The 71,366-nt window shown below is 33.6% G+C and overlaps 7 protein-coding genes across 11 annotated transcripts in view; 3 read left to right on the forward strand and 4 right to left on the reverse strand.

The window, feature by feature from the left end:
• Positions 1–22,984: 22,984 nt before the first annotated feature.
• LOC105162741 (calmodulin-7) lies at positions 22,985–25,101 on the reverse strand. Of its 2 annotated transcripts, XM_088880626.1 has the most exons (3): positions 25,084–25,101; positions 24,759–24,965; positions 22,985–23,690 (listed from the first exon to the last, which is right to left on the reverse strand). In XM_088880626.1, exons 2-3 carry the CDS (start codon positions 24,832–24,834, stop codon positions 23,317–23,319), a joined length of 450 nt encoding a protein of 149 aa, XP_088736752.1. In that variant the 5' UTR covers positions 24,835–24,965; positions 25,084–25,101; the 3' UTR covers positions 22,985–23,316. The 2 variants fall into 2 exon arrangements, with proteins under 2 accessions (XP_088736752.1, XP_011079163.1); XM_011080861.3 differs by lacking the exon at positions 25,084–25,101 and having other exon boundaries at positions 24,759–25,077.
• A 2,510-nt stretch (positions 25,102–27,611) lies between these two features.
• LOC105162740 (leucine-rich repeat protein 1) lies at positions 27,612–30,534 on the forward strand. Its single transcript, XM_011080860.3, has 6 exons — positions 27,612–28,022; positions 28,844–28,915; positions 29,148–29,291; positions 29,641–29,712; positions 29,804–29,875; positions 30,239–30,534. Exons 1-6 carry the CDS (start codon positions 27,811–27,813, stop codon positions 30,309–30,311), a joined length of 645 nt encoding a protein of 214 aa, XP_011079162.1. The 5' UTR covers positions 27,612–27,810; the 3' UTR covers positions 30,312–30,534.
• Positions 30,535–30,997: 463 nt separating this feature from the next.
• LOC105162739 (uncharacterized) lies at positions 30,998–37,192 on the reverse strand. Its single transcript, XM_020693908.2, has 4 exons — positions 36,510–37,192; positions 36,357–36,411; positions 33,411–36,236; positions 30,998–32,935 (listed from the first exon to the last, which is right to left on the reverse strand). Exons 3-4 carry the CDS (start codon positions 36,192–36,194, stop codon positions 31,268–31,270), a joined length of 4,452 nt encoding a protein of 1,483 aa, XP_020549567.2. The 5' UTR covers positions 36,195–36,236; positions 36,357–36,411; positions 36,510–37,192; the 3' UTR covers positions 30,998–31,267.
• A 243-nt stretch (positions 37,193–37,435) lies between these two features.
• LOC105162738 (chaperone protein dnaJ 72) lies at positions 37,436–40,390 on the forward strand. Its single transcript, XM_011080857.3, has 3 exons — positions 37,436–38,047; positions 39,473–39,542; positions 39,975–40,390. Exons 1-3 carry the CDS (start codon positions 37,617–37,619, stop codon positions 40,038–40,040), a joined length of 567 nt encoding a protein of 188 aa, XP_011079159.1. The 5' UTR covers positions 37,436–37,616; the 3' UTR covers positions 40,041–40,390.
• A 3,412-nt stretch (positions 40,391–43,802) lies between these two features.
• On the reverse strand, positions 43,803–52,327 carry LOC105162736 (putative ADP-ribosylation factor GTPase-activating protein AGD14). Of its 3 annotated transcripts, none has more exons than XM_088880770.1 (13): positions 51,840–52,327; positions 51,368–51,429; positions 50,654–50,741; positions 50,522–50,583; positions 50,352–50,448; positions 49,791–50,222; positions 46,641–47,294; positions 46,357–46,482; positions 46,177–46,281; positions 45,988–46,074; positions 45,098–45,245; positions 44,981–45,026; positions 43,803–44,226 (listed from the first exon to the last, which is right to left on the reverse strand). In XM_088880770.1, exons 1-13 carry the CDS (start codon positions 51,933–51,935, stop codon positions 44,172–44,174), a joined length of 2,058 nt encoding a protein of 685 aa, XP_088736896.1. In that variant the 5' UTR covers positions 51,936–52,327; the 3' UTR covers positions 43,803–44,171. The 3 variants fall into 3 exon arrangements, with proteins under 3 accessions (XP_088736896.1, XP_088736898.1, XP_088736897.1); XM_088880772.1 differs by having other exon boundaries at positions 50,654–50,781; positions 51,840–51,892; XM_088880771.1 differs by lacking the exon at positions 51,840–52,327 and having other exon boundaries at positions 50,654–50,823; positions 51,368–51,415.
• Positions 52,328–60,586: 8,259 nt separating this feature from the next.
• LOC105162735 (protein DETOXIFICATION 24) lies at positions 60,587–65,319 on the forward strand. 2 transcript variants are annotated; one of them, XM_011080852.3, is made up of 8 exons: positions 60,587–60,832; positions 62,572–62,821; positions 63,121–63,662; positions 63,868–63,954; positions 64,038–64,094; positions 64,183–64,421; positions 64,707–64,825; positions 64,947–65,319. In XM_011080852.3, exons 2-8 carry the CDS (start codon positions 62,576–62,578, stop codon positions 65,109–65,111), a joined length of 1,455 nt encoding a protein of 484 aa, XP_011079154.1. In that variant the 5' UTR covers positions 60,587–60,832; positions 62,572–62,575; the 3' UTR covers positions 65,112–65,319. The 2 variants fall into 2 exon arrangements, with proteins under 2 accessions (XP_011079154.1, XP_011079153.1); XM_011080851.3 differs by lacking the exon at positions 60,587–60,832 and adding an exon at positions 61,835–62,432.
• Positions 65,320–69,525: 4,206 nt separating this feature from the next.
• Positions 69,526–71,366, reverse strand: part of LOC105162734 (ELMO/CED-12 family protein) — a 5,301-nt gene continuing 3,460 nt past the window's right edge. Inside the window, exons 8-10 of the mRNA XM_088880820.1 lie at positions 70,678–70,798; positions 69,944–70,086; positions 69,526–69,849 (exon numbers count right to left, since the gene is read on the reverse strand). Coding sequence (XP_088736946.1) covers positions 69,748–69,849; positions 69,944–70,086; positions 70,678–70,798 — 366 coding nt within the window. The 3' untranslated portion in view covers positions 69,526–69,747. The remainder of the gene's footprint in view (positions 69,850–69,943; positions 70,087–70,677; positions 70,799–71,366) is intronic.

Here is a 71,366-nt window from a genome sequence, read left to right on the forward strand (position 1 = left end):
ATTGTGTCTCAAATTTGTTTTCTAAAAAATCTAAAAAATAATAAATATAGAAAAAAATGTCCCGAACATGTTAATGATAAAAAAAAAGCAGATCATAAATTAATTAAGGCCATTGGTAACATGTAATTCTTTGAATTAAATTGAAACATGTTTAGAAGATCATGTATATTTGTATATATAAGTTTGTTAGTTTTACATAGATGTAAGTAGCATCTTATACATTTGTATTTGAAAGCTTAATCAGATCGTTAGAATTTTAATCAGATTGTTGAATATTATTAAATTGACAAAATACTATATTTTATGAAGTTTCGATATTTTTGTTATACGTATACTGAGATATCGTATTTGATAAACAATCAACGAGGTTAAAAACGATGCAACTGTCCATCAGACCATGTGATTTTAGATAAGACGACTAGATATGTTCACATACAGAAAGAATTGTTACGTGTTTAAGTTTGGAATTAATCAGGATCCCAAATGTTGAGACATCGTAACCAGGAAGTGAACGGGAATCTGTGGACATATTTAAAAATGATTTTGGAACTCATTTAGGAACAATTTTTGTTAATCATTTTGGGAACCGATGTATTATACATTTAGGAACAATTTTAGTTAAATTCATCTTAGGAATGGTCAAATATTTAAAACCATTCCTACGTTTGGTTTTCCCTCCATTTATAGTTTGGCGCGAAATTAAAATTTTTGGAACGGTCAAAATAAATTGACCGTTCCTAAATTTTGATGTTTTTCTTGTTTTTTATTTACAATATTGTAATATATTTAGGAACGATATTTTTTTTAAAGTCCTTTCAAAGTTAAAACGGTGTTTGGAAAGAAAATTTTTATACCATTCCTAAATAGGAAAATATGTTCTTTATTTTAAAAAATAATTTTATTTGTGTTGGAACATTATTTGGCAAATTGTCCATAAAATCTGCTGCAAAAACCGTTCCAATTTGTAGCGGATTTTGGAACGATTTTTGAAACTCATTACTTCTTAAGCAAAACTCATAATTTGGAATGGTTTTTGGCATAATTGATTAAGTGTGTACTAAAATCGTTTCAAATTGTACCTAATTTTAGAATATGTTTTCTAATTGTTATCTTTTGGACATTCATTGTCACACATATAGGAACAGTCATTGCAAAACTGTCCCTAATTCTAAATTTGTGTTCCAAATATAAACTATTACTATTTTGGAGCGGTCTTTGGAACGGCTTTTATAATTGTTAGTTTGGAAACCGTTCCAAAATTATAACCCAATAAAAATATGAATCATGACGTCATCTATCAATATTCGTTCCTCATGTAATTCAAAGCCCGTTCCAATATGGAATGGGTTTTGGAACGGTTGCCTTGCACGTGCCAAATTCCGCCTTTTTTTGTAGTGATATATAGAAATGAGTACGGTACCATAAAAGATAAAAAAAAATCGGGAAAGACCATCAGTACTGAAGGAAAAATCTATATGTTTTCATTCAAAGGGAAAAATGATCAATAATTAGGCCTAAGGATCGAAACTGTTAATATTTTAAAAAGTTTAAGGACTAAAATAAAATTTCAATATGTCTAGGGACTGAAAATGAATTAGCAACAATATATGAGGACCGAAACTGTAATTCTCCCAAAAGAATAAGTAGCAATGTTTGGGGAGCAAAAGTGTAATTCTCTTGACTTTTTTATAACTGTAATACTGATATAAGAAAGGGTAAATTATAACCACTCCTCTTAATGTTTGGCATAATTAAAAATGTATTGTCATTGTTAGAAAAATTATAAATACCCCTTCATTTTAACACGCATCTAAGAACGAGTCCATTCCATTAGCTTTTTTTAGGTTCCCATCCAATTTTTTGTGCTGAATCAACAAAAATATCCTGGGGTAGTGGTAATTTACCCGATAAAAAAAAATAGAAAAAAGAGTATTATATCCTTAAAACAATAATAATATAGAGGAAATACATACATTTTGAATAATTAAACAACTAAGAAAAACAAGTTTTGAGACATAAAAAGACACGTTGCAAGGAAGAGAAAGTCTTGCGACTCATAAGTTGTGCAAGCTTCTGGTCTTGAATTGATATAAAACAGATGCGGGAACCATAAAAAAATGTATTTAGAATGCCCACTACAACAAAAACTGTAATTATGAGAAAACATATATGACATCTCACATGTATGTGTAATTTAGAATTTTATTCTCTTCTCCAGAATATGTGAATGAGGCACTACTTTACCATACAAAATTAATTTTAAACAACTAAAGATAAAGAAAACAAAAGCCATGCAAGCATGCTGCTTGTTGCTTATTCATATGTAGTAAGTAGTAGGGTAGGTAATAGGAGCAGATTGAACTGGAGAAGCATGCTCCATCAACAGGACTTGAAATGACAATTACACCGTCAAATTAATAAATCCGTCGAGGGTTGTGTTTAGAATCCTCCCTAATGTGGCGTCAACCACAATGTCGAGAGCTCGGAGGGTCGAGGTAAGTAAGCCGGTGGTGGTGGAAAGCACAGGGCATATGGTGGCGTTCAACGGAAGTTGAACAGTGACAACACATGGAATTGTGGGAATGCCAGCTACGAGCGAAATTAAACGAGGAACGGTAATGCTGAACGATCCGGTGGTATTGGTGGTGGATTGGCCGACGGTGGTGCTGACACCCAGAAGATTGGTGCAATTCAGCTTAACAACAGTCCCATTAACGCCTTGGCCAGGGCAGTTTCCGGTGGATGTGCAACAAAGTCGGCCGTTGACAACCAGGCCGGGCAAGAGCTGGCCGTGGCCGTGGGTGGTGAAGAGGAGGAGAGCCACGATAAAAAGGGCGGAAGTGCAAGTAGAAGCCATTCGGAGCTTTGAGGTTTATGTGTTGTAGTACTTCTTTACTTCTCTACTTTGTTGAGTTTGAATGCAAGGATTGAAGTCCTATTTATACAATTTTATCGAGTTTCTAGCTCATATTAAATTTAACTAAATATGAACCAATCACAGAAAAAATGTACCATGATTGAAATTTTTTTTTTCCATGCAGAAATATTTTTAGCAAGTTGAAGTAGGAGTTGGAGTTTGGGTTGCTCTATGTGTACTACTCCTTTATTACAGTACATGTCAACTTGCTTGTTCTTGTTGAATAGTATTTTATAGATGTTCTGATATATCTACAAAATCTAGGGATAGATACTATTAAGAGCTCAGACATAATGAATTAGGGGATTCTGAAAGTTTTACATTTTACAAGACTTTTGCAATTATGAAGTTTAATTATCTTTAATTAATTAGATTAAATATGGCAATGGAAATATCGTTAATATTTTATTTTAATTTATAATATCATAGTTAATATATAAAACTCACAAGGTAGTGGAATTATGTAATTTTTTTTTGTCACATTCGAGTTTGAATTGCTTTTATGCCCTTTTCTTTCTTTAAACATATTGGTAGAAAATATCTGACGATTAAGATATAAAAATAAATTAAATTATTCGATATTTAATTGAAATTAATTGACAAAGCTATTAAAATTTGAAATCGATATATTTGACTTGGTTCCATAATTGGGAACATTCTACTTGCAGCTTTTCCCACTTACAGTTAAATAAAATATTACCATTTATAGATTCCCTATTCTATATCTATATATCTATGGAAGTACAAATCCCTCCTAAAGTTTCGTTAATTTACTCGTTTATTTTAATTTACTCGTTTATTTTAATTACGGTGGCTGGAGAGGGCCTAAAGGGCGGTTGAGGTGGCGGTAAGTAGATTAGTAATATTATTTATTTAAAAAAATTAATTCTTGGTTAAAAGTACTAATAATTTTACTTATTTTCCATGAGACGTTCCAAAACCGCCTCGAAAGACCCCACGGCCTCGAACAAGAACGATGTGGATGTCGCTGATGAGGAGGGGTTAGATTAGATTTTTAAAATTTTCTTTTATTTTTGTAATTAGATAATTTTTCATATCAATATAACATTTTTCCTTAATTATTCATGTTTCTTAATGTTTATTACATTCTATTATTTCATAGTTATTTAATTAATTAAAGTTATAAATATAATTAATTAGAAATTTATTAAATTAATTTAATTATATATTAAAATTTATTAAAATATATAAATTTATTTATTTATTATAATTTATTAAATATATGAATTAATTATAAAATATAAGTAAATTATACAATTAAAAAATTAGGAACGATTTTAGTAATAGTAAATAAAATTTTGTAAATCTAAATAAATAACTATTCCAAATACCATTACTAAAATAATTCTAAACACGTATTCCTAAACTACATTGACTGTTTCAAATATCATTGCTAAAATCATTTCAAATAAGTGTTCCTAAATAGTGGTTGACCGTTCCTAATACCATTGCTATTTCAGTTTTAAGTATGTATTCCAAACTCAGAAAGATCGTTCCTAATACCATTGCTATTTTAGTTTTAAGTATGTGTTCCAAATTCAGAAAGATCGTTCCCAATACTATTACTAAAATAATTTTATATACGTGTCTTAAATAAGACCGCCCGTTCCTAAAATCATTCCAATTAAAATAATATTTTTTGTTAAAAAATTCAATATTAGGAACGGTTTCATAAAGTATTATAGTTCCCGTTCCAAATAAGAACGGTCTTGCTTGAACCGTTCCTACAATTTTGTAGTGCCATTTGTAAGGATGGATTTCCAACCGTTCAAAAAATTGCTCCAAATAAGTTCCGTGTCCTGTAAACTGTTCCAAAGACCAAAAAAAAAAACTTTCCTAAAACCGCTCCAAATCCCACTTTTTTTTTTTTTTTTTGTAGCATATACTTTCTTAATATTCTTTTCTCTCCAAGATAAGGAAAAAGTTCCAAAATGAGTGTAGAAAACCACAAAATTTTTCAAAATCCTCATGGAAATGTAGAAGCTACATTTTGCAATTATAATTCTAAACTTTTGTTATTGACGTCATGGACTCCTCGTAATCCGGGCAGAAGATATCATTCTTGACCAAATTATGGGGTAAGACCTATTAAAAATTTGCAATAATGTGAAATTCGAGTTCTGATCAACCGAAATCAAAACACGAATTAATTTTTACAATTTAGTTCAATAACTTTAAAAGTTTAGCAATTTTTATTCTTTTTTTTGGCTAATTTGGCTAAAAAATTGCAGGTGACCTGTACATGATTCAATTAAATAGTAATTTTGGTCCTGTAACTTAAAAAGAGTTGGCATTCTACAACTCAATAGCTACGGAAAAAGAATATGTGTCGACTTAACTGGCAATTAATTCTCGTTGCTAATCTATGCTATTTAATAAATATTTTAAATAATTTGTGGCTAAATTCATTTGAAATTATTTTTTGTTGCTAAATTAATTATAAAGTAAGGTTCTTGTATTATAACGTAGATAGCAATGAGAATTTTAGTTGCTAATAAGTTCGACGCTGATTCTAGCAATAAATTTTTTGTAGTCATTGAGTCATTTTCTTGTAGTGTTTAGTCCTGTAATATGGAAATTAGCAATTTTAGTCTTGTACAAAATTGAATTAGAGGACTAAAAACTGTAATTTAATTGCGTCATGTACAAGTCACATGTAATTTTTCGGTCCAAAATTTATTAAAAAATTCCTAAAATTACATGACCAAAAAGGCTAGTTTTCCTATATTACAGCACTTAAATTATAATTTTTTCGAAGATTAAAATATGTATAAAAATTTATTTAATACATATTTATCATTATGTTTTTCTACATAAATGTTTAGATCTTATTTTTGCTTCTAAAAGGATTATCTAATTCATTTCATGTATCAATATGATAAAAAAACATGTCAATACAATATCTATGAATTATGTATCATAACAATAAAAATGACCAAGCAATGCGCAGTATGCCAGCGTATCTAGGAAAACAGTTACTTGCTAACTGAAGATTCAATTTCAGTCGAGTCTCTTGGAGTTAATCGAAGATTTTTTACTATAATGTATTTTAAGGTGTCAGTCACCTGTATGACATATCCTCTTTGTTGTATGTTGACTCAACATGAAAAAATTTACTTGAAGAAACATCAAATATAAATTATAAAAAAACAAACAATTAATCTGATCTAATAAGTCAATTGTGTTACATGAATATTCTTCAAAAATATTATTATAAGATTAATTAAAATAAACGAGTAAATTAACGAAACTTTAGGAGGGATTTGTACTTCCATAGATATATAGATATAGAATAGGGAATCTATAAATGGTAATATTTTATTAACTGTAAGTGGGAAAAGCTGCAAGTAGAATGTTCCCAATTATGGAACCAAGTCAAATATATCTATTTCAAATTTTAATAGCTTTGTCAATTAATTTCAATTAAATATCGAATAATTTAATTTATTTTTATATCTTAATCGTCAGATATTTTCTACCAATATGTTTAAAGAAAGAAAAGGGCATAAAAGCAATTCAAACTCGAATGTGACAAAAAAAAAAATTACATAATTCCACTACCTTGTGAGTTTTATATATTAACTATGATATTATAAATTAAAATAAAATATTAACGATATTTCCATTGCCATATTTAATCTAATTAATTAAAGATAATTAAACTTCATAATTGCAAAAGTCTTGTAAAATGTAAAACTTTCAGAATTCCCTAATTCATTATGTCTGAGCTCTTAATTGTATCTATCCCTAGATTTTGTAGATATATCAGAACATCTATAAAATACTATTCAACAAGAACAAGCAAGTTGACATGTACTGTAATAAAGGAGTAGTACACATAGAGCAACCCAAACTCCAACTCCTACTTCAACTTGCTAAAAATATTTCTGCATGGAAAAAAAAAATTTCAAGATGGTACATTTTTTCTGTGATTGGTTCATATTTAGTGAAATTTAATCTGAGCTAGAAACTCGATAAAATTGTATAAATAGGACTTCAATCCTTGCATTCAAACTCAACAAAGTAGAGAAGTAAAGAAGTACTACAACACATAAACCTCAAAGCTCCGAATGGCTTCTACTTGCACTTCCGCCCTTTTTATCGTGGCTCTCCTCCTCTTCACCACCCACGGCCACGGCCAGCTCTTGCCCGGCCTGGTTGTCAACGGCCGACTTTGTTGCACATCCACCGGAAATTGCCCTGGCCAAGGCGTTAATGGGACTGTTGTTAAGCTGAATTGCACCAATCTTCTGGGTGTCAGCACCACCGTCGGCCAATCCACCACCAATACCACCGGATCGTTCAGCATTACCGTTCCTCGTTTAATTTCGCTCGTAGCTGGCATTCCCACAATTCCATGTGTTGTCACTGTTCAACTTCCGTTGAACGCCACCATATGCCCTGTGCTTTCCACCACCACCGGCTTACTTACCTCGACCCTCCGAGCTCTCGACATTGTGGTTGACGCCACATTAGGGAGGATTCTAAACACAACCCTCGACGGATTTATTAATTTGACGGTGTAATTGTCATTTCAAGTCCTGTTGATGGAGCATGCTTCTCCCGTTCAATCTGCTCCTATTACATACCCTACTACTTACTACATATGAATAAGCAACAAACAGCATGCTTGCATGGCTTTTGTTTTCTTTATCTTTAGTTGTTTAAAATTAATTTTGTATGGTAAAGTAGTGCCTCATCCACATATTCTGGAGAAGAGAATAAAATTCTAAATTACACATACATGTGAGTTGTCATATATGTTTTCTCATAATTACAGTTTTTGTTGTAGTGGACATTCTAAATACATTTTCTTATGGTTCCCGCATCTGTTTTATATCAATTCAAGACCAGAAGCTTGCACAACTTATGAGTCGCAAGACTTTCTCTTCCTTGCAACGTGTCTTTTTATGTCTCAACACTTGTTTTTCTTAGTTGTTTAATTATTCAAAATGTATGTATTTCCTCTATATTATTATTGTTTTAAGGATATAATACTCTTTTTTTTATTTTTTTTATCGGGTAAATTACCACTACCCCAGGATATTTTTGTTGATTCAGCACAAAAAATTGGATGGGAACCTAAAAAAAGCTAATGGAATGGACTCGTTGTTAGATGCGTGTTAAAATGAAGGGGTATTTATAATTTCCTATATTAAGCACTTAAATTATAATTTTTCCGAAGATTAAAATATGTATAAAAATTTATTTAATACATATTTATCATTATGTTTTTCTACATAAATGTTTAGATCTTATTTTTGCTTCTAAAAGGATTATCTAATTCATTTCATGTATCAATATGATAAAAAAAACATGTCAATACAATATCTATGAATTATGTATCATAACAATAAAAATGACCAAGCATTGCGCAGTATGCCAGCGTATCTAGGAAAACAGTTACTTACTAACTGAAGAATCAATTTCAGTCGAGTCTCTTGGAGTTAATCGAAGATTTTTTTACTATAATGTATTTTAAGGTGTCAGTCACCTGTATGACATATCCTCTTTGTTATATGTTGACTCAACCTGAAAAAAATTATTTGAAGAAACATCAAATATAAATTATAAAAAAACAAACAATTAATCTGATCTAATAAGTCAATTGTGTTACATGAATATTCCTTAAAAATATTATTATAAGATTAATTAAAATAAACGAGTAAATGAAAGAAACTTTAGGAGGGATTTGTACTTCCATAGATATATAGATATAGAATAGGGAATCTATAAATGGTAATATTTTATTAACTGTAAGTGGGAAAAGCTGCAAGTAGAATGTTCCCAATTATGGAACCAAGTCAAATATATCTATTTCAAATTTTAATAGCTTTGTCAATTGATTTCAATTAAATATCGAATAATTTAATTTATTTTTATATCTTAATTGTCAGATATTTTCTACCAATATGTTTAAAGAAAGAAAAGGGCATAAAAGCAATTCAAACTCGAATGTGACAAAAAGAAAAATTACATAATTCCACTACCTCGTGAGTTTTATATATTAACTATGATATTATAAATTAAAATAAAATATTAACGATATTTCCATTGCCATATTTAATCTAATTAATTAAAGAAAAATTAAACTTCATAATTGCAAAAGTCTTGTAAAATGTAAAACTTTCAGAATTCCCTAATTCATTATGTCTGAGCTCTTAATTGTATCTATCCCTAGATTTTGTATATATATCAGAACATCTATAAAATACTATTCAACAAGAACAAGCAAGTTGACATATACAGTAATAAAGGAATAGTACACATAGAGCAACCCAAACTCCAACTCCTACTTCAACTTGCTAAAAACATTTCTGCATGGAGAAAAAAAATTTCAATCGTGGTACACTTTTTCTGTGATTGGTTCTTATTTAGTTAAATTTAATCTGAGCTAGAAACTCGATAAAATTGTATAAATAGGACTTCAGTACTTGCATTCAAACACAACAAAGTAGAGAAGTAAATAAGTACTACAACAAATAAACCTCAAAGCTCCGAATGGCTTCTACTTGCACTTCCGCCCTTTTTATCGTGGCTCTCCTCCTCTTCACCACCCACGGCCACGGCCAGCTCTTGCCCGGCCTGGTTGTCAACGGCCGACTTTGTTGCACATCCACCGGAAACTGCCCTGGCCAAGGCATTAATGGGACTGTTGTTAAGCTGAATTGCACCAATCTTCTGGGTGTCAGCACCACTGTCGGCCAATCCACCACCAATACCACCGGATCGTTCAGCATTACCGTTCCTCGTTTAATTTCGCTCCTAGCCGGCACGCCCACAATTCCATGTGTTGTCACTGTTCAACTTCCGTTGAATGCCACCATCTGCCCTGTGCTTTCCACCACCACCGGCTTACTTACCTCGACCCTCCAAGTTCTCGACACTGTGGTTGACGCCACATTAGGGAGGATTCTAAACACAACCCTGGACGGATTTATCAATTTGACGGTGTAATTGTCATTTCAAGTCCTGTTGATGGAGCATGCTTCTCCAGTTCAATCTGCTCCTATTACATACCCTACTACTTACTACATATGAATAAGCAACAAGCAGCATGCGTGCATGGCTTTTGTTTTCTTTATCTTTAGTTGTTTAAAATTAGTTTTGTATTGTAAAGTAGTGCCTCATTCACATATTCTGGAGAAGACAATAAAATTCTATATTATACATACATGTGAGATGTCATATATGTTTTCTCATAATTACAGTTTCTGCTGTAGTGGGCATTCTAAATACATTTTCTTATGCTTCCCGCATCTGTTTTATATCAATTCAAGACCAGAAGCTTGCACATCTTATGAGTCGCAAGACTTTCTCTTCCTTAATTGCAACGTGTTTTTTTATAATTTTTCAAACAATGACAATATATTTATAATTATACCAAACATTAAGAGAAGTGGTTATTATTTATCCTTTCTTATATCAGTATTACAATTATAAAATGTCAGGAGAATTACACTTTTGCTCCTCAAACATTACTACTTATTCTGTTGGGATAGTTACAGTTTTGGTCCTCATATATTGTTGATAATTCATTTTTAGTCCCTAAACATATTGAAATTTTATTTTAGTCCTTAAACTTTTTAAAATATTAACAGTTTCGGTCATTAGGCCTAATAATTGATCATTTTTCCCTTACAATGAAAACATGTAGATTTTTCCTTCTGTATTGAAGGTCTTTCCTGATTTTTTATCTTATATGGTACCGTACTCATTTTATATACCGCTACAAAAAAATGGCGGAATTTAGCACGGGCAAGGCAATCGTTCCAAAACTCATTTCATATTGGAACAGGCTTTGGAGTACATGAGGAATGAATATTGATAGATGACTTCACGATTCATATTTTTATTCGTTATAATTTTGGAACGGTTTCCAAACTAACAATTACAAAATTCGTTCTAAAGACTGCTCCAAGATAGTAACGGTTAATATTTGAAACTCTGTTTGGAACACATTTTTATAATTAGGGACGGTTTTGCAATGGTTGTTCCTATATGTGTGACAATGAATGTCCAAAAGATAACAGTTAGAAAACGTATTCTAAAATGAGGTACAATTTGGAACGATTTTAATACACACTTAATCAATTATGCCAAAAATCATTCCAAATTATGAGTTTTACTTAAGAAGTAATGTGTTCTAAAAATCGTTCCAAAATTCACTACAAATTGGAACGGTTTTCGGAGCAGATTTTATATACAATTTGCAAAATAATGTTCTCACACAAATAAAATTATTTTTTAAAATAAAGAACATATTTTCCTGTTTAGGAATGGTCCAAAAATCAAAAACCGTTCCAAACACCGTTTCAACTTTGAACGGACTTTAAAAAAAATATCATTCCTAAATAAATTACAATATTCTAAATAAAAAAGAAGAAAAAATCAAAAATTAGAAACAGTCAATTTATTTTAACCGTTCCAAAATCAGTTCCAAGAATTTTAATTTCGTGCCAAATGATAAGTGGAGGAAAAACCAAACTTAGGAATGGTTTTAAATATTTGACCATTTCTAAGATGAATTTAACTAAAACCTTTCCTAAATGTATAATATATCGGTTCCGAAACTAATTAACAAAAATCGTTCCTATATGAGTTCCAAAATCGTTCTTAAATATGTCCACAGATTACTGTTCACTTTCTGGTTACGATGTCTCAACATCCGGGATCCTGATTAATTCCAAACTTAAACACGTAACAATTCTTTCCGTATGTGAACATATCCAGCTCTTGCCCAGCCTGGTTGTCAACAGCCAACTTTGTTGCACATCCACCGGAAACTGTCCTGGCCAAGGCCTTAATGGGACTGTTGTTAAGTTGAATTGCACCAATCTTCTGGGTGTCAGCACCACCGTCGGTCAATCCACCACCAATACCACTAGATCGTTCAACATTACAGTTCCTCGTATACTTGGGCTCCTACTCGGCTTGCCCACAATTCCATGTGTTGTCACTGTTCAACTTCCGTTGAACGCCACCATCTGCCCTGTGCTTTCCACCACCACCGGCATACTTACCTCGACCCTCCGAACTGTCGGCACTGTGGTTAACGCCACATCAGGGATCCTTCTAAACACAGCCCTCAACGAATTTATCAATTTGACGGTGTACTTGTCATTTCAAGTTTTTGTTGATGGAGCATGCTACTACATATGAATAAGCAACAAGCAACATGCGTGCATGCTTGCATGGCTTTTAAAATAATGAGGATGTATTTATAATTATGTCAAATCTTAATATTTTAGTGGTATATATTCGTAAAGAATTTTAGCTCCATTTCTTAGTTTTATATATTTTTTAAATTTATTTTATCAAAATAGATTTATTGAAAGTGTTGTCACACAAAATGTCACAAATAATATTAAAGGTATTTTTTGAGGCATGGCCAAGATGGTACGCAATCCCAAAACCATCGAAAGATTTGCTAATAGAGAACTTCAAGGTATTATATACTATTTATATATAATTCAATTTATTAATTGCTAAATTAGATAAAACATATCTTTATAATTATTTAATATGATTAACTATTTTGAAATGTGATAGTTGAGGTACCGGTGGAATAAACTAACTGACGAGGAAATGAAGAAGGTGTGGAATGAAAATGTTAGTGATCAATTTAAAGACTTGATGTACAAAGCTAAGCAAAAGGCACTGAATGATGCTCATAAACATTAGGTAGAAAACCAGATATGAGTGATATGATTGATAGAGGTCTTTATTAATTCAATAGTCAATTATGGAATGAGCTAGTTCATAAGTATTGGGTCTCAAAAGATTGTGTAAGAAAATGTCCAATTGCCTGAAATAATTGTTTGATTGAAAAAGATGGTTCAATCACAAAACACACTGGTGCTTCTATTCTTGTAGGGGCACATAGCCAAAAAATGCTAGGTTTTAAGTATAAAAGCTTTTAGATATCTTTTATGCAATTTTGACATGTGAGCTAATATTTTTTATAAACTATAGGGAAAAAAAAAACTTGATAAAGAAGTTACTGATCTTGAGGTATTTCAAAGATGTCGTAGTAAAAACAAAGAAATTGGGGAGTTCATATACAACAAATCTAAAAGAATTAGTGTAGGTATCATTCATCATTTGTATTTAAATATGGATTGGTATATATATTTGAAATTTTGTTAGACTTTTATTACATAAATCTTCATTTATATTTAATGTATTTGCACAGCAGGAAGAATACCTGGCAAAAATAGGGTGTACTAATGTTTCTTCCCAATCTTATATGGATATGGGAGTAACTCGTCATCTACAAGTGCAGTTCAATCAATTCTACTCTTAGAGCATCTGATCAGAAGTTTAATGAGTTAACAAAAGCGGTGGAGGATATGTCCTCTAATGCTACAAAAATAGAAGAAGAATTTCCAAGATGAAAAGAAGAAAATAGAAAATTACTTGAAACTACTCTTGAAGAAACTCAAAAGTGGGAGGAAGAGGCTCCAAAGAGGGAGGCAGACCTACAAGAATGTGGGATACATAAACCATCAATTTGCTAGTGGGTCTGGACAGCAGGAGCAACAACATTCCAGTGAAGATCGTTAGTTTCTTTTGTTGTTGGTTGTTTATGACTTAGTTTGTGTTGTTTTGGGTTGTATCGTCACTTATTTTTGTTATTGTTGGTAGTTGGTTTGGGAGTTTAGACATTAATATGATTTGGTTGTGTATGGATGGTATAATGATTTAATGTTGGTCTTGTTGGTTTGGGAGCATTGGTATTATTTGGTTGTATTTGGATGGTACAATTACATCAATTATGTTAATATTGGTGGTATTATGATAATCTTTTTTGTTATTGTTTGCTGTTGTTAGTTTGGAAAATTCAAACTTTGATATTGATTGAGTGTATTTATATGGCATAATGAGCAGCATTTTAATTTCGGTGCAAAAATTAAAAAAATTGTCAAACAAAAAAAGATTAGAGATGGACTAGAGAGGGAAATTTTTGGGAGTTTAGAGATGAATCAGAGATGGAATCAGAAACGAAAATTTGTAAGGATTACAGACAGAATTAGAGATGGAAGTAGAAAATAAAATGTTTTCCTTCAGAGACAGATTAGAGACAAAAAGTATTTCTTATATTCGAATTATCTAAGAAAATAGAGACGGATTATCCAAAAAATCTCTTGTTGTTTTGCCACATAATCAAAGACAAAAATATTCCGTCAGTTTCTAATATTTAGCCACCGAGCTTTCAGCCACAAAGTGCGGCGATGGATCTTTCATTGCTATTTATTTTCAGAGATGGAATTTTCCGTCTCGATACTCTATTTTCTTGTACTAAAAGAAGTAGTTGCAATTTGTTGTAGTGGATATTAAAATTATAACGATAAAATTCATATGTATTATATTAAATATTTATTTACAAAAAAATTATCAAAATGCACAAAATTATTGATTAAACTTGTTTTTAGATAATACAAACTAAAATACCATATTTAATATCATCTAAAACTAAAATATGATATATTAACCAATAATTCTAATTCATGATGAATTTTAAATATTTATTTACAAAAAATATCAAAACTTACTAAATTGTTGCTTAAGCTTGTTTTTAAACAATATAAATAAAAAAAATATTGTATTTTATTGTTAAATAAAAGTAAAATAAGAGACATATTGACTAATAAAATATAAGTGAATTTTAAGTATAGATTTGATATAATATTGAATATGTACTCAAATAATATTCATATAAAAAAAACTACAACAATATTAAAAAAAAACAAAAAAGGTGTGAACTCGCAGAGCTGAACTTAGAGAATCTAGCTCAAGCTCGAACGCAAGCCGGTTCGGCTCATCTTGAACCCCTACATAAAAATATAATAGGAAAAATATTTTTTTAGTCCGTTAAGTATGCTCAATTTTAGTTTTTTTCCTATAAGTATGCCCGTTTTTTATTAACTCCAGTAACTTGCAAAATTAATTTCATTTAGTCCTCCGATGGATTGAATTTATAATTTACACCGGAAAAGTGATATGGCTAGACACCTAGATGCATTTTTGTTGATTTATAATCCTATGTGGCTAAAATCATGAGGTGGAAGACAAGTTAGTCATCTATTGGAGGGAAGAAATGTGATTTTTCCCTCTAAACACTTTTCCTGACCAACAAAATATATTTTCTTCTCTCCATGCTTGCAGAAACCCATTTCTCTCCTTTATCTCTCGGCTCAAATGTCTTCTTCCATAGAAGGACCACTTTTTTGTTACTACGGAAAGAAAGCAATGGTTCAGACTTCTTGGACTAATCAAAATCCAAGAAGGAGGTTCCATTCCTGTCAAGATTACAAGGTAATGAGCTCACTTTTTTCCCTAATCAATTTTTTTTTATTTTTTTGAATTTTTTAAATGAATTTAATTTTGTAAAGAGAAGGGTCTGCCCAGTCAGCATACAAACCACGTATGCAAGCGATGTATTCTCCCATGTGGCATGGCACGTGGTTAATTGCCGGAAATTTGACCAACTAATTTACACGTTGGCAAGTCCAGGTAAATTTAAAGTTTTGGCCAAAAACAAAGTAGAAAACCTTCAAACGGACTAAATCTAATTAATTTTGCAAGTTATTGGAGTTAATAAAAAATGGGCATACTTATAGAATTAAAACTAAAATTAGACATACTTAACAGACTAAAAGAATATTTTCCCCAAATATAATAGAAGATCCATGCAGACCACACTGTATTGGAGCTATTTTAGGTTTCTCGATTTGTGGCTGATTAGGGCAAGGGAAATGAAACTTGTGTTTCTTCAAGTCAACAATAGCATGAATGTGATGTTCACGTGTGATTTTCTATCCCAAAAACAGCCTTTAAGAGCCACTCTTTAACATGACTTTTCCATTAAAAATTGAACGAAAAAAGTCACGTGGAACTAATATTGAGAATCATTTTAAACGTATGGGATACAATTTGAGAAAAATATAACAAATAGGACTAGATTGAAAATACACCAATTATATGGGATCAAAAATGAGATTTTTCGATTTAACAGCCACATGGCTTTCTTTCGTTAAAAGTCTAACTAAAAGGTGTCATGGATCAAAAGTGAGAAATTTTAAAATTTATAGGCGAGAAGTAATTTTATTTTAATTAATTCATATTTTTGGCCTCAACATTAAAAATATTTTTTGAATTATCTATAACAATAATAATCATATATATTTAATATTTTTTAGAAATGATTTGCAACACGCCGAACCCTCATTCATTTAACTAGTTATATAAAATGTAGGGTAAATTACAATAACATCTCTTGAAATTTTGTATAATTATGAATACTCCCTCATTGTTTGAAAAATTATCATTACCCCCTTGATTTTAAGGCCGTCTAATAATTAGCCCAATTCGTTAATCTCCGTTAGGTTTTCATCCATTTTTTATGATGAACCTACCAAATGGCCTTGTAGATCAAGAATTATAATTTTATTTATTTATTAATATTTTTTTATGGAGTAAGTGAATAATTTTTCTATAATTTTTCAAACTTTTCCATTCACTCGGTCCGATTTTTTTAAAAGAAAATACAGTAAAGGCAAAGCTGATAATTTCATACCTCCATCCAATGATTATACAATCTTATCAAACATCATAGAAGTAAGCTTTTCCATGCTTCGTTAGCGTCCAACTCCTGCAACACATGCCACCCACCCGCTGCTATCGTAATTACAGTTAATTGATATTTGCTACTGTTTTACCTATTGTCAGAATATTTATCATAATTTTTAGTTATAGCTAAGGTTTTGGTCACTCTTATAGAAACAACGGCTAGCCATTGTGCAGTCGTGATTATTTATTTTTTATTCACCACTATTTTTTACTTTAAACTATTGTAATTTACCATACCAAAAAGCCATAATTCTTCTTCTTTGAAAATAAATCTATGTTTTCAAATCAATCAACATACTATTAGAACATTCGATACATAAATATATTAATATTTTCAAATCAACCAACAACTTAAAATAAAATAAATAAAAATGATACCACTAATAAAATTTAATAAAATACCTACAAAAAGCCATAACTCTTCTTGTGAGCCTGAATACATACACGTCTTTGAGGATATTTGAATGAGTTTATAAGTTTTCTAAAATATTTTATCAGATGTTTGTGAGTGCATTAGATTAAGAAAAAAAGTTTAGTAATTTTAAAGAGAATTCTGGTCAGAAATTCATAAATTGGCTAGAAATTTTCAAATTAGAATGTCACATGCACAACACATGCATTTTTTCGGCCAATTTATAAATTTTCAGTCAAAATTGTCCTTAATTTATCAACTTTTTTTAGGAAAAAGTATCATTTTAGTCCATTAAATATGCTTAATTTTAATTTTAGTCCGATAACTATGTCCATTTTTGTTTAGGTCTAGTAACTTACGAAATTGCTTACTTTTAGTCGTCTGACAGATTTTCGGACAATTTTACCCCCTATGCAACTTTTGAAAGGCAGTTTTAGTCCATATGCACTCATAGGAGTAAAATTATCCGAAAATCTGCCAGAGGACTAAAAGTAAGCAATTTCGTAAGTTATTGGACCTAAAAAAATAGACATAGTTGGAACTAAAATTAAAGTTAGGCATACTTAGCGGACTAAAATAATACTTTTTCCCAAAAATTCATCTCCTTAGTTGCAGTAACATGATGATATATCACTATATATTCACACATAAATATAATTATATTTCAACCTATAAATTTATAAATATTACATTAGACTAATAATACATAAAATATATATAAGATCAAAAAATAAAAAAACTAAAATAATTAAACAATAATTTTATTAACAAAAAGGATTAAATGTGTTACCTGGTCAACCAACTCAACAGTTGCTAGTCCAAGAACTAAGCAAATCTATATGATCAAGTGTATATGCACGAAAATTAGAGAGATATTGATATGTGTGTGATTAATAATCAATTTTAGAAGAAATGAAATGAAATAAAAACACCTTGCAACACATATATATATAAGCTAAGGTGTTCCGACTTTTGGAACAGCCTTTAGAGCGAACAACATAGCCATTTAAAAAATATAGCCTTTATAAGGTCTGACTTTGGAACGGCCTTTATAATACAGATGAAAAAAAAAAAAAAAAAGCCTTCCATATTGGTATGGCCTTTGTACATTTGTTTACATAGATTTTGATTCGATTTTATGTACTGTATCTGTAACACTCTCCTTTTCTTTTTTTTATCACACATCTCTTCCTCTATTTCTTCTTTTGTAAGAAGATTCAAGTCAATCCTCTTGGGTTCCATGTCTCTTTAAAAATCTCCTCCGTTAGTTGAAAAAATATCTAAATGCAATATAAACAAATATCTTTTTCAATAAACCTAGACTAATACCATTCAAGGCAAGCATGTGCAAGTGTTTGCATTAAAATGCGAAAGGTAGTGAAAGTGGACTAAAATGTTCATTTTAAAGCTAAAAAGGGTAAAGTCGTCCATAATTTCGTCAGATTCGTGCGAGGACTAAAATTGCGATTTTTTTAAAAATTACTGGATTGAAATTGTCAGTCCTAAAATTACAGGACCAAGAACGCCACCTGTCCTTAATTAGATACGGGACTAATTTTGCAATTTTCTTTTTTTTAAATATATAATTTACTCATTTTTAATATTATAAATGGTAAATTATACTAAATCCTATATATATATATGTATGTATATGTTCTTGGATCCAAAACACACCAAATTAAACAGGATATTATTATTTTCTTATTCTTTCTTTTTTCAACCTACCAAGAAAACTAGCTACTGTCGGTTAGGTAATACAGTTGACAAGAACAGGGACTTCGATTTACACTCCAATTCTCTTGGACAAGGATTACATATATAATCCTCTCTATATATACCCAAATAATTATTACCAAATTAATCATTCTACACATCAAAAATTATTCTACGTATTTCTCGTCCTTTCTCTTCATCTCTGCAGTATAGTGCATGCACTTATGGCTTCACCCGCATGGCTTCCACCCTTGAATTCACACGAAAATTCCATCATAAATGTTGAGATCGACGAATTGCAAACTCTTCGAAGTTTTGGGGACCTCAGGTTCTTGATCTTGCTTCACATCGATGTCGATTTCTACTCGGAGAACGATGAGTACACGAGGTTGGTGTTTCCGGGCTATTCCATCACTCACACCAGACCGATCAACGTAAAAGGTCCAGAATCTCTGGAGGAGTCATTGTGGGATCTCATCCTGGACGAAGATTTCATCCCCTTCCCATTGCGCAACTGCTTTTGGACGGACCCCCAACTCCACGGCCGTCAGTGGCAGTTGCTTCTACTTTCCAACGAAGATGAGCTCGTTGGGAAAATCTCTGATTTCCTTCGTTTGGTGCACAATAAACCAAAGAACAAGGACATGATGGCATTGGTGCGCTTGGAGATCCGGAAAGATGTGATGGTGCCTGTGGAGGAATTCGCATCGTGGGTTTCTTGGTTTGATGAGCAGAAACGGATTGACCCCACATTTGAGTCTGAATACAGTAAAGCCATCAGAAGACCGCGTGACATGAGCGAGGTTCAGCAAGAAGCGGAATCGTTAATGGCGAGGCGTCCGGCAAAGATAGTCAACGGGGAGCTACAAAATGTGGCTGTGAATGGCGGAAAAGATGATGATGGAGCGTCGATGTTGGCGAAAGAGTCATGTTCCATATGTTTGGGAGGGTTTTCCAATGGGGGGCGGGGGACGAGGCTGCCTTGCAGTCATGTGTTCCATGAAAATTGCATATTGAGGTGGCTGCGGGGAAATCATGTTTGTCCTTTGTGTCGCTATGAGTTGCCCATTGACGAGTAATGTAATCTTGAATTTTGTTCAATGATTGATGTATCATTTCTTAATCTTGAATTTTGTTCAAAGATTGAGGTAGCAGTTCTTGATCTTGAGTTTTGTTCAAAGATTGATCAACGAGTTCTTGAATATTAATTAATGAGTTTTATAGCCGCGGATATATCTCGTACGTAATATTAAATTTTAGTTCGATAACTATGCCCATTTTTGTTTAGGTCCAATAACTTATAAAATTGCTTACTTTTAGTCCTCTGGCAGATTTTCGAACAATTTTACCCCTATGCAACTTTTGAAAGGCAGTTTTAGTCATAGGGGTAAAATTATTCGAAAATCTGCCAGATGACTAAAAGTAAGTAATTTCGTAAGTTACTGGACCTAAACAAAAATAAACATAATTATCGGACTAAAATTAAAATTAGACATACTTAGCGGACTAAAATAATACTTTTCCCCCATCAAATATGTAGATTTTTGTTTGAGAAAATTATTTCATTTGACCTGATTAATTATGATTTTACAGTCTCTTACTTTCTGGTTCAGTTAATGTATATTAGTGCTCATATTTACGTAAATTAGAACTTATCACATGGTTGTACGTTCCATATGTTATTACTTATTAGCTACAGAATTTATTAATGAAGTACATAATTTATTATACTTTTATTATTAAAATATTAGTATATACATTTATTTTTTAAAAAAATTGATAATAATTATTTTAGTTGATGAGGAAAGATTTGTTATTGATTTACATTTAAATTAATTCATACTATTACATGAAAAGTTTAGTCTTTAAAATTAATTTTTTTGTGATTAATATACAAAAAATTAACATCGAACTAATTAGAAAGTAAAATTGTCATTGCTAATCTATATTACTTAATATAAGAAATTTACTTGTTAATTAGTAAATTTAAAAATAAAAATCTACTTCCTAATGAATTCCATTGCGACTTGTTTAAAAAATATATTAATTAATGTAGATTAACAATAAAAAATTTACTTGCTAATTAGTTCGACGCTGATTTTAGTCGCAACAACTGAATCATTTTCTTGCTGTGTCATGTTCAACTCACATGTAATCTTCTGGCCCAATGGCCTATAAAGTACTAAAAATTGTCAAAATATTAAAATTACAATACTAAATTACAAAAATCAATTTGTATACAACTAGAATTGCCACTACCATTAAGTTAAATGACTAAATTGCATATTTTTCCTGCCAAAATATAATAAAAGACTAGTCTAATAACATTGTGAGCACAATAATCTTGCTATATATATACATGCGACAATGTTACCAAGAGAAAGAAAGAAAAAAGTATATATATATCGATGGGCAAGTATTGACTACAAACTAAAATCATGATAAATAATTATTATTAATCATATAATATTTTGGCAAAAATCATTGCAGACATATGGGATAACTGATATCGTCGGGTGTTTTGAACTTTTCATTTTTGCACTTTCAGCACGGACACCTAATTTTGTCTTCATCCATATGTCCACGCAAACACTTGACCCATTCTATAAAAGTCTTAACGCCATCCTCAAACTCCAGTGTAACACCTGCCCTCCGATGAAGGTTCTTATCAAAAATTCAGGGAAAAATATTATTTTAGTCCGCTAAGTATGCCTAATTTTAATTTTACTCCGATAACTATGTCCATTTTTATTTAGGTCCAATAACTTACGAAATTGCTTACTTTTAGTCCTCTGACAGATTCTCGGACAATTTTACCCCTATGCAACTTTTGAAAGGCAATTTTAGTCCATATGCACTCATAGGGGTAAAATTGTCCGAAAATCTGCCAGAGGACTAAAAGTAAGCAACTTCGTAAGTTATTGGACCTAAACAAAAATGGACATAGTTATTGGACTAAAATTAAAATTAGGCATATTTAATGGACTAAAATAATACTTTTCCCTTTTTTTAAAATACAGGACCAAATTTTTTTTCTTGTTCTCTTTATCTCCTAAATTTCGCAATGCTCTTTACAAATATACATATATATATATATATATATATATCCAAATTCAAGATAATTACTACATCTTTTTTTAATATAAAAAATAATTACAAACGTCATCTCTCAAACTAAGAATTCTAATCTGAATTGAGTTTGGTCAGATTTAAATTAATTATGTGTTAAGTGTAATACACATATTATATGATTGGTGTACAATTCAAAAAAAAATGATTAAATGTATCATATTTGTTATATAATTAATTTGAATCGATCCATCAAATCTAATTTGAATAAAAAAAAAATCAAACTTAATGCTAAAATTACACTTTAAGGATGAATAGCAATTCTTTGCTTACAATCACACACAACAAAGCATAGAGCTAAGCAAAAAGCCTCATTTTCGTCACTGCTCTCCTCCCTTTCATCGGCGGGTGTCCCGCAGCCCATGGCCTTGAGACCACCTTACACTGCCGAGCATAGTCGGCGGAGTCCGTTGCACATCCAACAGAAACTGCCATGGTCAAGGCGTCGGCGGAGTGCTTGTTGAACTGAAATGCCACTTTCTAGGTTATATTGCTAGCAAGGCAACCAGTGATGCCACTAGCATTGCTGTTCCTGGTGATTTAACTGGGAAACTTGACTCCCCCAATATAGTTCAACACTACGTCAGCATTTTGGAAATTTTGTGAGGACGGAAAATAAGTATCAAAATATGAACTGTTGAGGGAAGTTCTTGTGGAAACTAGAATAATTGAACCCAGCCAATCATATGATACGCCAAGTGTTCATAGACATCCCTTCCAAAAAAATTTCTTGTATAAAATCAGACTTGATTGAACCAAATCATTTTTTCTAAAATGTACACCAATCATACGACAAGTTTATTGTAATTACCTTATATTTCAAAATCGACCCAATCAAATTCAAACTAGAATTTCCCTCCACAATGGAATAGATTGTAATGAGTATCCCCTCCACGTAATAGATTGTGGAATGGTAGAACTTCAAGAAAATGGTAGCAATGGGGCTTGAGAAAACATTCAACATTTCTGAAACGATTGAAAATTCACTTCTTGTACAAGCATAGCTAGTACCAAGGGTTGCAAACATCACTAAGCAGAACAAGACCAGTGACTCAGTAATGGCTTCATAACCAGCTCCGAACAGGCGGGTCCGAGCGCCATCCGGGGAATAGTGCAATGCCTCAATAACCCAATAGTCACACAATGCTGGAGAATTCAAGTAGATAAGAAATTTCTTACTGAATCAACCCTTACAAGAACATAAAATTCTTTCCTCACAAAGTCACAAGAAGCTTTAAGGGTGGAATGAGTCTAAAATTGCTGCAAATGAGTCACAAAGCACAAGAAAAAGGAACAGTGAAGAGTCCACCACCATTTTACAACAGATCATTAAAACCTCCGATGACTTATAAACTATGAAATGCAATGATGAAAAGCGAACTAGAAAACCATTACACATACCGACCTTGTTCATCTTTTTTTCTTTTTTCTTTTTTTTTTTTTCCATATTTTGTATTCATAAAGGTTTCTAGGTTGACTGGAGGTGGGGACATCACTTGGCCATCATAACCTTGACAAATTCTTCATAATTGATTTGCCCATCACCATCGACATCTGCTTCCCTAATCATCTCGTCTACTTCCTCATCGGTGAGCTTCTCGCCAAGGTTGGTCATTACATGACGAAGCTCCGCAGCTGAGATGAAACCATTCTGATCCTTGTCAAAAACACGGAATGCCTCTTTAAGCTCCTCTTCGGAGTCAGTATCCTTCATCTTCCTGGCCATGAGGTTCAAGAACTCTGGGAAGTCGATGGTTCCATTACCATCGGCATCAACCTCATTAATCATATCCTGGAGCTCGGCCTCAGTGGGGTTCTGGCCCAGGGATCTCATTACAGTTCCAAGCTCCTTGGTGGTGATGCAACCTACAGACGAGTTTCATAAATAGTTAGTTAAAACAAATACTAAATGTATACAAAACAACAATAAAACAAAAGGCCATAATGTTATTTTCTTTCAGGCTGGGCGCACCCCAAGCAGACTACGGCTTCTTCCAACCTTTAAAATTCATAACAAGCAGACATAACAATGCCAACAAAATCATACTGATACAGCCATCAAAGAAATAGATCATAATCTACAAACAAAGCAAGAAACAATGACAAACAAGTACTTATATCATAAGCATATCATATCAACGGCTTCACAGTTCTCACGAGTATTTCACTTAGCACTTCTACTTGTTTTTGGGATGTCAAACAATAAACTTCGCACGCCTCAAATCAACATAGTATATCAAAGAAGTAAGAAAATACCATCTTAACATATCAAGAATTTGAATTATACAGAGAGCCCCTCTTTGTTCAGCATACTTCATATTTTGTTCTTCACATGTCATTTTACCAACACTTCCACACTTAACATGAACAACCACACTAGAAGATCTATCACACACACACACTCCAAACAAAACATATTCATCTAATTGTGATCCTATCAAGAACCATGAGCTCAACCCAACACCAATACCAGTACAGTCAATATGGACTAATACAGTCCAACCAAAATCAGGTCGCGAAACCTGTTCCAAGTACAGTTTCCAAGGCCATAGCTTTATATCAAACTTGAATATAATCCTAGGTATTGAACTTCTTATATAATCAAGCTAAGAAAATATTTCCTCAACAGCCAAGAGAACCCACATCATCTGAAGCCCCAAAACAATACCCCTCTGAACCCTAAAGTCGAGCAATTAAAAAGCTAACCCACGGCTATATCTAAATCAGGGGAAACGATATTTTCCAATCAAAAAGGGAATAAGCAATCAGATCTGCCCTGAAAACAAAAACCCGACATCCAAAATACAAACACCCACAACCTATATACAAATAAATCACACACAACCACCCAACAGAGACATGTATAAAATTCGATAACAAGATTTATGTAAATATGGAACCGCGGTAAGATGAGAGAAAACAATGAGATCGAACCATCTCCATCCTTATCAAAAAGGCTGAAGGCCTCCTTGAACTCAGAGATCTGGTCATCAGTCAACTGATCCGCCATTTCTCCTTCTCCTCTCAAACTTGTTCACCGAATTTTCCTTTGGTTTTTCTTGCCCCGTGGGCTTTGAGATTTCTCGTAGAGAAAGATGGTTCTGGAAAATGAGATGGGCTCTCTCTGATTTTTCCCTTTTTCTAGCAAAACAAGTCAGCGTTATATATCAGCCAAACTGTCAAACAAATGTTACGTTGGAGAGAAAAGGACAGACACTATTCAACAGCGTGGATAAACATAGAAATTCCAATCTCTAACCTCATAAATCCCGCTGCTATTTCCTCTTTAATCTTCCCATTTATTAAAATCGATTGATTGATTACCACCCCTCTCTCTCTCTCTCTCTCTCTCTCTCTCTCTCTTCCACAACGCAATCGAGACGCGTATACGCGGTTCTTACGCGGTGTCTCCACGTTGACTTCTGCCGCGTACGCCTCTCTGAGCTCCAAGTCCATTGAACTTGGGCTTAATTATAGTGTGTGGCCCAATGTTGTAACTTGGGCTTCTTGTGAAGGTTAGGCTTTGGATTCACCATAATTTTTACATCAGCAAACTCTTCCGAAATTTGATATAATTATAATTATTTTATTATCATTTAAAAAATTATTAATATTTTTAATTATTTAATAAAATTATGTAATTTTTTAATAAAAGCATAAAAATACCCACTTTGCGCTTACTATTCTTCTAAAGAAAAATGTGTAAAAAAAAGAAAGAATGATGATACGAAATTTCATTCTTGTCCTTCTAGTCCATAAAGAGAAATTAGAATATTTTAAAAAATAAATAAAATTATTTCATAATTTATAAAAATATTTTGTTCAGTTCACTACAAAAATATTTTATAATATACTATTTAAACTTAATAATTTAAAAAGAATGAAATTTAAGATAAATTATTTTTATTATCAAGAAGATGATTTGACATAAGACCAAAAGAAAAACCCAAGTACAAAATCTATAAGTAATATCCCCCCCCCCCCACCCTACCCCACCCCACCCTCACACACAAAGATCCAACAAATAGGGAACCCTATTCCCTTCATCACTAATCAAAGCCATCATTCATGACTTGGTCAAATAATCAGTGCTATTGGAGCAATAATTGAGAGAAGAAAAGGAAAGGACAAGAATGAGGGAACAATCTTCAAGTCAATTTGGTCTTCCTATAAGGGACAACACCTCACCCATAACATTAAATCCATCACCAAAACCACACCTAATTTCACACCATTTTTCCAGTGAGGTCTATCATAATCGGTGAAGTTATGATCTCAAAATCATGAAATTATGAATTTAAATTTTACAAATATAAAAATTTTAATAATAACCACTGATTTATTTATATTTATAGTGATCGATTATATATACATATTTTTACGAGCCATTTTTCAAGGACTTGGTGATTTATAGAGTAATATCATAATACTCTAAGGAAAAAAAGAAATATTATTTTTTGGGATAGTTTGTGGTGTTGTTAATAATTTTGGGTAAATTACATCAGCATCCTCTTAAAATTAAGTTTAATTATATAAATACTATTTTTATTGCGCACTGATGTAGTTTTCTTGGTATGTATTTGAAACTTTTTTTATTCCTGATGGGCTGTCAATGTAAATTATAATATAATAAAAGTCGGTATACTTGTAAATTTGTAATCTTGTAAAGAGGTAAGAAAAAAACTTTACTTTTTTCAACAATTAGCAACAAATATTGCAACTTGAGAAAGGGGGGGAAAAAAGTAAATTATATTGACACTTTTGACGTTGAGTCAAAATATTCAAATATTTTTTGTTTTTTTATAGAATTATAGCTACAAGGTTTAAAGTTACAGTAGTAATTACAACTATACCCTCTATTCAAAAATAAAATTTATATATATACCTTTTAAAAACTATTACACTAACACCGCTAAGCGATTGTAGCTGTAATTTTGTAAAAGTTAGGGCAACACCCCTCAGGGGTGTAACTATAATTTTGAAAAGTTAGAGAATATTTGTGTATTTTAGCTTAACCCTAGGGATATTATTATAATTTATCCAATCAAAATCGTTTAACTTTTAAAAAAAATATTGATTTAAGTTTTTTTCTATAAGAAGTAATTAATGATAATTTCACCTAAATTCTTTGTGTTTAACATTTGTTCCTGTCTAACAAATATACTTCTCAATTTGTCAAAATCTATAAAATTTGCTGATATCAATAAAAAATTTAAGAAAAATATTTATTTACCATAATTGATTTATTACTAACATATTGCAGATCAAACAAATAACTTTTGATTAAACCACCCTTATACATCTTCACACGATAATAGACACAAAGAGACATATCTTCGCCCTAATAAAGGTATTTGGTCAGAAAAAATTTATCTGATTATTCAGAGTAAATATGAATTTTCATTTAACTTTTTTACGAATATCAATAAATTTGGTGAGAAACAGAGGACGCATTTATCAAAATATGATTTTTTAAATGACTGAGGATCTATGTACGATCAGAACTAACCTTATGAAAGGCGATGTAATTATCTTATAATCTATACTATATATTAAGGGAGAGCACTGCTTTAATGTCTCTTATATTTTTAGTATGCTATTTTTTTTTCCGCCGGATAATTTTCATTTTTCTCACACGAGTAGTAAAAAATATATTTTCGTAAATAGTTATTTATTTTTAATTAATATTTTTTTATTTTAAATATTATCTTTTAAAATTATATGTTTTTTTAATTATACCACAATTAAAAAATTCAATATTTTTGTAGAGATAACATAGTGTTAAGGGACATAGAAAAAGTAGAGAAGATTCCGTCATCTCTTTTGTTCCCCTTTTCATTCCCCAAACACCCGATTCTTCGCTAACATTTCATCGATCAACGCTGCAAAGGCGAACAGTACTTGCAACTGAAAAGAGATATATCAAATCCCCAAAAGGGGAGTACAACTGCTGAGCCGGAGAGCTTGGTACGAATCTGAGGGAGCTATGGCCGCCATCCATGTCTTGGTATTTGTTGCCCTAACTGTTCTTTCGTTGTGCCTGCTGGCGAGTGCGAATTCCGAGGGTGACGCGCTCTACGCGCTTCGCCGGAGCTTGTCGGACCCGGATAAGGTGCTTCAGAGCTGGGATCCGAACCTCGTAAACCCCTGCACCTGGTTTCATGTCACTTGCAACCAAGACAACCGCGTTACCCGTGTGTATGTATTTATTTGGATTTGCGGGTTTGCGTGTAGCTGGTGTTTGCTTCTCGGATTTTTCGGTTTATTTTGTATTTTATTTTATTTTTGGTATGGATTTGAAGGAAAAATAATTCATTTTTATTGGCTAGTTAAGGAGAGAAGTAAGTTCGATCAGTGGTCTTTGTTATATGTGTGGATATGTGCCATTTGGTATTGATTTGATTAAGTTCTCAGGAAATATGCGGCGAAGTTTTTGTCGTTGCAATTCAATTGATTTTGTTCATTTGGTGGATAAATTCTTGAAATTACCATTCTTTTTTTTTTTAAAGATTTAGGTGCTTAGTTCTTCAAAATGGTGCCTTTAACTTACGTTTGCCGTTTTACTGAAAAACATGATTATGTTCTATGGGTTTTTGTCTTTTGTTAGTTTGCTTGATAGAAATTTGGTGTTTTGGGAGGAGGTGGATAGTGCAATTTGTTCCTTAAGATGTGTAAGATACTATTTTCTCTACTGATTTTGATAAATTTTGACTGGGTGAGTGGTATGAAATTTTATTTTGATTCTAGGAAAACTAAATTTGTTCACGTGGAAAGGATCTTCTGCGAGGCTGTTTGTTCAATCTTGGTTCATGCCAAAGGCAATTAGGTGCCTGATTTTTTCCTGTCCCCAGAATGCAAACCCTTGACTTTCCTTTTGATGTTCCGGGGACTGTATTAATTATTTACATATCAATTTCGATCAATGTTTCATTTCCCCTCATGTTTATGGATTTGGGTCTTTTTAGCGTGCTTTGTGATGCTCGTGACTCTCCAACTTATCATGGTTATCATTTGGCTAGGGACCTTGGCAACTCAAATTTGTCTGGTCATCTGGTGCCTGAGCTTGGGAAACTTGATCATCTGCAGTATCTGTGAGTATCATGTGAGACTTCCATTTTGGTTTATGTTGGCTGATCTGTGTGACTGTTAGTGAATAAATATTCCTTGTTACATGATATACTGGTGTTTCTGCAGCAGGTATTATATTTTGCCAGTTTACATTTGAACTCATGTTTATCAAAAAATTTCATCTGTTTTGTTTCCTTCACAGCACGTCTTTTCTAGCATTGCAGCATACTAAAACCAGACATCTTTGACTTGCAGAGAGCTTTACAAGAATAAGATTCAAGGATCAATTCCAGTTGAGCTTGGTAACTTGAAGAGCCTAATAAGTTTGGATCTCTACAACAACAATATATCTGGAAGAATACCTCCATCACTGGGAAACTTGAAGTCTCTTGTCTTCCTGTAAGTTTGTCATCAGTCTGAATCATTCATATGGTGTTGATTTTATATGGGCTCGTAGTTATAGAAGTTAGTTCTGTTCATCTCTGGTGGGTTTTCTAATGGGAGTTTGACCAACTGGAGGTTAACTTTTCTAGCTCCATGCACCTTTGTGAGAATAAGATTGCATAGTGAGTGCTTATTTCAGTGCAATGTGTTCACATCTGGAGCACTTTACTTCAGCTTTAATATATCGATTTTCTCGTCGAGGTTGATGTCTGTCCTCCCTTCTATACCACATCCTTATCATGTGAATGTTCAAATTACTCAAGCACTTATTGTGAATTGAATAAGCGTGTTTATGATTTGACAGGCGTCTCAATGATAATCAGCTAAATGGGCCAATCCCAAAGTCACTTGCTAGTATATCTACCTTGAAAGTTGTGTAAGTGGTTCTTGATTTTGACTAATAACTTTACTTCTACGTACTTCGTTTTATGTAAATGGTTATTAGATGTTTGCATTTGTTTATGCAGGGATGTCTCTAATAATAACTTGTGTGGTCCAATACCGACTACTGGTTCATTTGAGCACATCCCCTTAAATAAGTAAGACTCTTGATCCATAGCTTTGTTAGAACACCTGTGCCAATTTTTGTCTTACGCGCGCGCACATACACGTGCAAGTGCACTGGTGAATAAGGCACTTGTGGGCATACCTTCTGATTACCCATTTCATTTCTTTTTTCTTTTTTTATGTTCCCATTTAACGAACTTATTTTATAGTCTTCTGAATCATCCATGTTTCAGTTGATTATGCAATTCAAAACGTGCATCTATATTTAGGCTGGGAACATCTTTCATGTCCTCCCAGTATTTGCATCAGTCTCTTTTCTCTCTTTAGTTTCCCCTATATGACTCAGTTTTATGTTAGCTTATTGAGTTTTGATGACTTGTCCTCTGTATTTGCAGCTTTGAGAACAACCCTCGTCTGGAAGGTCCAGAGCTGCAGGGACTTGCTAGTTATGACACAAACTGCTCATAGAAAAATTGTTGAAGAAGCAGAACTTTGCTGCTACTCCTTGTTCTCCCAAGTCATGCTTCTTCTTTGAAAAAATATGTTCAAGTTGGTGTGTGTATGCAATATGATGCCTAGTATCATAAGCTTTTGTAGTTGCCAGTCTAGATGAAGGTATTTTATGAGCAACAATGAAAAATCCTGTAAAATTTTCATACTGCCATTAGTTGGAACTGTACTTTATGTTGTATCAGAGTCTTATGGGCCAAATGTTGCAAATATAGGATTTGGAAGGCGAAAAGAACGTGACAAAATAAAGAGAAAATTACAAAAACATTTCCACCTTTCAGTTCCAATTTCTGTTCTGGACATCATCTATTCTCTTGAGGAAAATTGGGAATTCTTACAGTAAGTCACTTTTAGCAATCTGCCTATGAAATTAGGTCATAATCTGGAGCCAGCTTAGGTAGTAGTAAATGCTGAATTTGCCTAGAAATCCTTTTCACGCACAACAGGCATAGCAGATCATAAAATCACTTCCTGCTGCCAGAAATCTGAAGATAAGGTAAACTATTGACATATTCATAAGTCTGCTGTTTGAATAAAGGAATAGAAGTCCTCCCCAAATTTTCATGTTCAGGAAGAAGGAAATTTTTCATGTTCAGGAAGAAGGAAATTTTTCAGCTAGAAAGATGCTCGTAACAGAGATGGAATTTACTCCATATTCATAAAAACTTCGCTCAAACTGACGTTGTACACCCAAAAATACAGTACACAATTTCATCGGTTGATGACAAGAACCTTTTTACCCCAATGTCGAAGCACTATTTAACGAATATAACGTCTGTGCATATACTACAGCGACCATCTTGCCAGTTAACTAAAGCAACTAACATAAATCTGCTTACAGAACTGAATGAACTCGATTCGGAATTGGAATTCTTTTTAGAAATTTACCTTTTTCCTTCATCAGATGTAGTTGTTCACAAGTCTGATGGTGCTCTGAATCTATGGTCCCTCTTTTCAGTAGCAATGATGCTGATTTCTTTTAAACTTGCCAACGACGAACCTATTTTTTGTGCCTCCACCCTTACTGATCCATCAGGGCTGCTTGTATCTCTTACACTTGGCTCCTTGCCCATAAATGAAACTTTCTCTTCCTTAACTTCTGCCAATCCATTGTTGTTGCTGCTGAGTTCTTTTCCACTTGTCTCCTTGTCCATATACGAGCCTGTTTTTTCTGCCTCAGCGTCTATCGATCCACCACTGCTGCTAGTTTCTTTCACACTTGCCTCCGTTGGTTTTTCAACCTTAACATATACTGATCCATCAGTGCTGCTGCTTTCTTTTGCACTTGCCTGTAGTTGTTCTGTCTTTGTTTCTACTAATCCAGCACTACTGCTGATTTCTTCTAAACCTGACTCCTTTTCTGCCTCTACTTCTGTTGATCCAGCATCGCTGCTGATTTCTTCTGCACTCAGCTCCTTCATTCTTTCTACCTTGACCTCTACTGATCCAACACTGCCATTTATTTCTTTTGCACTTGCCTCCTTGCCCACAGAAGAACCTGCCTGTTCTGCCTTGACTTCTGCTGATCCATCATTGCCACTGTTTCCATTTGGACTTAGCCCCTTTTCTTTTTCTACCTTGACTTGTGCAGATCCATCATTACCGCTGTTTTCTCCTACACTTGCTTGTTTCAGTTTTTCTGTCTCGACTTCTACTGATCTGGTATCGCTGCTTATTTCTTTTCTACTTGTCCCCTTTGGTGTTTCTGCGTTGACTTTTGTTGATCCAACATTGCTGCCAATTCCTTCTACACTTGTCTCCTTGCCCACAGATGAACCAGGTTTTTCCTCCTTCACTTCCACTGATCCATCACTGGTTTTTGGCTTCGGCTCTTTCTCCAAGTTACCATCTACAGCTTTCATTGGAGGCAAACTTGTACTTTCTGAAGCAGTGGTTTTAGCAACATGCACTTCAGAAGTTCCTTGAGTTTCTCCTGAATCAACCACACGCAGAAAGTCATTTACTGGATCAGGAAATTCGCGACTCCCTACGCTGCCATCATTAACTTTCTTATTTCCCAAATTAGCGTCTCTCGCTTCAAGAATTGTTGGCTCATGAGCAGAGTCCTTTCTACTTGTCTTTATGTACAGTTTACGACTCTCAAAATGCTCAGCTATGGTCTCACCAGTTACCGGTTCAGTTCGGTGTTGAACCAAAAGAACGGGCTTTTCAATCTCCTTATCACCAAACTGTTTATGTACCACATTGATATCTTCAACTTTAGGCATTCCAGAAGCTGCAGCCCTATCAACCTGACAGTGATCAGAAGCCTTAGCACTTTGCACCATGACTTCAGTTCCCCCAGATGTTGATTCAGCTTTCTTGGGAATTTCTTTGAACTCATTTGATCCGGATCCCCGTTCTATGACATGAACATCCCCAGCATTTTCTAAGTCTGACAACAGTCCTTCATCAATTTCCTTGGTAGCTTCCTCAGAAGCAGTGGATGGCATGGAACTATAGTCAGGAGTAAATGGAGAATTGATATTTGGTGATCGATCACTGTCAAGCTCATAGATCTCTTGTATGTTCAAATCCACATGTCGCATCCTCTCACATGAATCAACCGGAGTGTTTGGCACCTGCATAGGTGAGACAAGATTATTGGGTTTTCTCTATATTAATCATAGCCATGCAAACAAGTTCATAAATGTATTTATGTAGGCAGCGACAGAGAACAACAAAAAGTTTAGAATGGCTGTTCCTAAATCAGCTTATAAAAACCTGAAACAGTAATCATTTTCTTTTAAGGTAAAGGTGGCAAATATCATCTGATTAGGTGTATCAAAGTATAAAGAAAAAGGTTCTGCAGGTGCATTAAAGAAACTTTTTTGCATCTCAGGAAGCAATCAACTTATCATGTAAAAGGTTTTGGTCGTTACTGCAGAATGTGGACACCCTTGTCTGTTGAATAAATATATGTCCATCACTAAAGAGTACAATATGTTAGAAACATAGCACTAGAGGTTCGCATATCAAGCTCACATCACAATTAAGTAATGCTCTTAACAGGGAGTAGTACATTGTAACTATAAAAAGCATTATAGTTTCAGTTACCTGCACTTCTTCGACATGTTCAAAGTTCGGCTCATGCATCCCTGCATCATAAAAGGTAGGTGTGTTTGCTCCAGCCGAAGGTGTAGACATTAACCTCTCATTTGCTTCATGGAAAACTTCAGCATGAGAATTTGATGATACAACGGTTTCTTTCTTGTCAATGAAACGTTCCTCTTCTCGTCGACCCTTAAATGGTAGTACTGTTACAGTAAGGAGAGACTCTGTTTTGGAAATTTGTAAATGTTTTTCCTGCTCTGATTCACCTAGACTTTTATCACCAGAAGAACTAGAACTGGGACCTTGATCCCCTGTACGTTGATCCATATGTTTTTCCTCTAGCGGAGCTTTAACACATGATTTGTAGGGCACTGCTGGAACACCTTGACTTTCGCATCTCTGATCAGCTCCTGAGACATCAGAGCTTGTATTATCATTTTGTCCATCATTATCTACTCGTCCAGAGTCAAGGTCACCTGCTAGATGAAGCTTCAACAGTTCTGGCAACGTCATGATCTCCTTCTCTTTTTCCTGACCAATCACATCAGGATCTCTCTCGACAAATGTTACTGTCCGTTTGACCACCACGGGTGCAAAACTCGGATCAGACTCTGCATGCAGATCAAAAGAGCTAGAGGCGAATGAGAAGCTCTTCCTGATTGCGGGGGGGCTTGTATCATAAACAGGCTCCTTCTGAGGGACTTCATCAACCAGGGGACTGGTAGCACTCAGATCAGTGCTTCCCACTGAATTTTGTCTTAAGATGTCCAGCGCTCCTACGCCTTCAGTTTCACCTTTTGTCTCTGTGAAGACCCTTTCACTCACTTCTGAAAATGATGACGATCTTGAACTTGTACTGTACCTCTTATCGATCAACGATTCTTCTTCTGAAGATTGGCTTCCATGTCCAATCTGCTCGGAGACATGCTTTATCTCAGAGATCAGCTTTGGTTCCTGAGGTACATCTTCTTCAGAGGCTCCCGTCTTGGAAACAAGCTCTTGACCAACCGATGACTGCTTTAGAATGACTTCTTCAGTCCTCGAAATCACCTCTATCTCTCGAGGATTATCTTCTGCAGGCTTCTGCTCTTCCAGCTCCTCGACCGAACCAACTGATTCTGTTTCAGAAATAGAACTCGCTTTGGAGTCACTCAGTTCACTTGATTGGCGTAGAAATGATGAATAGCTTGATTCTTCTGGAATCATCTGTACTGGAACAAAGTAGGGCCTCAATCTGAATTCTTGCTTCTCTTGTTTGTTTTGTGCAAAAACTGCAGGTCCTACATTAAAACTCTCATGTCTTCTAAAGAATGATTCTCTTGATTGCGATGTTGTAAACTCCTCTTGAAATCCATCTCCCATTATATTTGACTTCTCTTCACTTGACTCAAAAGGAATATCAAAGGGGTTCCTTCTTGGTAATAAACTAGAAGGAGCTGAACCAGGAACTGGAGGTAGTCCTGAATTGTAGTAAGAATCATTAGGAACATCGAACGGGTTTTGTCTTGTTGTCGTGATGGGCGCAATATGGAATGGAGAATCAGAACTTTCAAAGTCTATCAAGTTTATTTCTGGCACCATGCTCATATACTTCCGTGCTCTCCTCCTCATGATCACATTCTCCAACCGTTGGTTCCTTTCAATCTCAGAACTCCCCAAATCCATGAGATTCTTTTGGTCCTCTTCTGTCCATGTAATGGCAGACTTCGTAAGTTCTTCCTTTTCTGGTGCTTCATCATCTTCATTGTCATCGTCTGCTTGATTGTCAGTTTCATCATCCAACTCATTACTACTGGCACTGGATTGTGGAGACCGTCCACGTGCTGCCTCAGAGCCATGACGTGACATTTCAGCAGGCTGTGGAGCATCATCATCCAAAAGGGGATGAAGCTCATCAAGCATTGGCATTATGTCAGCCACTGAGGCGTCTGGAGACGAACTCTCAGCCTGATCAGTCCCAGAATCCGAAGCATCGTCATGTTCCTCACTCTCATCATCATCCACATCCTCATCCTCATCCTCATCCCCATCCTCATCCTCTGGGTCATCTACATGTTTCCAAGGAGAATGAGGAGGAGACTCCAGCAAATCCACATTCACCATCTCAGAATCAAAGGAATCTGCATCTGATTTCTCATTGTCTGATCCTGCATGTTCATCATTCACCTTTCGGGCAGATGCATAATGATTCGGCATGGCCTCTCCATCACTATGTCTCTCTTCGTTCCCTTCACTTTTACTCTTGCTTCTCTTATCACCAACCTCTCTATTTCCTTCCCTAACTCTATCATTCTCTGATCCAACTCCACAAGATCCTTTGTCAACAAATAAAGAAGTATCATTTGAACTACCCTCTCTACAAATTTCACCAAGCTTACTTACTGGCAAACTCGGTTCTTCCGTTGCCTGCAGTGCTACATCCCTTCTTTTCTCACTTTGTCTTTCAACATTATGTCTCAAACTTTTCTCAACAACAACGTCTTCTCCTGACTCCCCATTCTTAATCGACCCAGCCTCGCATGTTTTCCTATCTTCTATCTCAAGTTCAGGTATATTTGGCTGCCCGAAACTTAAAAGGGTCCCCAGCAAAACAGCAGTGGAGATGAGGACAGGAGAGGCAGACACCAACAATGAGAAAACAAAAGGAAAATATCTGAACAGAAATGCCAAGAGAAACAGTATGCCCACAAGGAATGGATGATTGCAAACTGATCTAAAACAGCCTCTGATCGTAAAGATCACACCTTTCCTCATTTTAATCCCAATCTCCAACAATTTAATGCCCATTTCTTCTTCTGTTTCTCAGAAAATATAATCTTTCCCCTCAATCTGCCATATCAATGAAATTTAGAAACACCCAAATGAATAACGTAATTAGATCAATCAATGCAAATCACTATTCACACACACAAAAGAACTACAGCTGTTAATCACATTTCAAGAACTCACCTCTCCGAATAATGGTTTGAGAATTTGGAGAATCAGATGAGGATTCAATCAGTATCTGGAAACACCCAAAACAGAGGAATATGTGAATACACAGAAAGTAAGTGAATTCATCGGTGGCACAATTGAAAACAGAAAATTTGACCACTACTATACCAGCTTAAAACAGAGATCAATGTCTCAAGGGAAAGAAAATGAAAAACAGCCACCAAGTGTATTCTTGATTTCTTTTCTTTACACTCACTTTCTCTTGTTTTCTTGCCTCAGCGATAGATATATCAAATTTGCATGGGAAAGAGGTCTTGAGAGGGCGGGCATTAACACAAAAAGCAGGAAAATGAGAATGTGAGAGAAAGGAAGTTCTGGGATCTTTTTCTTTCCCTGCCTATTGCTTTCTCTGATAAAAATTTTTCAAAATTTTTTGATTTTGCCCAATTTATGAAACCTTATGTTTGATGGCTTAGCCCAAGTGATGTCAGGGCTGAGCCCCTTTGTAGTAATTCATTGCATGATTTTCTTCATGGCATGGCATAGTGTGGGTAGGGGGTGAGATGGTGATCATTGCTTTCTTGGATTAAGGGCACTCGTTTCCTCTTTTCTTGTTGTGCAATTTGAGTTGATTTTGCTTTCCTGTGAATGGCTGTGATGTATGGGGAGCACAGGACAGGACCGAAACCTTTAATATGTTGTAATAATTGTGATTTGCATTTTAAGACTAGGGATATGTTCTTTTTAACTTTTCAAGAATTGCATTCTTGTATCATGATTACATTTTTGTTTGCAGAAATTGTTTACATCATTTTTCTCTTATAGTTTCTTAGTCTTAATGGAGTTGATTTTTGTCAAAACAAGATTTAGTGGGCTCAACCAAGATGAAATTCATATTAGATGACATACTTTAATTTTAGGAATAACTATGTCTTGATCACTAATATATCATCTATTTATACAAATTTTTCTTATATTTTGCATAATAAAAAAAATCACCTTTGACAGCTAAAAATTAAAAAAAATAACTCGATTTTTTTTTTATCTATTTTCAAAACCAAAAAAAAAAAAGTTAGCCAATTTTTTAAAACACAATTGAGTTTTATGCATTTTAGCCCATAGGAGGCTATGAAGCATGGCTGTGTTAGCGCCACGGCAGCACCGAGGCCGCTCTCCGCCCCGTTTTAGCCGCCAAACTAACCGACGGTGAATTTTCGACACCCACAAGGAGAAATCAAGAGATCAAATACCCAGAAGAAAAGAAAAAGAAATCAAATGGATCACTACAAGGTATTGGGGGTGCACAAGAACTCGAGCAAGGAAGAAATAAAGCAAGCTTTCCGGAAATTGGCCATGGAATTCCACCCGGACAAGCATTCCCAGTCCTCCAAGCATCTGAGAGATTCCGCCACCCTCAAATTCAAGCAGCTGTCCGAGGCGTACGAGACTCTCGTTGATGATCGAAAGCGCGCCGAGTATAATATTAAAAGCAGCGCTTATGGGACTCATCCGAGTAAACGATATGATTACCATTACGGTGGCGGTGGCGGTGGCGGCGCTTATACTTATAGCAATCCTTATGGTTACGGTTATGGGTATAGTGGGTCGGCGAGAAGAAGCGGCGGCGACGGTATTTATACGAAATTTGAGATGGGTCTTCGGTTTCTCACCACGAAGAGTTTTCTTCTCAATGCCACATTTGTCGGGTAATTAATTTCCTTTTATGGGTTTGTTTTTGCTTTTTTTCTGTATGTATCTGTATATTGTTTAGTCTGGATTGATATTTCCTAATTTTGATCATGTTCCTGTAGCAGTTAATGAGGATTAAAGTGAAAGAATGTGAATATTGAAGCTTCTGTTCTTCCGCGTGCAATTCTTATATGTTATGAATGATCTACACTTCAATGCAGAAGCTAATAGTCTAAGCAATTTTGGAGCTCGAAAATATGGAAAATTCATACGGAGTTAGTGTTTAAAGTAACAATGACTGCCGTATCTGAGACTGTAACTGAGGATCATTCGAAAAGGAAAATGGGAGAAACTGATCTTCTCCGACAAATACTGAATAGAGGACTAACAAACAGTTAGAATATGGAACTGAATATTATATGATTTTTGTTCCTTTGTTCTTTTCTTCTGCCCTTTTTGCCTGTATTTTTCATTTTGCAAATGGAACGTAAAAGGACCTTCATTTTTCAGGTTGTATGCAAATATCTAAATGTGTGTGTGTGGTGGGGAGGGGGGGGGGGTGTGGGCATGCTGCAAATGAACGGAAAGGACCTTCATTTCGCAGTTTGTATGCATATATCTAAATGTGTGGATGGGGGTGTTTGATGATGCTAGACAAGTATCTGGATTTTAGCTCTTGAAAGTTTTCGCCAAGTGATGCTCAAAGTGGAAGAACTAAGTATGCTGCCAATCGTTCTTAGATGCTCATCCTGTGAATGAAATATTGAGGTTGTAGTCTCTTCAAAGAGATTCAGTTTGTTTTCAGAATGCTTGGCGGTGTTATGTGAGACCATTCTGCTTTTCTTCCTGAATTCATGGGGCTGGTGCTCTGTTTTCAAGATAAAATTAGCTGGCGTCAAGAATTTAGATACTAGGAGTGCAAACTCTTTGGAGAATGCAAGCACTTTAGAACTTAAAAAGCCGGCTTTCAGACTCCACGATACATTGAGCTTGACCTCTGTCATAAAATATTTCGATTAAAGCTGGAGAAAAGGAAAGAACTTTGCTTGTTTGTCGTCATTCCTGGAGTCTCATATCAGATGCATCTTCAATATCCGTTCCTCTTTTTTGGTTACATATATGTTAAAACACAGAAATCAGAAGTCTTGCCGAATATGGTTCTATTTGGTGTGGCTTTTATTATATAGAATGTAAGATCTCCTCCACCCACCAAATTCCTTGAGAATTTTACCTGTTCAATAGTGAATCATACTCTAATTCAACAAAACATTAATTCTACTTTCTGTGAACAGTATTGATCATTTTTAACAGGTGCATAAAAATGTGCTTAATGCTTTTAGAACAACCAAAGTAACATAAATTATATTCTGAACATAGAATGAAATATTCATGTCATGCTAATTTTGGTAAGGACTTGACTTTATGTATGTTTTTGCCTTCAGTGTTTTGTTAGGTGGGATGTACATAGTTGATGCTGGCAGCAAGGCCCTATGGAAAACACGTAATCCTGGGGTAAAGTATCGAGCTATTTCTTTGCTTTATGCTAATGCTATAATTAATCTTAAATGCTTCCTTTTTGATTTTGCATAGAACCATGAATGGAATCAGTAACCAAACAAAGAAACCCCAAAAATGTTGGTATGAGATAGCTTGTAAGTAATCACCTGAATTTATAGCCTCGATCTTGCAAATATCTGTATCTTAAAGCATTCGCACATTTTAGTTCTGTATGATCAACCTTAAGCAGGGAATAGGTTTGATTCTTCCAACATTAGGCTCTCCAACATCAAATTCGTCCAAGAACGTTAAATGAATATAGATTGTGTACTGCAAAATCTTACATCTTCCAACCATTGTGTGTCTGAAAAGGCAGGTCAATTAGAATCTTGATTACTTGTTCAGCCTATTCTTCGCTCTTTTAGCATGCAAGTTCTGTTTCTGCAGAAATCTTTTGAAGAGGCAATGGAATCTGTAGAAAAAGCTAAAGCACGCAAGGACAGCTCTTATTGAACTTCTTTCAAGGTTTATATTGTTGCTTGTCCATGCAAAAAGCTTGAGGCCCCTATTCCAGCCTGCTGAATCAAACTAACGAGTAGTCAAGAGTCAACAGATAGTCGACTACCGTTACCTTCAAGCATTGTTCAAGTACCATACGGTACTTCATAATAGAAAATATACGAATCTATGCAGCCATTGTAGTTAACATCTGAAAATCGATGTGCTGGGAAAGAAGTGTACAATTTGGGTTCAGTTATTAGCTTGGTGGCTATATATTGCTTGTTGTATTGCTAACTGTGGTGAGACTGTGTATAGCTTACTCCTGTTGAGATGTAAAGAAAAAGGCTGAATTTGTGTCAAAATGTTTTAGATTACATTTGGATCGATGGATTTGAGTTTGAAAGATTTGAGTTTGAAAGAAGCGTCGGAGAAAAGAATTTCAAATGTCTTCGTATTATTTTCAAATATAAAGTTGAAAAATTTGAACTCTTTTGAACTTCGAATCACCCAAACAAATTTAAAAAATTTATTATTAAATTTCTTAATGAAAAATTGCAATCATACAAGTTTATTTATTGTGTATGAATTTGTGAATAATTGTATTATTTAGTGGGAACATTATTGAAACTAAACATTTAATTTTTCTATTAGTAGTTAAATATTTTAATAATATAAGTGACAAATATTTGTACAAAATTAAATATGAGATATATTAATTAAAATAAAAATTTATTGTTTTTTGAAAAAAGTTAATTAGTATTATCAAACGATAAGTGCAAATTTAAGTAAAAATGGCATCTTTCTAATTACATGTGGGGATAAAATGGTCTTTAATCATTTAAACTTATTTTAAAAGTGTTTTTTTTTTCCCAAACACTATTCAATTTAGCTTTTATCTGTTTTTCACTGTTTTTTACAAATACTATTCACTTTTGATTCTGTTACAAATTCTAACTTTTTCTACAAAGATTAACTCTCTAAAAAGGCAAACGTTTTTGCAAACACTCCCTTGGAGCCAAAAGCTAAAATACCCCCTCATTATAATAATCTTAATTTAAAGAAAAAATTATAACTACATCTCCTAAGGTTTGTCATAATTATAAATACGCTCTCATTGTTTGAAAAATTACAAATATTCCTTCGAAGGAAAAATATTATGTAGCCCCTAGACAATGAAGTTAACATTACACTTTGCACTTGTTGATTTTTTTTAAAAAAACTAAAAGAGTATTTCAAAAAATATTAAAAAAATTGAGGATGGATAAAATAAATAATTTATAGCAAATATTAGTTGAAAAATCATTTTATAACATAAAATTATAATTTATAATCCAAAATTTTGGTCAATTCATCACAAAAATAGGATGAAAACCTAATGGAGACTAAAGGAATGAGTTAATTGTTAGGCTAACATTAAAATTAGAGGGGTATTTATAATTTTTCAAATAAAAAAGAGGTACTTCTAATTATATTAAATCTGAAATATGGTTGTAATTTACCCTAATTTAAAATTGCCCTTTTTATTTTTTACAAATTTGCCCCTAAATTTGACATTAGAATTTCTAAATAATTTGAATAACACTAATAAAATGTATGCTTTTACATATTTAATATCTTAACATTTTTATATTTATTTGCTACATTATCTTATGTTATTCATTTATGATAAAAAAATATAAATTAAATTGCTATAATTGATTAATAAAATATAGGGCAAAAGACAATTTTCGTCCCACAGCTATAGGCCATTTTCGTTTTAGTCCCGTAAGTTTCTAGGGTTTCAATTTGGTCCCGTAAAACTGAAAAATTCGCAATTTCAGTCCAAATTTGGCCGGAAAATTTTGTGGCTCGCCGGAAAAAGTCACATGCGATGCATGTGACTTTTAAAATTGGGGGCTCGATTATGATTGACTGGAGAAGCTGATGTGGTGCATATGTGGCGCATACGTGGAAAATAAAAAAAAAACTGATGGGAAATCAAAGTTGTGAAATCCCCGCCATTCGCCGCCACCTTCTCTCTTCAATTCCGCCACCGTTACTTGGAATTTCTAGCCACCACATATACCATTCAATTACCCATAGTGAGGAGAACAAAACCCCTCAATCAATTTTGCGATCCGATCACGACAGCGACTGGGCTTTGAAATTGACCGCCGCGGATTATTCTCATCGATTCGCTGGCGACAGGACGACCCACGATTGCAGATTGGTACCATTGGATTCGTCTCCTCACTGCGGTTCTAATGGGACCAGTCTCATCCATTTTCATCAACTAGGTGCAAAGATCCATCATTTTGAAGATCTCAGTCGTCGTCCGCCGCGACTGCACCTTCCGCCGGCGTTTTCTCCTTCGTCTGAACGAACCACCGGCTCAAAAGACCATCGTTGAACGCCTCTCGTTCTGGCGAATCTTTTGAGACCAGTCCCATCAATTTTGATCACCTCTGTGCAAAGATCCGACAAAAACCGTCCTCCGCCTTTGCCATTCTTTTGAGATGAGTCAATTTTTTTTTTTTAATTTCCACGTATGCGCCACATATGTGCCACATCAACTTCTCCAGCCAATCAGGATCGAATCCCCAAGTTTAAAAGTCACATGCATCACATGTGACTTTTTCCGGCGACCCACAAATTTTTCCGGCCAAATTTGGACTGAAATTGCGAATTTTTCAGTTTTACGGGACCAAATTGAAACCCTAGAAACTTACGGGACTAAAACGAAAATGGCCTATAATTGTGGGACGAAAATTGCCTTTTGCCCTAAAATATATATTTTTGACAATCATGCAAATTTATTTTTTTGTGTATGATTGAAAAATTATATTACTTAGTTGGGCACTATTGAATTAAACATCCACTATTAGTATCTAATATTTTAATAATATAAATGATAAATATTTATACAAAAATATGAAATATACTAATTGAAATAAAAAATATTATATTTTAAAAATAAATAGTTTATTATTAACGGAAAAAAATATTAAGCAAAAACAACACCTTTTTAACATATAAGAATAAAACGATATTTAATCAATTAAGTTGATTTTATAATTATTTTTTCTCAACATTGTCCAATTTAACTTCTACACTGCTTTTCACTTCTTTTTACAAATACTAGTTACTTTTAGTTTTACTACAACTTTCAATTTTTATATAAAAATCACTTCTTTAAAAGCATAAACTTTCCCAACAATCCCCTAATATATTTTAGGGTAGATTACAACAACCTCTTCTGATATTTGATATCATTACAAATACTTTCTCATTGTTTGAAAAATTATAAGTACCCCCTGATATTCAATGAAATTATGTAGTCCTTGAATAGATGTATGAAATTATCAACTATGCTCTTAGTATATTTTTTTTAAAAAAAATTAAAAATTGATAATAAAAAAATCGAATGAGGTGGATGAAAAATTATAAAAAAAATTATTCACTTAATCGATAAAATAAATCAAAAAATTTTAAAAAATAAATAAAATTATAATCCTTAATCCATAAAGGCATTTTGGTCAGCTCATCCTAAACAATAAATAAAAATCTAATGAAAACTAACGAAATGAGTTAATTGTAAAATGACTGTTAAAATCAAGGGAATTTTGAAAATTTTCGAAACAACAAGAGAGTATTCGTAGTTATGCCAAACTTCATGAGAGGTAGTTGTAATTTCCCCTATTTTTTAGCTACAAAAACATCTCACCGCCCTTCTGGTTAATAATAGCTGAATAGATACACTTTAAGAACCATCTAACAATGAGATCTCACAATAGCTAACCAGAAATTACATGCATTAACAACATCCATAACATTATAGTCAACAGAGGGACGAAATCTCTTACAAATATACAACCTTGACCCAGTTTCAGCTGCAGCAAAATTTACATTATGCTATGTGAATAGGCTACCAAGGAAGGCCCTTATTTGATCTAGAATAAGCCAGTGTCCAAAGATCTGAGTCAAAAACTAGACACGAATTCTTCAAGGGCTCTAATCTTATTTTGCAAAGAATACAAAACTTGATAATGGAAATCAGAGAATATTAGCATTTTTGCCCTCTATGATGAGGAAAAAGCTTGATGCAAAAGGCCAGAAAGCTTCCAATGATATGATACTGCTAATTGGAAACAAAGAGGTGAAGTGCTATGCAAAAGGATTTCCTCCAATAGATGCAACAGGGCTTTGAGCAGCGACGCTCCTGCAAGTATGCCAAGTAATTAGAATGGTTGATAGGAAGAATGTAACGGATTTCATCTCAGTAGGATACGGTTTGAACTTGAAGGACAGTTTTCAATTACTTTCAAGCATATAAATTCCAGTAAAATTAAACAAATTCGACAAATCCAACCATTATCTGAACATACCATTAGTTCAGATTTGAGAGATTCATGTTAGGGAGAAGTGATAAGTTCCCTGCTTGAGACTCTTATGAATAGCCAATGACTTGTTTCATCAAATATCATGAACAGCTAACTTACACAGCAGTTTCTCCACATGAACATGTTACATATTTCACTTAATTCATCCATTTGACAATCATTTCATACCACCCAAGCTTTCAGGGAAAGTTCATCAATTACTCTATCTACTGGGAAACCACCTCGACTCATCGTTCATGTTCAAAAGCCAGCAAATGAATGCCACCTCATCTCCAGAATCAAAATGTCCTTTCGGTAGTTAATCCCACCAGTTAAATAAAGGAATACTATTGTTTATATCTTTTAAAAAACAGATCATGGAAGAAAACATAACCCATGAAGTCCTGCAAATGAAAGTATTAACCCCCACCGGCCAACTTGCTTCACCCCGAAATAATTACTGTGGCATGTACTTATAGTACTTATAGCATATGACCATGGCAATAAACAGAATAACAAGCTTCAAATAGATTAAAATTTCACATTCCACTATACATGCGATGTGTTGTCAAGAAAAAGGTAAAGATCACTAACAGCATTTGGTTGCTCGGCACTTGCCCGACCATAAATCCCAAGGAGCCTGCTGAACAAACCATAGATTAGGTCTGGTATATAAAGGACAAGAGATGGTCAATCAGAATAAAATACCACCTGGAGCATCAAATGGAGCTCCACCAGGAACATATGATGGAACAGAATTTTGGGGAAACCAGTTTGTCTCACCGACGTAGTCATAGGGAGCCATCATCTGGTTATTTGGCAAAGCTGCTTGCAATGAGCTCATGTCCCTGAATGGAGTCTAAACACAGTGTCATACAGTCAGAATCTTTCCAATGCACATGCTTTCAAATGAAAACAAAAAATAAAAAGGAAAAATTCTCGATACTGGTGACCTGTTAAATACAACTTCAGAATGGATGTAAAATGTAAAGGGGCAGCATTGCATTTCCTCATATCCATGACAATTTTGATTGTTAATTACTGGAATTATCTTCCATCGTTTCTTGTTATGCGGCTCCACTGATGCATATCATTAAGGGTGCATGAATAGTTGATTAGCATACTTTTACCAAATTTGTTTCAAGATGCTCCATAGTAGGATCAGTGAATTGCATATAGCTACAAATGAAACGTCGCCATTGAAGAAATTAGCATCAAAGAATGACATAGAATTGTCATAAAACATATAAGGAACAATACATTGCATAGACTAACATAAAGCAACTAAACATATAAGTATAATATGTGTGTGAGGGTTAGTTTGAAATATCATAAAAAATACATGAAAAAGTCATAAGCAAATCAATTAATAATAGACAGTTAAGCAAAACATAAAATTGCTGTGTTGATGCTGACATGTTAGGCTTGCATAATACAGAAGAAGCCATCCCTCAACCTGTTTACAGTAGAAAACTATTAATAACTACCTCTTTCTCTACCTTAACCAGGTCCCTGCAAACCAACATCTCCTCTGAATTTGGCAGGTTAAGGTACACAAATAAGTGATAGATAAGATCGATCGAGCTCTTAAACAAGCATACCATATAGCTAGATTCCAAGTCAGCATCATAGGAAAGATCAAATGGATTGGTTGGCTTACAATCAGCTGCAACTGAACTTAATCCAGCCTATAATAACAGTGAAAAGGAATGACAAGAATAACATAAATTGAAGGAAAAAAGTTGAGTTTCAATTGAGACTATGAGGTAAAGAAAAAGGCAGGAACTTACCACCCCCACAGGGACATCATGCAACACCATATTGAAATGTGAAGATAAGCTAGATAGAGGTTCGACCTCATCTGGAATTCTTACATTTCCACCATTATCCAGAGCCTGCAAGGAAAGAAGTCAGCGAATAAGCCCAAGCAGGGAACAAACCTTCATTAGATCTTCAAGGGATGTATCAACCTCATATACACCAAAGCCAAGAGGTTTATTAGCATCTGCGGCACGGAGCACCACTTTTTGATCTCTAGTTTTAAGCATGTTCTGCATTTGCTGCAGCTCAGGAGAATCTTCAAATGTTATCCATAACTGCAAGATAATAGAAAAGCACAATAATGTTCCACAGAATCTATAAGTTTCTCTGAATAAATACAAAAAGATTTCATACTTTCTAATTATGAAATTGTCCAGCCGAGAGGACTGAATTTCTTTATCACCTTGTGTGCTTCATGCAGGATGGTGCGTACCTGAGTGTTATTTGTGGTGGGTTTAACAATTTGAATGCCTTCATGCAAAAGTGTATGTTCCGATGCAGCATTTTGACTGGAAGAACTCCGATCAAGAGAAAATGGGCTAAAGTCTCCTAGATTATTTCCACCAGAAGATGGCACTGCAGCGGGAATAGAATTTTCAGTACCCATAGGCACCAAGTTCTGAGGTGCGTCGAATGTCACCCACACACCGTTGTTTGGTGCTATGACATCAGAAGTCTTCCTGTTGGAAGAAGCAACCGATTGTTGCTGAGACACATTGATGTCCAATGGTGAAGGTTGTAGGGTTTGGAATGGTTGTTGCACACTCAATGTTGGAACTGACGAAATAGGAGATTGCTGGAACAAATCAACAGATTGAGCTAATGATGACCCTGACAATTGAGAATTGTAAACAGTCACAGGCGCAGACGAAACATTCTTTGGTGCAACAGGTTCATTGAAGAGGTCCAAGCCACTGAATGTAGTGGAAGTTGAAGATTGTGGCATAGAAGGAAAAGATGAAGTTTGGTCATGAAACGTCTCTACAGATTTTTCAGGTTCAGAGCTACCATTCTGCAAGCCTGTATAATTTACTGATTTGAGGGACAAGGAATCAAATGATCCACTGCTTCCTGCAGATGCAGTTCTCTGCATAAAAGAATACAGCCGTCAGGCAATGAGTGATGGAAGCTGTACAATCGCCACTGATTTACGTCAGAAACCTACTGGCTCAGAGACACTCATCTAAGGGAGAAAATCAAATATCAGCTAAAAGCACCCTAAATTACTTATGTTGAAAATGATGCCATTTTTCGTATTTTAGATTAGTGATAATTACAATCCCCTCTCCTCAACTTTGTTGTAATTATACATAAACTCCATGTAATTTGAAAAATTACATATAGTATCCTTGATGTTTGCATTCGTCTAACAAATAGATTTTTTCGTTAGTTAAATCCCACTGAATTTATCGATATTAATGAAAAAATTTAATGTAAATAGATTGATATTTACCCTCGATTGACTTATTAATGACTTAATGCAGGTCAAACAAAGTTCTTCAGACTAAAATACCCATATAAAAGTAAATATATACCTTCTCACGTGCATTAACTCGTGAAGATGTATAAAAAGCTAATCTGATCATAAAATCTTTATTTGACATGCCGTAAATAGTAATATTTATCCAATAATTTTTTGTTAATATCAAGAAATTCGGTGAATTTTAACTTACGAGGACTTATATGTTATAGGAAAGCAAACTTAGGGGTACTAGTAATTTTCCAATTCCATAAGGAGCTACGTGTAACTATACCAAACCTCAGGAGAGGAGAGTGTAATTATTCTTTAATTTTGATAAAAGATGCAACCTCTCTCCCAATAAAAGCTAGCTTTTTTAGACGGACTCCTCAATAACATCGGTAATATATGATAAGAAGAGAATTCAATGGTGTTGACCATGGAGGATGCAATTTCATTAAAGTAACACAAAGGGATATATTTCACTTTTGGTAACCTAACTATACCACTAATTCAGTTTCCGTACCCCATGTTCCCGACTTGTTAGTCTTGGTACCTAACAATTATATTTTTCATCGTCATTGACGTTAGTTTTACCGTGAATACTAACAGTCAACCCGAATTTGGAGGGAAAAAGAGGCGGGATTTCATGAAATAAAGGGCATGTTTGGTTGCTTTAGTGTTCATGAAGCAAGAGAGTATTGAGAGAATAGAATTGAGGGAAAATTAATACGAGAGAAGTGAGGAGAAATCAATTTCTATCTTTCTCAAATTTGAGTATAAGTTCATCTAGTGAGAATATTTACCTGAAAAAAAAATGCATTATGAGTGTGGAATTGAGCTTCCACTAAAGACTTGGACCAAAATAAATCCGGGACAAAGGTTCTTGGCACGTCATAATGCCTAACTACGGGGCATAATTTGAATTTTGTTCTCTTTTTCCATTTGAACACTCCACAATATTCCCTTTTTTGTGAACAAAAAAATTAAAGCAAAAATTAAAATAACTTGTATACAAAAACAAAATAAAGAAGACATATTTCAAATTTACCCCTAATTAGGACATGTCCAAACCTTATTCCCAAATTTATTTTGGTCCAAGAAGTCTTCAGTGGAAGCTCGATTCCACATTCAAAATACATTTTTCCCACGTAAAACTTTCTCACTAGACGAACCCGTACTCGAATTTGAGAAAGAATGGAAAGTGGTTTTGCCTTCCTCTCGTTTTCTGCTAATTTTCCCTCAATTCCACTCTCTCTAGTGTAGTGAACACTAGGCAACAACTTTTATTGACGAAATCCCGCCTCTTTTTGTTCTGAATTGGGGTCAACCGCTAGCTTTTACGGTCAAACTAACGACAGGTAACAACAATTATGAAAAATAGAAACATTAGATACCAAGACTAATGAGTAGGGAACATGTGAGACCAAATCTGAAGTTGTGGAATAGTTAGGATACCAAAAGTGAAATTTTTTCCTAACTAGATACCATATTCTCTTTAAATAAATGTTTACCTACCTAACATTCTAGAAAGACAGCTGTTAAAAAGAGTTGATTACAACCTACAAACAAAATGGGAAATAGGAGAAACAATTTTAGGTTATCTCAACTTAGAATATTCTTGTCTATACTATCCCAACTATTTTTATGTCATTCAGTGATGTCTATATGTTGAACAAACAAGAGACAAGAAATGATATGATTGTCATGGACAGATTGAAGATTGTTCTTCATATAGAATCTATACTAATTCTTTCTTTTTACAATTTCTTTCTTTCTGTTTATTCACTTTGTTTTTTCTTTTTCCTATTGTGTTTCTTGTCACTATTTTCTTCTTCATTGTTATAGGATGGCCCATCACATATTGGACTTTATACTACCAGTCTAGGATGAAAACTACTCAGAAGCATCCAAAATTACATACCAGTCAATTTTGATTATAGAAAACACTTCAAGTCACAATCTTTTCCACGTTTGCAGTGAAGTAAAACAATATGAAGAGGTGCACATTACGATGTGGCGCTCTTACTCAGACAAATAAAAACTCAAGAAACAACACTGGTAAACCACACAAGTCCAAAACAATTCTGCTTTTACCAGAAATTGGAGGGATAGAGACATGACCTGCGAATGCCTTCTTTTGCTTCCACTAATTGCATCTGAATTATGTAGAACTGTATGATGCCCTGTAATTTTGTTCGAAAAGTTACTTGAAGTTTCACTAAAGGGACTTCCAATATCTCTCTGAGAGCCCGCTGATAGTGCACCGCATCTGAAAGGATCACTTCCACTAGAAGCAGAATACTCTAAAACTCTGGGATGAGATCCCTCATTTGCAAACCCTTCATCATTTGCATGATCACTAAACCGACTAGGACTCGAGAAACTAGAGAGTTTTGCCCCATAAAGGCCTCGGTCTGAACCAGGCTTTCTGGTAAGACAAACTGCATGTTTCCCATAACGCCGTTCTTCATACTGAAAATCGTAGGGCGGACTCTGAGAGTAAGAATGGTATGAGTTTGCTCGCCTTGTCTCGTCTTCATAACTTCTTAATCCCTGAAAAGTCAGTCCATGAAGTATATATTCAATCTTTATGTTAGATGTTGCAATAGCTAACTACATCTAGTAACATCCATAGATATCCTGGTTTCAAAAAGTCAGTAATATTCTCTCCAGAGTAATAACCTGTGGATCTTTTGGAGGCCTATCAGATGGCTTCTCAACAGCATATCTTTTCTTCACATAAACATCCTTTATAAACTCACGAACCTTATCAGCATTACTGCAAGATAAAATTGTCAGTTGTTTAAGAAGCATTTTATTTTTCATACACAGCAAAGTAATAAAATCTGAACCTATTATCTGTAAGTCGCAGCTTGTGTGGGTCCCAAGCCTTCAAAAATAACTCCCTTGCACGCTGGAATAGAAATATATCAGAAACAGCAGGAAAACATTGCCAAAAAACAATAAAGCAGGAGCACAATTACCTGATTTCCACCTTTCTGAAGTGCATCCACTTCTTGAGAAGTGAACTTAGACATGGAAACAGACTTAACACGATGCGTAAACTCACGACTGCAACACAAACAGAATCGATGTGTTTCGTACTTGATATCTGGTAAATGCAACTCCCAGCAAGAGAAAGTGCATTATCCGACTATATTCCAAATAACAGTTTTACAGAGGTTAAATATTGACCAGAAAAGGTTAAGACCCTCTTCCGCTGAGAATATTAAAGCACGCATGGATAACGATGCTTCCATACCTGGTTTAATTGCAGTCTACGAAATCCAAATAACAAGGGTCTAAAAACCAACCAAGTAGCACCGTCAAATCACTCAGGAAATCAACCTAACGCTTTTGATTGACTAATGTTATCATATATTTATGGATCCAATAGTTGCCATCAACAGAAATCAATTATATGTACTTAATTCCTCAATCAGACAATTCATATTAGTTTGTTCCAGAAACTGACAACTGCATATATAAAGAATCTTGAAAGATAATCTTCTTACGAGGAACATTCTTCACATGAACTTTACCCGAAAAAAAAGTTCAAAACTTACATCACAGTTTCAAATATCCAGGAAAAGACTCAACGAGAAAGTGCGATGTTTACTATTAAGCATACTTATTAATAATAATTAATTGAGCATTACGAAATTTGGCTTCTCAAACAGGAAAACATGGATACTCACTGTATTCCACTGCATGTCATACAAACAAACGTCCAAAAAGTTGTGCACACATATTGAGGACCCTGCAACCAGAAAATAATAAAAACGTCGAGAAAATTAACCCCATGAAAAACTTTCGATTAACACGCATGCAAACAAAGGAATAGCAAAAACTAGAACCAGAATAATAAACTTCTAGCTATTCTCTTAATTCCTTACAGAAAATAGTTTCACAGAAGCTTAAGAATCCAGTTACTCATGAACGAAACTGTTTATAAAATTACGAAACAAAAGAGAAACTCCTGATAATCTAGATATAAAAAATTCAACACACGAAAAATCATAAATTACATAAGTTTTCACAGCCATTTACTAAAAGCTTTATTAATATCACCTCTAATTGGGAGGAAGATTAAGCTACACATAAATGACATAATTCAATAAAGCACGAAGATTCAATAAGAGCAGTAATTTAAGAATTTTATATTTTTACCAAGGTGTTGCAGTTAATGCATCGGCGATTGGGAGGAAGCTTCATCAGACCCCGTATAATCTTTTCGTTTCTCTCCTCTTCTCTCTTGCTACCCATTTTTTAAAAGATTTCCCTCCAACTCAAACCGAGAAATCAAGATAAATTATCTCCCGAAATTAATCAATAGAAATACCAACAGGATGACAACCACCAACAAATTAAAGATCCTGAGCTATAAATTCGAGCGAGAGAGAAGATTAATCAACAAAAAGACAATCCAGGGTTTAAGTTTTTCCTCTTTCTTTATCAAATTTGATTCAAAAGAATAGGACTTTCAACCATTTCTCTCTCGCTCTCTTTCCACTCCCGGAGATTTCAATTTCTGAAGCAATAATGATTGTACAATTATTGCCGTTGGAAAATGCTAACGCCAGGAAAGGTCCCTCCGCGCCTGCGCTTCGTTTGATTTGGGTTTCCGTTTGGAAGGATGGGACTTGTCCTGGCAATAGAAACCGGAGTGACAAAATTCAGTTTTAAATATAACGGCCCAAGCCCTTGGATTTTCAGTTATTTATGTGATTCCCCTTGCTCTTGTCTCTGTCTCTCTCATATATAAAATCATATTTAATATTTTTTTATTTTTTATAAATAAATATTTATTAGTTAAAATTTATTGAATTTATTGATATTAATAAAAAAATTAAATAAAAATATACTTTTACCCTAATTGACTCATCACTGACTTTTTTACACGTTAAATATATATTTTTTCTAACCAAACTATCCTTACACATTTTCACATACTAATACATATGAAGAGACATATCTTCCCGCTTATAAGTATGATTTGGTAAGAAAATATTTGTTTGACTTGTAATAACTCATTAAAAGTCAATTTGATAAATATAAATTTTTATTTTATTTTTTTGCTAATACCCATAATTCAAATGAAATTTGATTAATGAAGATTTATTTGATAGGTGAAAAATAAATATTAGGAATATTAAGTATAATTTTTTAAGTTACAGGGAGTCACTTGTACTTTCACCAAACCTCAAGGGCGGTGGTGTAATAATAATAATAATATAAGTTATTCTTTATTTTTTTTAAAAAAAAATGTTTGATTAAGTTTATTTGATACATTTTATAAGATATTTTAAAAATAAACTCTGACATTTTATTTATCTAAATATTTTGAGAGCTTATTTATTTTTACAAGATAAGACATCTCATGAGTTTTAAAAACAAACCTCTAAAGCCGTCATGGCTACTTGAAACCTATCATCGCAATATTCAATCGCCATGAAACGAGGGTTTGATTTCTTAAGAGATCGAAAAGGTTGGATCAAATTAAAGTCATCGTAACTGTTCCAATGGAGTAGGCCTGATTACTGTACTATCTGCCAATTAAAAAAATATAATTGTCACGTAATAAATAAGTCTGACTATTAGAAAATGTTCCACCTGCTAAAAAAACGTATCCGTTATAAAATATTCCCCCATAACTCATTGAAATATTATCAAACTTGATTACCATAAAATTAAGCCGGCCCACTTAAAAATAAACGAATTCAGTGATCTGTGCATCACATAAAACAACGAGCTCTACATTTCTAATAAGATTCAAATCCTTTACATTCAAGTTGGACTTTGATGAACATTCAAATAAGTTTTTGTATGATCAAATTACCCTCATACATCTTCACGCGTTAAACGCACGTAAGGAGATATATCTTCACCATTATAAGGATAGTTTGGTCTGAAAAAAAATACTTGACTTATAATAAGTCAGTAATAAGTCAATTGAGAATAAATATTAATTTTTTCATTAATATCAGCAAATTCAATTAATCTTGAGTAATAGGGGAACATATTTATTAGCCAGAAGCAAATCTCATGAGTGCTAGATGTAATTTCTCAAAATACAAAAGATCTACATATAAATATACAAAATTTTAGAGAAGAGAATGCAATTATTCCTAAAAAAAAAAAAGGGAATTACTGAGAACATTAGGGGCAAAGTTGGAATTTGCAATTAAAAGAAACACGAAGAACACGCCATAAAAGCAGGTGCATCACATGCCTTTCATTTTTTAATTTATTCCAATAGGCTCTTATCCTCAAATCTCCACCACCTATCTATATTATTAATTCATTTCTTTTTTTTTTTTTTTAATTGCTCCTGTCGTTCAACCAAATTGAGTACGTACGCCCAAATAAAATAATAAATTCCGAGTCGTTAGATCATTAACGCAGACAATTTTACGTAATATTATAAATGAATAAATTATTTTTCTATAAAAAAATATAGATAGTTTGTGTAATTATGTTGACATTCTTGAAAGATGTACGTGAAATTTTTTAAAAAGTATGGATGATTTGTATAAAATATTAATAATTTATTTTGTTAATATTAATAAATTCAGTAAATTTTGATTAATAAAGGGACTTATTTGTTAGACGAAAGCAAATCTCAAGGGTGTTAGATATAATTTTCAAATTACATGTACCTAATATTGTACTCACAACTAAAAAAAAATGTAATATTTAACCATTGGTTAATTATCATGATTAAAAATAAAACAGTCGTAGTAAATAGCCATTGACCACGGTCATGCAACGGTTGTTGGTTGTGGTATCTGCGAGAGTGGCTATAATATTTGCAATGGCTAAAAGGTATGACAAATATTTTTACCATGACTCTTAGTCATTCCAAATAACTTTTTCTTGGTGGAAAATCTATATTTTTGTATCGATTTTATTAGATCATGGTCAATGAAAATATTTCTCGTGGTTGTTGGTCCATAGCTGTTAAAATTGTAGCCAATAGTCATTTTTTTTTATCTACTGATTGAAATGTTTATTTAGTCATTTTTAAGCGATATTATATCTATACTCTCGATTCTATAGTCTGTTTATATAAATTACTTACATAGTGTTTGGTTTTATCATGGACAATGTTTGCCTTGATTTGTTTTGAAAATTTTGATGGTGTTTTGAGATGTTTCAAAATAGTCCCTCATTTGTTTTTTGTTAAAATAAGTCTACACTAATTATAGGCCCTACAACTAAAAAAATTATATACATATTCATACATATATATAAATATACATAAAAGAAATATGATTTGACAATGAACAGTAGATTTATCTTCCACTAAACAACTTCAAACATACCATACTTATAATATATTATCTCCAAAAATAAATCCAAATATACACATTATCTCTAACACATATTTATTTATTTTTATTTTTCTCTCTATTTCTACAAAATACATGAAAACAAGTTAAAAATAAAACCGAACACAGTGAACAAGTGCCTAGGGCCGGCCTCGCCTACATGACCAGTCCAATGTTGTCGTACAATCTCACCGAAACCATTCTTGCCAATTATATGCTCCACAAACAAAAGTAATAACAAATAAATAAAGAAAAAAAAATGGATTCTTACGTTTTTCGAGGCACAATTTTGGTCTATAATATTTTACAAATTATTATGATTTTTGCGATGTCCATATATTTTTATACATAATTAAGAGAATAGTTGATAATTATTTAAAAAAACTAAATTTAATTATAAATAACTTATAAGTTGCAATTGAAATATAATAAAATGAGGTAAATTGGAACCCATTATAATATTTGAGATTAAATTATATTAATTAAGAAATTAGGTAGGTGTAATAAAAATTATTAAATAATTAAATAAAATAATTAAAAAAAGAAAAAAAAATGTGGATCAGTCCCATCGCCCCGCAATCAAGCTTAGCCTCTCTCTCTCTCTCTATATATATATATTATATATATATATATATATTGACGCAATCTACACACAATATATATTGCCTCAATGCACTGCACACATGACCCCTAACCCCAGAAACCCCTCCCCTTCCGCAATCGTCACCGTCCCCTACCCTAGAAACCCGTTTCCATCTCCACCCTCTTCCCTAGAAACCCTTTTCCGTCACCGCCCACCCCTTCCCCAAAAACCCTTCCCCGTCACACCTCCCCACCGGAAAATGCTCAAACCTCCACCACCCCTTTGATGCTTATGGTCGTTGTCGGTGTTGCCACCCTTCTCTTTGTTTCTCTCTGTGTAGATACATATATATATAAGTATAATTATATATATAAGATATTACATATATATAGTTTATTAAAGTTTTATAAATATACTTTTAAATTGAGACTGTTGATTGAATAAAATAAAATTCGGACTATTGATCTATTAATTAAATTTGAACCTTAAATTCAAATCAAATTCAACGGTTCTTAAATAATGTTATAAATATAATTTTATAATTCAAATTAAAAAAAAAAGCGCCTACACTTCACGAATCGCGTGAGAGGGTAATTTGCTCAATTTTGAAGAACACAGGATGGTAACTTGATTTTTTTTTTTTTTAACAAGGGGATAATTTATTCATTTCGAATATTCCATGAGGCTGGTACACATTTTTTCCTAAAAAAAATATAGGGACCAAATCAAATTTGTCCTAAATATAATAATTAAAAATATAATTTACCCATAATTAAATTATATCGAACGCCCTCGTGGCTACACACGTTTTCTTCTCCAATTATTGTATAAATTATTTATTATTTATCCCAAAAAAAAAAAAAAAACTCACACAAACAACTAATGAATCAAGAATTAATATTACACGAGATGAATTAATTGAAATTGGAAATTATTGCAATAATGGAATCCAAGAATTAGATTCCTCGTGATTCTATTATTATTGTACGAAAAGGACATTAACTGGTGAGAACGTATAGACCATATCGAAATCCCACCTACTTATCCACGTGAAATTTTTGGACCTCAAATTCCCACCTAACTCCCACTTTCTTCTTTCTTCACTTGTTCCTATTCTTAGTTTACATCTTACTTCTCATTTTATGTCCAAAATACTACAACAAATTAATTAATGTTCAGACAAACATACTTTACACGTCAAAGAATGATATAACTACAATTTTATTTATGTGTGAGTCGCCCTTTATTGTAGGGATAGTGAGTCTGTTTTGATTTTGTATCCGCACTGCCTGGCAATACGAGGAAAAAAAATATTTATTAGTGGTAAAATTGTAATTTTGTAGTTTTTACAAGTACCTTGACGAACGATCTTCTCTTGTAATTCACACGGAGCTATTCCAGCTGTCAACAAATCGATTTTTAACAAACATGAATGTTGGGGAACTCTTCGAGACATGTAAATCCCATGCCTTGCAATCACTTTCGTATTTTGTGCACTCTTCGTCAAAATTGATTTCTAACAATTTCTTGACGAAATTACAGTTTTTATTCCCATGAAATAGAAGGTTCAACATTTTTAGTCACATGTGATGAGGCTCCGCCACTTTAGAGGATTCTCTTACTTGAATTCATATTAGGGTTAGGTATACGGTCCGATAGAATTTTCTTACTTGAACCCCCGAACTTTAGAAATCGAGTAAGAAACCTATTCTTTTTCTTTTTTTTTTTTGGCAAACAACCGGTTCTTCTAGGATTGTCATAATTATAAATACCCACTCATTGTTTGAAAAATTATAAATATTCATTTAAAATTAATGATCGTCTAACAATGGGCTTTCACGAGAATGTATTTGTTAGATCATCATTAAATTTAAAAAATATTTATAATTATAATAAAATTATCCTTTAAATTAAATTAAAATAAAATAATAAATATCCTTTTGAACTGTAAAGCAGCCACTGGCCACACTGACCAAGAATCTAGAAAGTCTTCAAACAAATATATTAAATAAAAGGGGTGGAGTCAGTCATTATTAAATAGAGAATCCAAGTGGTTAGGATTCAATTAATTTTTTAATTATGTTGTCCAACTTAATTTGAGCCGGATCTTGCACCTTCATTACCAGACAATTTACACCTCGTAACATGTAATAATTTTTATTTGTTTCTCAATCCATCAAAACAGTATTTTTCTAGATGAATCTATGGATCAAAATCAGAAATTTGTTACTCATAAATTTCGATCAAACCGGTAAAGGGATTTGTGTTTTAAGTGTTTTGTTAAGTAAATGTGTGTTGAAAATAGATGATTTGTTTGGATTTGTGTTTTGGGGTAATTTAAAATATTTTAAAATAAGTGGTGTAGGTTTGATGTTGGGATTTGGGAGACAAAAATCACTGTTCATTGTCAAATCATATATTTTTATATATAAATATTTTATCTTTAATGTTGTATGTTTAGGAGACAAAAATTACTGTTTATTGTCAAATCATATCTGTTTTATATTATGAATATATATAGAAAGTTGAAAAATAAAAAAATACGCAAATAAGGTGTAAAAATACAAAAACATACATTGAGTGTGTTTTATCTTATTTCGAAAAATGGGCAAACATGAATCCAAATACTGCTTGTTATGTGTAGTTTTCTGAAAAAATAAAATTTATTTGTGTAACTAATGTTGACGTTTGGGTAAGCGTCTCTGTAACGGTAGAGATAATTTATGTAAATAAATTATAAATTAGAATATGTAAATATAATTTATTTATTTATTTTTTATAGGGTAATAAATGAATTTTCAGAAACAATCCCAAAAAGCATTTAATAAATTGCCAAATAGAAACAAATGCAATAAATGCAAAATGGTTCTTATAATTTTCTGTAGTGCCATGTTTGGCATCTTTATGAATATTGTATTTTTGCGAAAATACAATTCTTCAATTAATGAGAGAAATTCTTGTTTGTAATGGGCTACAAACAATTGTTATTTCTAATTGCACGTACACGCCCTTAACTTTTCAAGATTTTGTAATTATTATATAGGGTTGGATATATATATATATATATATAAAATTACAAATATACATTTCCTTCTCATAAGGTATGGTGTAATACACGTAGGTATATGGTGGTTGAAAAATTACATCTAACACCCTTGAAGTTTGTTGATATTAATAAAAACAGTCTGAAACAAATCTATATTTACCCCCAATTGACTTATTACGGATTTATTGCAGGTCAAATAATTTTTTTTATAATCAAATTGCTCTCATACATCTTCACGTAATAATGCATGCGAGAAGATATATCTTCATTGTTATAATGGTCGAAAAAAAATTATTTGAACTGTTATAAGTTAATGGTATGAGTCAATAGGGGTAAATATCATTTATGTTCAAAACTTTTGCTATTATCAACAAACTCTGTGAACTTTGATTAACTGAGGGATTTATTTATTAGATGAAAATAAACCTCATAAATGCTAGACGTAATTTCTAAAACCACGAAAAATTTATGTGTAATTCCACCATACTTGAAAAGAAAGAAAATGTAATGATCTCTTATTTATTAGTTTTTGGTAGCAAAATAAGTATTTGGATAAATGAGACAACATATTCAAAATGCAAAAAATGCAAGCAATTCCCTTGTGATATCGCAAATGAGAAAATTACCCTCTTGTGAAAAAACACATAGCGATTTATCTCCTTGTATTTTTTAAAATACAACAATTTACCCTCTTATGATTTTTAAAATGAAGCAAGTTACCTCCCTGCATAAGAAGGTAAATTACTTCATTTTAAAAAGTATAAGAGGATAAATTGCTATATTTTTTTCATAGGGAGTAACGTGCTCATTTTTAATATCACAAGAGATAAATTGCTATTCGCCCGTATTTAAATTAAAACAACTAACTATAGTGACATTAATTAATAATTGGTTTGTATTTCCAAAAGTAAAGGTCGGTAACTAATCAATAGTTCTTACATCTATTCTACGATTCGTTCTATTCTAAATGTTCTTGTAATAAACAAACTGTAGCAAAAGTCAAATTTAGGTAGCGTTTAACGAACGCTTATTATATTTTTTCACTTTTTGGGAAGGATGTCTAATTAAATTTATTTTAAATATTTGTATGATCTTATAAATAATATTTTCGGTGTTTATATGATGTAATATTTTATTTTAAAAATAAATATTTGAAGTATTTAAATAAAATAAAAATATTAAATTCATAAAATGTTAGTACGTACAGATGATTTTGTAATTAATATGATCAGAATTAAATATATTTTAATAAAAATTCAAGAATAAAAAGAAATACGAAAATTTAAAATAAACTATTGGTATTTATTTTTCTTAATTATAATGTTTAGTTGTACCTAATTAATCATCTAACGACAAGTACGTCAACACAGATATAGTAAAAATATTTTAATAATCGCAATATTTTTATATCAACGCAATACGAATATCATTATCAATGTGACCTTCTTATAGAAAAATGAGTAAAAAGTATTAGAAAAATTGTATCTATGTTATAAAACATGTGCAAAAAATTGAAAAAAAAAAGACCTAATTTTATGTGATTCTTGAAATAGTTTTTATATTCACAATTAATCAACTTTTGCTTAATAAAATAAAATTTTGTATAATTACAAAGGGTTGATGCACGTCAAATTATATAAACGGAATAAATATAAAATATATTTTAAAATTAATAAATTCATCCATACTAATAAAATGTACATCAAGAAACTTTTTTCTTTTGAACAATGTAATGTTGAATTAGACTCTGATTTTTTAAATAAACGTGCAATTTTTTATGTTTGGTTTCTTGTACCCTTTTTTGCATAAACTATGTAATATTCGAGGAAGTTTACAACAAATTGTTTTAAGAAAAAGACAGAGAGAAAATAATAAAATCTGGTCAGAATTTTTTAGGTGTCTGTCATGCACGTTTTAGGATGAATGGGGGTAGGTGGTCTTGTAGTGTTCCATTTCTCACCTGTCCCTTCATTCATAGTGTTGCTGCTATGTCTATATGCATCTCCATTGTAATAATCACATCTTTATAGTGTAGAATAGTATTTCAACTCTCTCTCTCTCTCTCTCTCTCTCTCTCTCTCTCTCTTGTGGGAGAGATAAAGCGTGTCTCTTTGTCTGAGGGCAACTAACTGTTGGGAGAAATTCTAGAGGGAAGCCCTGAAACCAAGTTCTTGTAAGCCAATCGAAGGATTTGTTTTCTTGTGTAAGTCTTGTTGCTCAGCACCTTCCACTGTGTGTCTCTGTGTTTTCTGTTATTGGGTTCCAGTTTTCTTGCAAGTATTCCCTCGTCTTGGTTGTAATAACTCTGGTAGTTTTTGGGTTCAATCTTGACACAGAAGTCTGTAAATGAGAGTGTGTGCTGTGTGTTTTCTGTTTATTGTTCTGTTAGGACCTCTCACAACCTTTCCTTTTAGTAGTAGTTCCGCAATTCTGGTTTGAGGCTGTCTCCTCTCTCTCTCTCTCTCTCTTTCTGTCTCTCTCTCTGTTTCTTGCTGGATTGAAGCTTTAATCCTTAATCTTTTCACAAGATTGTTCTATTCTCATTAAGATTCATAAATGACTTTTGTCTCAAACCTGTTAAATTTCCATATTTAAATCACTTCTTTTTAGCACTGATTCATCAAACAAAGAGAAAGAAATCACTTTTAGAACTAAAAAGAACACAACTTTCCCACCTTTCTGCTCTGAGTAAAATTCTTACCCATAAGACTGTCCTATTCTCTATGCCTTGTTTACCCCTTTACCGCTATAACGATCTGCAATTTTTTATGGGACTACTGTTGATAAAAGGGTCCTTTCACATGGAATCTTTTCTAGAAAAAAACATTTCAGAAAGTGATAGCAATTTTGGGGGGTAATGGCTGAAAGAAGCCCTAGAAAGTAGAAAGTTGAATGCAGAAGAGTAGGCAGAACTCCACGTTTATACAACATAGTGCTTTGTCGGGGCCCTCAATCATAGAGCCCACCTTTCATTTCTGCAGTTTTATGGTAACAATCTTTGTTCAGATTTAGGGAAAATCTAACTCGGACTCGGCTTGGCCGAATCTAAATCAATTATACGTTAAATGCTATACGCTTTTCGTGGTTGGTGTGAAGTTTAGAGTGGGTAGTACTCGTTTGGCTCGGCCAAACCTGGTTTGGGTAAGAATTTTTTCAGATTTAAACCCGTGTTGAGGTCAAATTCTCGGATGGAATGGGTGGAACTCAGTCCATTAGTCCACTTGTTGCTATTGTTTATCAGTGGGCCAATCATGGAATGACCCTTTTGAGTCTGCTGCCAATACGTGCCGGAAGCAGTAAGAGACGTGTGAATCTCAAAGAATGATTCACCGTTGGATTTGGGATAGCATTGGTTCCGGTGGCTGATTTTATTATAATTTAATTCTTTTAAGAAATTTTGAAGAGTGTAAGTCTGTAACTTTGCTTTTGATGTTGGAAGTGTGTGGTACGAGAAAAAGAAAATGATAGCTTGGATTATATACTCAGAAACGTCGAATCTTGGAATAAGTATTTCAGTAATAGCTGGAATTCAGTTGTTTAAAGTCTTGGTTCAATTTTTGTCATCATCTGGGGAGCCCATTTTGAGTCCCCCACCTGGAAAAGGATGTCTGAATATGATTACCTGATTTGCTGCTTCAATGTCAATGAATCACTGCTACACATTTTTTTCCTTAAAAGAAAGTGCTGTAGATGTAAGAAAATTTGTGCTGAAACCGTTGCATAAGAAATGAAAGTTGTTCTGGAACTTATAAGTTAGAATATTGATGAATACACTGATTTGCGTGGAAGAATTGATGTAGAAGGTGAGGCCTTTGTGGTTATCACTTTTGCATGAGATGGGAAGAGTGGAATGAATAGAGAATCATCACAAGAAAACAAGTGTGGATTTTCAATTGTTTTTGTTATGACACTGAGTGATGTTCTGTTTGTTCGTCTCTGCAGAGCCATGGATAATGGCATGCGTGAGAAGCTGTTGAGCTCCGAAGAAAGGGAGGTAGGTGATTTGAAAGGAAGGGTTTATGACGAGTCCAAGAAAATATGGAGGGTGGCGTTGCCCGGTATCATTGCAAGAGTGGCATCATTTGGGACCATAATCGTGACACAGTCGTTTATCGGGCACATCAGTTCTGTTGATCTTGCTGGTTATGCGCTCGTTCAAACCCTTACCGTGCGCTTTGCAAATGGAGTACTGGTAAGTTGTTGCTTTACAACTTTTTTGTTCCCTCTGGTTGTAGATGAAATTCCTATTCGACGTGTGTAGAATCATCCTGCAAGAGGTATTCAGACAAATATTTAGCAGATAACATATTTTTTATGTTCATTGTTGAAGTCTAAAAGGCTGGATCGTAGGATGTCTTTTGTTTTGCAAATGAGGCGACGGTCTCGTTGAATTCAAGTCTGTTCCCACTTTGTCTATAGCTATTGCCTATACTAGTCCTCTATGAAAACTCTTGATCCATTTTTCTTTTCCTACTTGTTACATCATCGCAGATAGGAATGTCAAGCGCTACCGAAACTCTTTGCGGACAAGCATACGGTGCAAGACAGTACCATATGATGGGCGTTTATCTGCAACGATCATGGATTGTGGATTTCTTAACTCTAACCCTCTTACTCCCCCTTTTCATCTTTGGAGCACCCATTTTTAAACTATTCGGCGAGGAACCGAGCATTGTGGTATCTGCAGGATACATCTCTTGGTGGTTTATTCCTATGATCTACAACTTCGTCTTCACTTTGACAATGCAAATGTTTCTACAAGCGCAGCAGAAAAACAGTATTATAGCATGGATATCCATCGCGCAGCTCGTGATACACGTTCCCTTGTCGTGGTTATTCGTCTACCATCTGAACTGGGGAATTGACGGCGCGATGGGTGCACTGTGCATATCTTCTTGGCTGGTGGTTTTCGCTGAACTTGGATACATCATGGGAGGTTGGTGCCCTCAGACGTGGACTGGGTTCAGCTCCGCTGCTTTTAAGGATTTATTGCCCGTTATAAAGCTCTCGATTTCTTCCGGCGTTATGGTTTGGTAATCTCAAGAACTCGTTTATGTATATACTATCGTATCTTTTCATACAATGACAAACGAGTTTTTAACGTCTTGTTTTTACTATGCTCGCTTGATCACTAACCGTTAGCGCATTAGATGACGTTGCAGATGTATATAGTTGAGCGGTTGTTACTTCGGTTTACGTCTGTTCACTGTTGTAACTACTGTTGCTCTCGTGTTGCAGCTTGGAGTTGTGGTACAATTCTGTACTAGTTTTGTTGGCCGGTTACATGAGTAATGCCGAGGTTGCCATATCTGCCTTCTCTATTTGGTGAGTGTTTCTTACAACCTTGTTTAGTGTTTTCTTTGCTGTTCTACGATGATTCCTATTGACTAAGAGCCATATTCTTGCAGCCTTAACATCAACGGATGGGAATTCATGATCTGTCTTGGATTTCTCGGCGCTGCATGGTACGTAATCACAACGGTCTAATGCTTGTAGCTCGCCTTCTTTCCATCTTTTTTTTTCTTTGGTCTTCAACTGTGTTCTTGTGTGCAGCGTGCGGATTGCAAATGAGCTTGGACGAGGAGATGCTAAAGCTACAAAATTTTCTATCAAGGTCCTTATAACTACTTCGGTCGTGATTGGGGTGTTCTTTACGATTCTTTGCTTGGCCTTCGGCCACAATATCGGGTACTTGTTCACAAATGATGTCGAAGTTGCAGAGACCGTCTCGAGTCTCTCTGTGCTCCTCGCTATCTCAGTCTTGCTCAATAGCATCTATCCAGTTCTTTCAGGTCAGTTATACGTTCCGTGGTTTTGCTTTATTACATTCCCGTACTTGATCCCACATTATAAATTTCTAGTTCCAATCTCATTGAGTGAATTTCAAAATATAATGTAAGGAGAACCATCAGTCATATAATACGTAGCAAATAAAATAACACTTGCCATGTGATCGGTTATATCTGGTCACAATATTGTTTGATCCTTAAAAGATGTCCCGTTCGAGCAAAATGATTGGAAGACATTCTTGAATATATGTTCTTACACTGATGCTGGAAATTCTTGGCAAAAACCAGGGGTGGCAGTGGGAGCAGGTATGCAAGGAATAGTTGCAATCATCAACCTCTGTTGCTTCTATTTGATCGGAATACCCATCGGGGCTTTGCTCGGATACGTTGCTCATCTTCAAGTTGAGGTAAAAACCAGAACTATCTACACAAATAAATGTAAACCAAAGCTGTAGGAATCTCAGACATGCCTCTTCCTCTAGCCTAGGTTAGTCGGCTCTGATACCACTGTCGGGTTGTCTTTTACAGGGCATATGGATCGGAATGAACCTCGGAATTTTCACTCAGTCGCTTGCGCTGAGCTACATGGCATGGAAAACGGACTGGGACGAGCAGGTTAAGATAGCCTCGGAGCGTCTCCAGCGTTTTTACCTCAAATCTTCCGAGGAACCTGGTAATAATGGACATGCCTGAGAAAATGACAACCACCTGAGAAGACATTTATGCTAATGGGGTACAAAGATGTTGGGATCAGATTATATATAATTGATTTTGCTCTGGAATTTTGGTTTGTCCTCACCATATTATTACTGCATTTGATCTTTTTACTTCCCACTCCTTGTGTTGCCCTTTGCATTAACAAGTTGAAAATTCAATCGGATAAATATAGATTTTTATTCAATTTTTTTTTTTTTATATCAGTAAATTATGTGAATTTTAATTAATGACAGGTTTGGACAGAACAAATATTAGGAGTAGTAGACATAATTTCTCAAACCACACGGAATTTATGTGTAGTTATATCAAATTTTAAGAAAGAGTGATTGCTAAAATATGTATAAGCCACTAGCAAGTGCACTAGTTGTTAAATAGTATAATATGTATGAATCCGTCGAGGATTTAAATTAAATAATTACTACAACTATAACTAATCTACGATTTTTTGGACAATCGTGAATCAAGAAAATAAATCAAAATAAACGTGTCAGAGAAGATTTAAGAGTGAGAAAGATGCTAAGGTTATTGGTACACCTAATTGTTCCAATGAATGCAGAATTTACAGATTAATCTAGCAGACAATGTTTTCATACACTGAGGTTTTTCTCAAGTTAATTCAATATACTCTCTCGAGTTATACCAAAACCTATTATTATTAAAGAAATAGTGGATTTCTCCAATCTAAAACTTGTGAAAATAACACATTAAGATCTGAAAAACCTATGTAACCAGATGAATCACGTCTATGTATGTTTAGATATCGTTCCACTGACACGATGAATTACCTTGTCTACTATGTCGATTTCCTTTCCAATTCATCAACATAATTAATTAAATCTAAAAGTTGATCATGCTCTTAAATTATACAACCAAGCACGATAATATATGGAGATATGAAGACAAAACTGTAGATTAATTCAATAAAATACTCAAAACATTGTCCCACTTAGATTTTCCAAAAGCCCTAAATAAAAAGTAAATTAGTTTATCTTAACTAGATAAAACAAAAAAGAAAAGAATATAGAAAAACTCATGGAGTCGAAAGTCGACGTGTACGGTCTGTCATTCCGGCACCGAATCAACTTCTACACTTATTTTGTTGTCTTATTCTCTGTATTCAGTGGTTTTCTCCCTTTTTCTGCCCCAAAAAGAACGTCAACAACCTTCTTCCTCTCTCCTATTTAGGGTAAAAGACAATTTTCGTCCCACAGCTATAGGCCATTTTCGTTTTAGTCCCGTAAGTTTTTAGGGTTTCAATTTGGTCCCGTAAAACTGAAAAATTTGCAATTTCAGTCCAAATTTGGCCGGAAAAATTTGTGGGTCGCCGGAAAAAGTCACATGCATCGCATGTGACTTTTAAAATTGGGGGCTTGATTCTGATTGGCTGGAGAAGCTGATGTGGCGCATATGTGGCGCATACGTGGAAATTAAAAAAAAAAAACTGATGGGAAATCAAAGTTGTGAAATCCCCGCCATTCGCCGCCACCTTCTCTCTTCAATTCCGCCGCCGTTACTTGGAATTTCTAGCCACCACATATACCATTCAATTACCCATAGTAAGGAGAACAAAACCCCTCAACCAATTTTGCGATCCGACCACGATAGTGACTGGGCTTTGAAATTGACCGCCGTGGATTATTCTCGTCGATTCGCCGGCCACAGGACGACCCACGATTGCATATTGGTACCATTGGATTCGTCTCCTCACTGCGGTTCTAATGGGACCAGTCTCATCCATTTTCATCAACTAGGTGCAAAGATCCATCGTTTTGAAGATCTCAGTTGTCGTCTGCCACGACTGCACCTTCCGTCGGCGTTTTCTCCTTCGTCTGAACGAACCACCGGCTCGAAAGACCATCGTTGAACGCCTCTCGTTCTGGCGAATCTTTTGAGACCAGTCCCATCAATTTTGATCACCTCTGTGCAAAGATCCGACAAAAGTCGTCTTCCGCCTTTGCCATTCTTTTGAGATGAGTCAATTTTTTTTTTTTAATTTCCACGTATGCGCCACATATGTGCCACATCAACTTCTCCAGCCAATCAGGATCGAATCCCCAATTTTAAAAGTCACATGCATCGCATGTGACTTTTTCCGGCGACCCACAAATTTTTCCGGCCAAATTTGGACTGAAATTGCGAATTTTTCAGTTTTACGGGACCAAATTGAAACCCTAGAAACTTACGGGACTAAAACGAAAATGGCCTATAGTTGTGGGACGAAAATTGCCTTTTGCCCTCCTATTTATATTAGTTCCCTAGACGTGGTAAGAGAGGAACAGAATCATTATTTTTAGTCTAATTCTCACTCTTTTCTTCCCTATTCTCTTCCTATCATATTTCTTCCAATAGATACAAGGTAATAAGATGACTTCAAGATGACTGCACTTAATATCTTGACTGAGCAATTATGTTGAGGACTTTTCAATTTTTGCCTATATCATGTCTGATAACCCTTGATCAAGGGCAAAACTAGATTTGATTTTTTTTGTTAAACGGATTCTTGATAACTCGTGGGTAATAGGTTAAACTGACTTCGATTTTCTGTCTGCTGGATTTCTAATAACCCGTGGGTCACGGGTTATCCTTGATACGCTTTTTGCTGCATTTTAGGATTTTTCTTGCACTTGAGATGTTTCTTACAACTTGCTCTTACTTCCATGAAAGCACCTAAAAGATTAAATTACCTTTTTGGTCCCATAAAGAAGGCAAATTTTTTTATTAGTCCCATGCGTTACGGGATTTCTGTTTTGGTCCCATTTTGTTAAAAAAAGTTTTAAAGTTCCTCTACAACTTTTACTGTCAATATTTAATGGCAAAAGTGCTCAAACGTTAGTCTAATTACGTTGTCTCTATATATTTAAATATTATAATTGTTCTTTTGACTTTTTCGTCTGTTCAATCTTGAACAATACAATTTATATTTATATATATTCTCTATTTTTCTTTCAGATGAACATGAATATGCTATTACTTGAAGATTTCATCATGGAATTCCCTCCAGTAGTAATTACACTAGCGTTTGACTACTTCTACAGTTAAAACTTGACGGTAAAAATTGCGGAGGACTAACTTAAATTTTTTTTTTAATAAAATGGGACCAAAACAAAAAATCCGTAAAGCATGAGACTAATAAAAAGATGTGCCTTCTTTATGGGATCAAAAAGTAATTTAACCTCACAAATAATTAAAAAAAAAGCATCATATCACAGGAATTTATACGAGTTTACAAGAGACTAAGGCATTTTTGACATGTTTTTCACTATTTCGAGTATATTTTTTTATTCTCATCTCTTTGAAAAGATTAAAAAATTTCTTTTAAATATATTTATTTAATCATACGAAAACATTATATAAAAATTTTAATCTTTAGTAATTTAAATTAAAAGATTAACTTACAATCACAATATAAAATTTAAATATCTTAACAAATGTGGATATTAATGAAATATAAAAATTATACATTATCAAGTATATTATATAATTAGAAAATATTAAATAAATTATATTTAAATTTATTACATTATAAAAATTATACATTATTATTTTTTATTTAAAAATACCAAAAAGATATAAATCTTATACATTTTTATATACATTGATTTTTTTTTATTTTAAAAATATATTTATATTAAAATTAAATACCAAAATAGTGAACTCAATTTTATTTTTTATATTTAGATACGTATATGAAAATAAAACGTGAAACAATTATTATAAATTATAATTTATAAATTAGTTTAAATTATTATTGAAATAAAATATTTTATTAATTTATATTATTTTTTATAAATGGCATTTATATTTAAATTAGTATTTTATATATTTAAAAGAGAAAGAATCTATATATATCAGACAAATTATTAATTAAATATCTAATAATTATCTAAAATTAATTTTAATAATTAAAATATATATTTAATAATTAATTAATTTAAAAAAAAAAAAGATTGGGGCCGTCACTGTCGCCCTCTTTCTTCTATTTGGGCGATGCCGTCGTCCTCCTGATCTGGGAGCAACGTTGTCCCTTTCTGGGCGACTTCGCCATTGCTAGACGTCCCTTTTTGGGCAACGTCAACGTTGCTAGATCGGGGACTGTGGCGGGTATGGTTTTTTTTAAATATTATAATCATAAAATAATAATTTTTTTATAATTTCTAATTATTTATATATAATTAAAAAAATTATATAAGGGCATAACAATCTAAAAATTTAACACGTTATGCTTCAAAATAGAAAAGGAAGCGTATACTGAGTATTTTACCTATTTCTAAAACAGAGGGGATTTTTTTGCTGAGTTTTTAAAACACAGGAATTTTTTTCTTTTTTGGCAAATTAACCTAAAAAATAACTTGATCAATCATTTAAAATAAAGTAATGAATAAAAACTATATAATAAGAAGCAAAGGAGAAATTTATTCCTTGGGTAGGAAACTCAACCACCAAATGCAAGAAAACAGTGCTTCAAACTTTATACACAGAAATTTACAGCTTCTGGTATGAAAGCTGGTCTCACATATGGTTAATTGGAACAACAAATTCAAAGGCCAGGGGAAAAAAAATTAAAAAACAAAAGGTATTTACAAAAGTATCATGAAAGATTATACCATCAATACTATCTTCTCAGTAAATTATAAGCTGGCAAATCTCTCACTGTTGAGACATCTTCCAGTGCCATCTCGCGCTCTAGTTGTGATCTTGTTGACTTGAGAACATCCTACAAGAAAAGCATGAACAGCAATCATGTCTATTTATTTTCAATATTTGTATAAACTATGAACTCATTGTAAAAAGGGATGTATGTTTCTTACATTAAATTCCATATATGAAGCGCGCTTTGCAAGCCACTGTGCGTCCAACAACTTGAAGGCGATGCAGAAAAGGTTGTCAAAAGCCATCTCGTCTTCTCGGAGCAACTCCAGAAACCGGTGGCCAGCTAGAGTGCTAGGGTTGCCTGCAAAAATATTTCATACTTATGAAAATGACTGCTTCAAACATCTCTTGAGTAACTATTTAATGCTGATATATGCAGTTAAACAAATAAATGTAAGAAATATCTAGTTAGCCTTTTGAAGAACAAAATGCTGGAAGGAAAAATGCAAATGGATCAGTTAGGAAATATTTTTTCTACTTCAATAAAGTTTCTAAATTCAGAATTATTTAAGAACACCCATTACAGCGTCCCGCAATCACAAGGCCCCAGTGTAGCCAGACGTGACTGTTTAAGCTATGAGAAAAAGGTAGATAGACAAAGAACTTTGGTACAGATTATGGAAGGCAGTGTCTTCCTTGCAAACAGCTAAATGACAATTCCATAAAGTAGAATACAAGATAGTAAAGTTCTAATTTTAACATCAGTAAAGAGAAATTCCGTGATCATTCAAGCAATTTTTTCCTATAATCAGCTCAACTTACAAGTACCAATCTTAAGATGATGGGACATGTAATTTATTTATCCAATTTTAGTAGCACATCCGACATCTAGCAACTGATCAGAGGAGATAAAAGCAGTAGAGAATCTAATTCACAAAATACCCTTACACACCTGACTGAAGATCTAACATTTGAACCAGCATGAAGGATACATTGATGCCTGCCACAGCAAATGGATACTCCCATTCAGACCTTTTTCCGTCTCTCTTGTGCAACAAATTCTGAAATGCTTCCTATCAAAGTGATGTGCAGCAAAGAATGAAGATTGTCACACATGTCCAAAAATATCAATTTTTTTATAATCACAGCGTGGAAAATTGTCACATGTCTAAAAAGAACTCAGCGACATGTCACATATGATTCAAATCAAATGATCATAACAGATTGACAAACAAGCGAGTCATTCAGCAGTACAGCTCCTTTATACGAATAGTACATGATCTCCGATCACTAAGTAAACTTGCACCGAGAAGAACACTGGTGGCATCATTAGTCTAACCAGGAAGCAATATTCGAACTACTCCTATTCATTCATGACAAATTTTTAGAGTCCTGCTTTTGAGAATATTATATAGAATGGCATCATTCAACTCCCTCTTCTCCCTTGCTTGCCACCAAATAAAGCCCCTTCCATTCAGTTCCTTACGAAGTATTCCACTTTAAATTGCTTCGCCCATTATGATTCTATGCTTTCTGAATATTGCAAGATTATCTTATAGCAAGCCACACAAGAAGAGAGCTTAAATAAAGGACAACATTTCACCATGAATCCCTTATAGACATACATTCTTCTTAGGGAGA

The sequence above is a fragment of the Sesamum indicum genome, linkage group LG5, assembly GCF_026168435.1.
Source record: "Sesamum indicum cultivar Baizhima isolate 11 linkage group LG5, ASM2616843v1, whole genome shotgun sequence".
NCBI classification, from domain to species: Eukaryota; Viridiplantae; Streptophyta; class Magnoliopsida; order Lamiales; family Pedaliaceae; genus Sesamum; species Sesamum indicum.

Coding starts and splice junctions, on each gene's coding strand:
- LOC105162741 (XM_088880626.1), bottom strand. CDS start 24,834: ATGGCGGATCAGTTGACTGATGACCAGATCTCTGAGTTCAAGGAGGCC. Junction 23,691..24,758: donor TTTTGATAAGGATGGAGATG/GTTCGATCTCAT, acceptor ACTCGTCTGTAG/GTTGCATCACCACCAAGGAG.
- LOC105162735 (XM_011080852.3), top strand. CDS start 62,576: ATGGATAATGGCATGCGTGAGAAGCTGTTGAGCTCCGAAGAAAGGGAG. Junction 62,822..63,120: donor GCTTTGCAAATGGAGTACTG/GTAAGTTGTTGC, acceptor ACATCATCGCAG/ATAGGAATGTCAAGCGCTAC. Junction 64,095..64,182: donor GGATTTCTCGGCGCTGCATG/GTACGTAATCAC, acceptor TCTTGTGTGCAG/CGTGCGGATTGCAAATGAGC.
- LOC105162738 (XM_011080857.3), top strand. CDS start 37,617: ATGGATCACTACAAGGTATTGGGGGTGCACAAGAACTCGAGCAAGGAA. Junction 38,048..39,472: donor CTCAATGCCACATTTGTCGG/GTAATTAATTTC, acceptor TTTTGCCTTCAG/TGTTTTGTTAGGTGGGATGT. Junction 39,543..39,974: donor GGAAAACACGTAATCCTGGG/GTAAAGTATCGA, acceptor CTGTTTCTGCAG/AAATCTTTTGAAGAGGCAAT.
- LOC105162739 (XM_020693908.2), bottom strand. CDS start 36,194: ATGGGCATTAAATTGTTGGAGATTGGGATTAAAATGAGGAAAGGTGTG. Junction 32,936..33,410: donor AACATGTCGAAGAAGTGCAG/GTAACTGAAACT, acceptor TCACCTATGCAG/GTGCCAAACACTCCGGTTGA.
- LOC105162736 (XM_088880770.1), bottom strand. CDS start 51,935: ATGGGTAGCAAGAGAGAAGAGGAGAGAAACGAAAAGATTATACGGGGT. Junction 47,295..49,790: donor GCAAAAGAAGGCATTCGCAG/GTCATGTCTCTA, acceptor TCTTTTATGCAG/AGAACTGCATCTGCAGGAAG. Junction 46,483..46,640: donor CCACCACAAATAACACTCAG/GTACGCACCATC, acceptor ATTATCTTGCAG/TTATGGATAACATTTGAAGA.
- LOC105162740 (XM_011080860.3), top strand. CDS start 27,811: ATGGCCGCCATCCATGTCTTGGTATTTGTTGCCCTAACTGTTCTTTCG. Junction 28,916..29,147: donor CTTGATCATCTGCAGTATCT/GTGAGTATCATG, acceptor TTTGACTTGCAG/AGAGCTTTACAAGAATAAGA. Junction 29,876..30,238: donor GAGCACATCCCCTTAAATAA/GTAAGACTCTTG, acceptor CTGTATTTGCAG/CTTTGAGAACAACCCTCGTC.